We start from the raw sequence: 72,089 nt of genomic DNA on the forward strand, positions 1-72,089 counted from the left end.
ACATACGTACAAATGTTAGTTACTGCAATTTAACTGAAGTGACCCACTGCAGGGCTTGCCATCACTCCTCCTGTGTTTGAATTGCAGATTGTAGGTTCAAATGCAGGCTAGCTTGCCACTGAAAAATTATATGGTGCTTACTGCTTGCTTGCGGCTTGCTGTGGGATTTGAAGTCTTCTTAAGACACTCAGTCTTGCTGGCTGGATTCTGCTAAAATTCAAAGTCTGGTTATATTTGCATTCACAGTCTGTTGCATACAGAAACTTGCAGAATATATACTGATGAGAGAATATACTTTGCAGCATCAACTTTAGAGCAATAACAAATAACTTTTTATAATAAACCAAAGGTACTATCGTTGCATCTTAAAGTACTGTTCCAACGTTACTTCTCATATAGTACAGATGATGTGAAAGATATAACACTTACCTCAGGACAAATGAGTCCCTACCATACCTCTAACATGACTGGATTTATATAGCTCTTTATATACACTTTTAATCATGCATAAACATATACATTTCCTCTTGATATTCTATTTTGGAGAATTGCTCATCCTGAAGAAACAATACTAAGCTTCCTTGTTTAACAATGTCTTGTAAGAGACCAGCTTTTCTGACAGTGTGAACATCCTGTATTCTATTTGGATCTTTGTATAAGAACATCTGTTCTTTTGCCAATGCTGATAACAGTGTCCTGTTGTCCATGCAGAAAAAACATGTTTTTGAGGAAACACATTGTTCTGACAGTGTGAACATCCTGTATTCTATTTGGATCTTTGTATAAGAACATCTGTTCTTGTGCCAATGCTGATAAACATGTCCTGTTTTCCATGCAGAAAACATATTTTTGAGGAAACACATTGCCACAGTGTCATTGTCCATTCTTTAAAAGCAGATTTTGCATTTTTGCTCTTGCATGCATCCTGTTTTTAAGTCTGTAAGGGAAAATGTCCATTCAGCAGGTTCCTTATTTTCCAAGCCATGGTCATTTAGTATGATTGCTGATCACATATTACTAAACTCTGTTTCTGCATTTAAGCAAGCTTTTTCTTTCAGCATATTTACAACAGAATTAATTTCAGCCTTATATTCATAATATCTAACAATTCCCTCTGTTTTTAAACATACTCAAAACATTTTATATAGAAAACACATTAAGAAACAAACATATAGTCTTCTTTTGATACAAGTCAAAATGCAATTTTACATAGTTAATACAATGATATTAAGTATTACTACAAAAACTGAATGTATTTAAAACTTTTTCTTTTGCAGACCATTCTGTGAAAATATTTTATCAATTATGAGCTGTGTCTGCTTTAATGTTATTTTTTTTTCTAACTTGATCAATTTATTCTTTTGCAATCACAGAATTTAATTTATGACTTAGAACTGTTCCATTAACTCTTTGCAACTGTTGAATAACCTATAAGAGACAATAACTATGTGCTACTGCAAGCATTTATACACTGCTGAAAATATACAATTTTAATGTCATTTTAACCATCACATTGCGTTCATGTCTCTGAACTGCTCAATAACATCTTGGTAAAATACTGAACTGGGCTTAGATAATAAATATTTAAAAGCAATTATTTTACTAGGGTAAAACCAGTGATATTACAACTTGACAAATTACTTTTGAACTTATTACGATGTATCCTGTACAGTATGTATTTACACAGACTGTTTGCTGTTCATGCATTTCAATCTAGTAGGTATCCTGGACCCATTTTTTATTTCTTTTTTTTTAAACATGGTTTTTTACACATCATCATTACTAGACATTAATTTAATTTGTACTGAATTCTTCTGCATTTGTACATACAAAGACTATCATTTGTACTGAAAGTTTCTACATTTGTACATACAAAGACTGTAAAGTACATTTAGGCTAATCTTACAGATTTAATGACATTAATATTAAGCAAAATCTTGGAAAATGTTTATGTCTCTTAAGAAATATCTAGTGGAACTGATACTGATATGTCCTGTTATTTTAAACTACATACTCAGCAATTAAAAATATTCATGCTTTTTTATACCAACATTGTTTTGCCAAAAACATATTAAAATAGTAACCAATCTTATTCAGTTTTTTACATGTCTTTACTCTCTTTGTATAGCTGTAATCAATTTTAAGCCTTCTCTTGTTTTTTAAACCATCTCTTGTATAGCTTTACAGTTTAACAGGATGTAAATACAATTTAATACTAAACAATACAATAATAACCATTATGATAGCTATTAACAACTTGTAAAATATCTTATTCTGTCAGGTTTAATCCAGTTTACCAGTATTTTTAATACACTAATACATGCCCCCCCAAAAGAGTATTGTCAAGAAGGAATGAGATATTTCTTCTGCAGCTTTATTTCAGACCCTTGTTGTTTATTTTTTTCTATAGCTTTATTTCAGACCCTTGTTGTTTATTTTTTTCTGTAACTTTATTTCAGGCCCTTGTTGTTTATTTTTTATGTAGCTTTATTTCAGACCCTTGTTGTTTATTTTTTCTGTAGCTTTATTTCAGACCCTTGTTGTTTATTTTTTCTATAGCTTTATTTCAGACCCTTTTGCAGTACTGCTTATACAGTCAGTGTAAAACTGAGAAAGTACCCCTCCCCCAGTAGTACTGCACTATTATCTGCTTTATGCTGTGAGAATAGAATGTATGTCAGCCCAACACTTTGGTTATACATTTATTTTAATAGGTTACCAAACTATAGACCTTTGTCTGATTTGATCATTTTTTATAAAGCTTTTGCTGTTTATTACCACTAGTAGGCATTTACACCCTCCTGCACAATTGATTTGAACTGTATGTATACTATAGCCCATTTGCTGGCTGTACTTGACGCAACTGAGTTTTTTTCTTCTCTTTTAACATTTACTTGCAAACAGATTATCAGTGACATCTATGCACAATTGTGACTTTATTATAATTAGCAAATAGTGTTGCCTGTAAACATTTTAACAATTATGTTTTAATAACAATGATGCTTTAGAAAAACTCAAGCTACTTGTCTGGCAATCAGTCTTGTTTATCTTATCTTTTCAGCATTTCCTGTAACTATTCATTCAGTCTAGGAAGGTCTGAGCTCACATTTTATATTCTATAAACTATAGTTAATTTTTTTGGCATTTTTCCTTTAATGTGATTGTGATTTGCATAACTATGCATTTATACTACATTACAATTAGCTTACATGGATTTCAGTATTTTTTATTATTTATTTATTTAACTATTTAACTGTCCTGCCATTAATTTTACAAAAACTGTTTGACAAATACCAGCTGTGATTTTCTTTTTAAATTTTAGAACTTTAACTGTTTGGTGTTACAATACAATTATAAAAAAATTGTAAAAAAAAAAACAAAATAGATATTAGCTTAATTAACACATGTTTATATTTACATTATTTATATTTGCTGTTGTCTGCCTTTTGCTTTTCTGCATTGTAAACAAATGTACTCTAGATGAAAAGAACATACATGCATGTCTGTCTTGTATCTGTACATCTTTATACAAGCATGTCAGTCTTGTGACTTTAAATTTTTATTCTTATTAACTATTTTTATTTAATTTTATATACTAGAACTGTTTTGTGTAACTATTTTTATTTAATTTTTATACGCTAAAACTGTTGTGTACCTTTTGACTATGCTATGAGAATAACAGTTATATGGTCTATTTTACTGTACTATTGATAAATGTCTTGCTTTAACTGAATGAAAGTAAAACATTTAAACATGATTTGTCTCTACCATGTATATTTAACCATTTTCAAAACATAAACATATTATAAAATATATTTCTTTTGCACAGATTAACTGTGTATGCAGGAAGTTCCCAGTCTCTGTCAGTTCAGCTAATTTGTTTTCTTTATCCTGCAACTGCTGTTGAATTTCCTGTAATGTTGCATGGTCTTTCTGACATTCTTTAGTAAGCTGTTCTGCTGAATTTGAAACTCCTATGCCATTTGAAAAGATGTATGTATAACTTGTCTAAGCTTCCTGAACTCATTGTGTCTGTCTTTTAGAAGTTTACTACATTTCTTTTTTAACAAAATGCACTAGGGGTTCTATCAGTAACTGATTTGACTCACATGTGGTGACAGGACATAACTCTTCAACATCAGAATGTAATGGAAACACTTTACCCTTAGTTAATTCTTTATCATGAACAGATCTGTCTTTACAGTCTATTTTTTTAGCAATATGATGCAATATTATTTTATGGCATAATACACAAAATGCAGTTTTTGTTGAAGCACACAATAAACATCTGTCATATTCCACATGGTTTTCTTTGAGATACCAGTCAAATATTGTAATACATTTGCTTAATGCCTTGCTATCAACCTGCCCTAATAAGGTTTTACATTTACTAATGTGCTGTGTATACCAACATAGCAATTTACTAAAGTTTGGTTTACTCCTGCATGAATTATAAATAATATCCATACTGTCTAATATACAAACTATGTAAGAATATACAAACTGTTTAACATCATCCACTCTAAATATGTGACACAGAAAAAAGTCTTACCAGTTAGCAAGAAAACAGGTGATCAGGCTGTTGTTGCTGATGGCTAGAAATTTTTCAGAGTCACTTGAGAAGCTGGTGAAGCACAACAGGCAGCGGACTACTGTGCTAGTGGACATTCACCTTTTCTTGAAGAATTTATGACACTGCAAATTTCTTGAACTAGTCTCACTCCGGATTGTAGACGTCTAAAAAACTTTACTACTGCAAGCTGCATAAACTGGAATACTTCTGTTTAGGATTTACAGATACGTACAAATGTTAGTTACTGCAATTTAACTGAAGAGACCCTCTGCAGGGCTTACCATCACTCCTCCTGTGTTTGAATTGCAGATTGTAGGTTCAAATGCAGGCTAGCTTGCCATTGAAAAATTATATGGTGCTTACTGCTTGCTTGCTGCTTGCTGTGGGATTTGAAGTCTTCTTAAGACACTCAGTCTTGCTGGCTGGATTCTGCTAAAATTCAAAGTCTGGTTATATTTGCATTCACAGTCTGTTGCATACAGAAACTTGCAGAATATACACTGATGAGAGAATATACTTTGCAGCATCAACTTTAGAGCAATAACAAATAACTTTTTATAATAAACCAAACATACTAACGTTGCAGCTTAAAGTACTGTTCCAACTTTACTTCTCATATAGTACAGATGATGTGAGAGATATAACATTTACCTCAGGACAAATGAGTCCCTACCATACCTCTAACATAACTGGATTTATATAGCTCTTTATATACACTTTTAGTCATGCATAAACATATACATTTCCTCTTGATATTCTATTTTGGAGAATTGCTTATCCTGTAGAAACAATACTAAGCTTCCTTGTTTAACAATGTCTTGTAATAGACCAGCTTTTTTCTGACAGTGTGAACATCCTGTATTCTATTTGGATCTTTGTATAAGAACATCTGTTCTTTTGCCAATGCTGATAACAGTGTCCTGTTGTCCATGCAGAAAAACATGTTTTTGAGGAAACACATTGTTCTGACAGTGTGAACATCCTGTATTCTATTTGGATCTTTGTATAAGAACATATGTTCTTGTGCCAATGCTGATAAACATGTCCTGTTTTCCATGCAGAAAAACATATTTTTGAGGAAACACATTGCCACAGTGTCATTGTCCATTCTTTAAAAGCAGATTTTGCATTTTTGCTCTAGCATACATCCTGTTTTTAAGTCTGCAAGGGAAAAATGTCCATTCAGCAGGTTCCTTATTTTCCAAGCCATGGTCATTTAGTATGATTGCTGATCACATATTACTAAACTGTGTTTCTGCATTTAAGCAAGCTTTTTCTTTCAGCATATTTACAACATTATTAATTTCAGCCTTATATTCATAATATCTAACATTATGGAGGCAAAGAAATTCAAACTGACGGCTCAGTAGTGCTTTCATGTTATGTGGCCAAAAATTGTTATAGCTTATTATTCTATGTAGTCTGAAGACATATGCAGTAATTACTGGGTCTCAAAGACAGTTTGAGAATGAATCTGCTTTCTTTTACCAAAGAAGTTTATCAAAAAAGTGCATGTTCCAGTTCCAGCTTCACTACAACTATTTTTTCAGAGTATGCTGATGTTTTCCATGACAAGTTGGGAATACTTCCAGTTGTGTATTCTATGAAATTGCACCCAGCGATCAGTCCAGTAGTCAGACCAGCAAGGAGAGTTCTGATAGCTATGTAGCATAAGTCAAAGCTCAGTTGGATAAAATGGTGCAGCAAGGTGTAATTTGTCCAGTTACAAAACATACCGAATGGGTGTCGTCCATGGTAGAAGCCCACAAAAAAGGATCAAATGAAATCAGAGTATGCATTGACCCAAGAGACTTGAACAAAGCATTAAAGAGACTGCATCATCCTATGCATGCAGTTGAAGAAGACGCAGCCCTAATACCATACCCCACTGTTTTTTCTGTCTTAGATGCAAAGAGTTAATGTTGGCAAGTGATGCTTAATTGCAAATCTTCAGTACTGACTACATTCAGTACCCCATTTGGAAAATATAGATTCCTGTGGATGCCATTTGGAATAAATTCTGCAAGTAAAGTCTTTCAGCGTGCAATGAAGCAGTTTTTTTTCAGGTTATCCCTGTGCCATAATAGTAGATGATTTATTGATCAGGTGCAACGATGAAGCAGACCATGACAGAAATCTTAAGAAAGTTCTAGACAGAGCTTGTGAAGTAAACTTAAAGCTCAATCCTCTGAAGTGCAAATTCAGACCATCTGAAGTTACATATGTAGGACATTTGTTTACTAGCTCTGGCTTAAGACTAGACCGTCCAAGCAGGCAGCTATTCTTGAGATGCCGGCACAGATAATGTACAAGCTCTACAATGTTTTCTTGGTAGGGTCAACTATTTATGCAAGTTTATACCACATTTCAGTGAGTTGACAGCACATTTGAGAGAGTTCACATGTAAAAATGTCACATGGTCATGGCTAGAACAGTACCAGAAAGCATTTGAAGATCTTAAGCAGAAAATTGCTACCACACCAATGTTAAGATATTATGATGTCAACAAACCACTAACCCTTTCCTGCGATGATTCAAAGTTTGGTTTAGGTGCAGTTATTCTTTAAGAGGGCAGACCAGTAGCCTATGCATCTAGAACACTTTCTCAAACTGAAATGCAATATGTTCAAATTGAGAAAGAACTTTTGACAATAGTGTTTGCATATTATAAGTTCTCTGATTATATCTGTAGTCAAGAAATTCATATTGAAACTGATCATCAACCACTAGACTATATTTTAAAGAAGGGTATGCATTCAGCTCCAGCGAGATTACAAAGAGTGATGTTTAAATTGCAAAAGTACAACTTCAAAATGGTCTATACGAAAGGCAAACTTTTTTACCTAGCTGATACTTTATCCAGATCACCCAGAAATACTATGGAACAGTTTGACACAGAGAATTTTGACTTTGATGTCATGGAAGTATGTAATTTTTCTACCACAAGACTTGATGAGCTAAGAGATCAGTCACTGCATAAATGTTGGCTGGCCGTCAAAGCAAGCTAGTGTACCATTGTACCACTTGAAGTGCAATCTTACTTTCCTTACAGAGATGAGTTGTTAATGGAAGATGGCATTATTTTCAAAAGTCCTAAAATTGTTGTTCCTGCTTCCTTACAACAAAAATATATTCAGATTTTGCATCATGGTCACCCAGGTTCTGAATCTACCAAAAGAAGGGTGAGAGAACTAGTATTTTGGACTTCTCCTGCAAAAGACATTGATAAAGTACTTTCATCTTGTTCAGTATGCAATAGTACTAAACTGCATTTGCAAAAAGAATCACTTTATCTAAGTCCAAGTCCCTGAACTACATAGGTCAAATGTAGCTACTGACATATTTCAGTGGAATGGTCAACAATTACTTATTACTGGTAGACTCTCATTTGAATTGGTTTGAGATTGATCTACTACCTAATCTAACTTCCACTACTGGCATTACTAAGTTAAAATGTTATTTTTCAATCTATGGCAGTCCACAGAAGCTTATATCTGACAATAGTACTCAATTTACCAGTCAACTGTTTCAGAAATTTGCAAGAGAGTAGGACTTACATGTTACTAGTAGTCCAGAATATCTAAAGTCAAATGAACTAGTAGAACGTGCAGTACAGAGTGCAAGGCAATTACTTGAGAAGTCGAACAGTGATAATACTGATGTTTTGTTTGAATTTACTCAATTTCAGAAACAAACCATGTGATGATATAATTGGCTCACCCACTCAGAGACTTCCTCAGGCAAACCAGAACATCATTGCCTATCAGTTCTAGTTGATTGAGGCCTAAAGCTAAAAATAACAGAATAATCAGAGCCCAGTTATTCAGGAAGTGATCTTTCCAGAAGTCCAGTTATGACAAATGGAGCATATTTCTTCTTCCATTTAAAGAAGGAGAGACAGTGAGGATAAAAACTGTGAAAGGTTTTGACCAGCTTGGTCAAGTAACAAGTATATGTGCAGAGCTGAGATCCTGTTTTGTGAAATCCAAGGGTGTGGAGTACAGGAGAACTCACAGACATCTTTCTGTAGCAGAACAGATATTGCAGCATTGTTCCTGTGATACAGGCTTTAAATCGCAGGGCAATCCAGACAATGTTCCTGTTTCAGAAAGTAACTTTACTCCTACCACTGTTCCTGATGATATTCCTGATGCCCCTAAAGTTGAACAGTCGGCAGAGAGAATCCCAGTTGCTAATCCTGATTCCAATTTCTATGTGACATGATTTGGTCATATTTCTAAACTCAGTGTGAAATACTCAGCAACTTGGAAATAGCTGTATATATGTATCTAGTTCTGTATAACTGCATGATGAAAATTATTTCTGTATTAATTGCATATCCGTCAATATCATCATTATTGCATGACTCATTTCTCAATGAGAGAGGATGTAGAATAAGTGTGTTGTACCTTTAAGAAGCATTTCCAAGGGCTGAACATGCATATAAATAGCGAGCATGTGTTAACTTCAGTGTCATTTTGAGAATACAGCCAGAGTGTTAACATTTATGTGTATGATAGCTAGTTAGTTTATAAGTTTAAGTTACTTAGCCTCATTCGTGATGTGTTTGTATATAATAAAGTTGCTTGAAGACAACTCACAACTGTTTGTCTGTTTTATCCTGACTGGATGAGCAACAGTAATGTAACTCAGCTTCTGTAGAGTTTAGCGGAAACTAGCAACACTCTTCTTCTCAAGTAGTGTGTGTGGTTACCTAACATCGCCAAACACCTCAGGCATAGAGATTCAAATTTTAAACAAGCTATCCCTCTAGCCAATCAAATGAAGGTACAGTAAGACTTACACCAGTAATTCCAAGCTCAGAAGAGTGTAGGCTTTCCAATCCTGCCACAAGAGTTTAGACCACAAAACATCATAATGCAAAATAACTGGTTTTGAGCCCAGGTGCTTCAACCAGAACAAAATCACTTCAAGTAACAGGCACAATAAGCTTTCACCAGCAATTCTCAGCTAAAAATGGTGGAGGTTACCCTGTCCTGCCACTAGAGTATAGACCACAAACTTTTCTAATGTAAAATAACTGGTTTTGAGCCTGAGTACTTAAACCAGAGCAAAGACACTTTTAAAATAACGGACACAATAAGCCTTCAACCAGCAATTCCCAACTCAGAAGGGTGTACTCTACCTACCCTGCCACAAGAGTATAGACTGCAAACCTTCCTAATGTAAGATAACTAGTTTAGAGCCCAAGTACTTAAATCAAAACTAAGAGACTTAGAATAATAGTTACAGTGTAAATCAGGCTACTAGCAATCATTTATAAATGCAGCAAATTAAATGCAACTGAAACACTTTAAGAATGTGCAGCAAAGAGCTAAATAAAGCAGGAATAAATACAAATACAGCAAAAACTGAATAAAGTGCAATTATATTTTTTAGTAAGTGGGAAGGTAGGAAACAGAAGATAATTCATGTTTTAGAGACTGGAGGGGGGGCGTTCCTAGTTGATATGTTAGTGCTCAGTAGAATGAGCTGATGGGATGAGCCTGGAAGGAATGTCCAAGGTCAGATTTATAGTAGGAGCACAAGAGGAATAGGATGATTCAGTAGGAAAAATCAAATGCAGACATAGATCATTAATACTTAAGTAAAGAACTGCAATTCACACAGCTCTATGGCTAAAGATGCCACTAAATGCTTGTAGATAACTGAGAAATTCTATTTCTCAGCTTCTCCCACTAATTATCTGTATATTATTCACTGTCTGCAAAATAATTATTTTCTAACTGACCTTAGCCAAGACCTTTTAAAACTCCAAAAAGAACAAAAAACTAATACAAAACAAAAAGCAATATAAGAGTAAAGATACAAAATGGAAGTAACCAAAATTTAAATGAATAACTCCAATCCAACATCAAATGCAGACAGAGAAAAGCAAGTCAGGTGAAGAAAAGCACGTCATAGAGCACTACTGCTAAAGATGCCATTAAATACTTCTAGTTAACTGAGGATTTGCTATTTCTCATCTTCTCTCACTAAATAGCTGGATTTTATTCACTGTTTGCAAAAGAAGTCTTTTCTAATGGACCCAAGCAAAGACCTCTTAAAACTCCAAAAAGACAAAAAAAAACCTAAAACAAAACAAAAAGCAATATAAGAGTAAAGATAACAAATGGAAGCTATCAAACCTTAAATATCAGGCTTCATCATAATCTGATATCCCTTCTGACAAGTGCCAGGTGTTTTAAGTCCCCCCCAAACAAAATCCTCTTATTTGCTGTCATACTGTGCCCTGCCTTCTTTATTCCCTGCTTAATGCACCAACCATCCTACCTCAAGCCTTCTTCACTGTCTTCATTGGTTTCCTTGCTCCTTGTGAAATAAATTATCATTCTCTCATCACTTGTACATTCCTTTGACAAAGCTCCCCTACTTTTCTGTCTCTTTACCATCTTGTCTCTCTCATCTGGGAAACTGATCCTCTTTTCCACTTCCCTCCTACTTTACATGGAGTATTGGCTCTTACATGACCACTTTTGTTTCTGGTTCCCCTTCGTTATTTGGGAGTGCCAGCTGTGCGTTTCCCTCCATCTTGGCTTTTTTCTCGTTGTCATCTTATTAATGGTGTTTGTTTGTGTTTTGCCAGGAAGTCTTGCTCCTTTTGTTTTGTTCTTTTTCCAATATTCATTTCTTACAGGCATCATTTTTTTATTTGTGTGGACATATTTTTTTCAGCACATAAATAGGCCACTCTATATTAAGTGTTCCCTGCGACCTGTATAATTTGGCAAGCTGAGAATACCCAAAAACAGTCTCTTTGGCTTTGGCCTGTAAACACTGCCAAAGACAAGGGAAAAAATCATACAGTTTTGAAATCATAGAATCATAATCTGATGCATATCCTGACTGTCTATGAAAGATATAAGGATGCCCAAATGGTGACACCAAACCCAAGCTAGCAATTCATTAAGAACTATATGTCTGTATGACAACAAGAAAAAAAAATAGTCAATGGACTCTATGGCACAATGGGTTTTCAGACTACAAAAAACATAAAAAATATACTAAGAGCACTGTAGGCTACAGTGATTCATATATACTTCTTGTCATAAATCAGTAACTCAAGGGTAGGGCACCACATAAGCTGATAACAGTAATATCACAATATGTGGTTATTTGAAGGCTTCCTAAAATGTGCCAGGTAAACTTTCAAATACCACACAAGCTAAAGTTTTCATTAAGTTTTTCACAGAAAATAAATGTGACAGCTACATTGCTGTGTGTTTTCACAGTCACAAAATAAAAACTAGAAATACCATGTTGCTTCACTTACTGGACTTTCACAGGCTTTAAAGTACATTTCTGTTAAGTGTTTACAGTTACAAAGCACCATGATGAATTTATCAGAAATGAAGACATAATACTTTATGTAAAATTATGTGCTTTCCAAGATTCACATCTTAAAGATGAGGGAGTTGTATGTTACACAGAAATAGAGAGCTTAAAATGAACATTTGTTGTGAAACTAGCTGAAATATTAGAGGCAAAAGGAATGCTTAGCATTCATTGTTTGATTATGTGGTGGTGAAGAGAATGGAGACTAAATTGAAGTGGCAGTGATTAAAGGCAGAGATCCTCATACATTAGGGTCTATATTATATGAATGAAAGTTCATATAATCGAACGCTGTAAACAGCGAAAATACCGGACTTCGATCCCTTTATTCCCCCCACATCCCCCACTAATTCTATATACCAACTCTGAGACCACACTACAGTGAGGAAATGGCAAATTTCCCAATCTTCACTGCACTGCGATCTCACAAAAACACATCGATGAACGGCATTTTCGCATATACAGCCATTCAATATTTTGGACTTTAGTTCTTCTTATAGGAAGCCTTACATTATGCTCAGGTTGTGCTGTTCAAAGACAACTAGCTAAATTCTGTCAAGTGTTTTGCTGGGGTCTATATCAGTCTGTCAAAATGGCTGAATATCGAATACCAGAAGTTTGAACTGTAAAGTTTGAACACTGGTAATTGTGAAGCCACGGAACACTGAATTCTTTCCCAGGGAAAGAATTTGGTAGGCCGTTTCAGTGGCTTCGCAATTAGCAGGACTGTGGTGGGAAGTTACGGGTTGGGTCAGGTAAGTGTGTGATTGTGTGGACATTAGGGTTAGGGCACGGGTGAGGTGGGTGTGCGATAGTGAAAGACTTTAGGGTTAGGGCGGGATAGGTGAGTTAGCGTTAGGGGATGGGTCAAGTGAGTGTGCGATAGTGATGGACCTTAGGGTTAGGGTTTGGGTTAAGGTAAGTGGATAGGTAGTAGTGGATGTGCAGTTTAGTGTAGGGACAGATGTAGGATTTTGAGTGTATGTGTGTGGATTGATGATTTTTGGTGTGCTTGTGTTGTGTGTGTGTGTTTCTTGGAACAGCGATTTTTTTCCTGGGAAAAAAAATCGCTGTTCTAAGACTTCGATGTTTTTGCAGTTTGTGGTTTGAAGTTCAAACGTATGGTGTTCGAACTTCAGACATTTTGATGAACTGATATAGACTTGTATTGCTGTCACATGTAAAGTAATTTCAAACCAAATACTTAACAGCAAACAGAAAAAAAGCAGAGATAGCAACAGAAAATAAAGAACAGTTCTTAATTTTATTTCTGTACAAAAATGTGTTGAAAATGACATGCCATATAGACATTCAGGCAGATTCAATAAAGCCTACACGGTATGTTTTCACCATGTGAGCATCATACCATGATATGCACATCGCAGGGCAATGTTCTGGATTCAGTAAGTGGCATGCACCACCACACAAACAAGGTAAACACCATGGCATTTTAATTACAGCATAAGTAGCTGAATTGTATGCTATCAATCCAATATGGAGGAGCTATTCAACAAGCTATAAAGCAACTGTGTGGACTCAGTGCTGGTTTTACCTGTGAATTCCTAAACCTATTGGAATACAGCCATGGAAAGGAGTCTACACAGATACAATGTTAAGGGCTACTGTTGCATTAATTCATATGTATGTGCAATAGGCAGAAGTCTATGCTGCAGCTAATAGACCAAGGCCAAGAAGGAGAAGAGTTTTCAGACTCCATTTAACTTACCACAATCTACATGATGTTGAAATTGAAGAGTGCTACAGGGTGGATAGAGACACACTACAGGAACTCTGCAACCTCTGTCAGCCTTAACTTAGAGCCAGGGAAAACTAAGAGAAACCCATCCCAGTGGAAATAAAGGTATGTGTATCACTTAGAATCTTATCTACAGGTATGTTTCACAGACCAACAAGGGGCATGCTGAGGTCTCACAGGCATCAGCATCCAGGATCCTCCATCAGTTCTTGAATGCTATGCTCCAACATCCCAGTCACCACATATATTTTCCCTGTACTCCTGAGGATGGGGCCAGAAATATGCAAGAGTTCTATCCTGTAGCACACTACCCTGAAGTACTAGGTGCTATACATTGCACACATATAGAAATTAAGGCATCACCCAGGAAACAGGGAAGGCTCTACTTAAATAGAAAGGACTTCCACTCTATTAACTACCAAGTCTTGTGTAATGCCAAGGGAATTATCTTGAACGTGTGTGTTGACAACCCTGGCAGTTACCATGACGCACATATCTCACACACCTCCCAACTGTATCAGATGTTCACTAGGGGAGAATATCCCACAGGGTCATTTACTGGGGGATGCAGTTAAACACTGGAACCATGGCTGATGACACCCATCGGAAATGCACGCACAGCCTCTGAAGAATGTCATAATGAGGCACACGCTCAAACCAGAAATATCATAGAGCATGTGTTTGGACTGCTGAAATCATGGTTCTTGTGTCTAGATACATTTGAGGAAGCCCTGCAGTACAATCCACAGAAGTACTGAAATATTCACAGTATGTACTATGCTACACAACATCGTCCTGCAAAAACAGCTTCAGCAGGATCAACAAGGGGAAGGAGCACACATCCCACCACCACTGCCAAGGTCACCACAGCCATATGCAGATGAGGAGTCAGAGGGGGAAACAGCAGCTGTTGTGGGTGTAAGCAGATGTAGGTTTGTTCAATATGCCCTCACATTGGCTAAGGGACAATGCATAGCACACTCACTCTCCACCTAAGGGCTTAAAATCTTCCTCCTATGCACATACATATACTAACATTGATACCAGGCAGCTCTCACAAACTTTACAACCCCATGTATTGCCTGTGTACTGCTTCCATCAGACAGAGTCAGCACGGAACTAAAATGGTTGCACCTGCTGGATTTACAAGATAAGTATTCAACCTGGAGTATATTGTGCAATAAAATGAATGAGTGGCATATACTTGCATTTCATTACTTGGTAGTATAAGCAAGTGAAAGGTGGGGGCTTTGTAAAGAAATGACCTTAACATGTGACAGCAGAGACTTATTTGACTTATATGTGTCCATTATTAAGTAGTAGGCCTCAAGCATCAAAGATTAACATAGTCATACCTCTCAAAAGTAGTAATGGTCACTGCATGCCCTCAGTTTATCCCCACATGTTTGCACTGGAAAATTAAAGAGAAGTTAGAAATTAAAGATATACATTATAGTTTCAGACTTCAAAACCCTCAAAAGATCATTCACAATAAATATGGAAATTTTTGAGCCTATCAGCTATCTAACTTTCTAAGACCAATATAAGTCAAAGGTACACTTATCAATTCAACATTACAAATGCAGATATAATAAGAACTAAATCAGCCATGCACCCTGAGCATCAGACACAAAGGTTATGTATCCCTGAATCCAAAAGATCCAACACAGTGATATGGCAGATTTATCATCACTTGCACAGGGTGCTGTTGGGGGGGGGGGCAGGAAGCCTAGGCTGGCACAAAAGCTCGGTCAGTTTGTGTGAGTGAGAAAGAGAAACAAGCAGACATTTGGATAAACCAACAAATAGCCAGTGAGACAAAATGAGTTCTAAACTACACGGCTGAACCACGTAATGTGTGTATATGTCTGTAGGAGTACTCCAGGTGAAATTGGTGTGTGAGTGTCTTCATCAACACAGCCAAGCTCTGTGCTAGATCTACATCTTGGTATGTCAGACAGGTGTGAGCCATGCATGATAATGGTGGCAGTTCATCATTGTCATCCCTGACCATGAGTACTGCTTCTGTGAGGAATTGTACTGGCATGTCCACATCCACATTGAGATGCATTGCTGCTGCCTGAATGTGATTGATGTCTGCTGGATGAGATCTCCTCGTGAAGACATCCAGGACCATGACTCCATGGCATGACTTGCCATTTTGGGTGTGGACAGCTCACACCCTGATGGAGTAGTGAAAGTACTGTCACTATGGGAGCATGATCAGGCACAGCCACAATGGCTAACAGTAGATGATGTGGTTGACCTACCACCATCAGGATGTCGACCACCTCCCAACAGATGTTCCATCACAAACACCACTTGTTCCATCACAGACACCCCTTGTTCCAACGGGTCATTCATCTGATCCATTGAATTGGCTACACAGTGAGGCAGTCATTCATGTTAGCCTGTGCCGCATCTATAACCCTAAGCATTTCTCTGGACCACCTATGGGAATGTGCCTGTGCCTCCATGACAGCCCTAACCATATATTGAGTGGCATGGGAAGAGACACCTGGATCAGGTGAAGGATGGACAGCAGGCCTCCTCTGAGCACCCCTAACAACCTTCCTGTGTGGCATCTCACCCATACTTTGGCTATGACCATAGCCAACAGACAATGAAGCCACAGTAACCACACTTCCCTGATCAATCGCCTCACATTCTACCTCCAGTATCTGAGGGCTCACTGGAATGGGTAGGCATAGGCCTGCTGGCTGTGTCCGATGGAATTTCAGGGGATGTCAACCTCAGTGTCAGATTCAACCTCTGTACCCAACTCTGCCTTTGTTTGGCCAAAATAATCACCAGAGTCTGCTAATACACTGACATCAGGTGATAGAAGTCCCACATCTCCACTGTCAGGATCACCTGTGATATTAAGCAACAAACACGGGGACAATTAAAACCTAAACTACTATACTCTAATATATGCCAACAAAATAGCAGTGCTGCCACTATTAGACAGTATAGCAGTACATACAACAGTCCTGACATCAACATCACACACTAAAATATTTCTTTGAATTGCTCATCAGTACTGACATAAAAATGTTTGGCTTTCCATCTGCAGATGACGGTATCCTCTGCATGTCAGATGGTCCTGGAAGAAGTTAAGGAAAAGGTAAAGACATCATCACAATCAACATTAACACAGGGGTAATACTTTTCCCCTTTATATGTCCATTAACTATACTTTCAACAAGAACTTGGATGACAACTTCAGCATAAGCTAATCAATCAGCAATCTTTAATCCCCTCAAAAAAATCTTGTGAATGAGAAGTAACATATTGATTTAAATTGTTTTACTATACAACAGTATACAACAACTGAGATACAAAAGCCTACCTGGAAGCTCTTCCCGGGACATGCTTGCTGTCCCTGAAACAGTTGCACATATCTTGAGGACCTGCTGTTCTGCACTTTCCTGGGAGCAATCTGGATCCCTGACAGTGGGCAGGAACTCTTTATTTGGTGTTAGTGGTGGCTCTGTATCAGGTACCCATCTGATCACAGCCCACTGCAGCTGCTCTCCTCCAAATAAATGAGATCATGTCAGTGGCCCTATGGTACACCTGCTCATATGTACTGCTGTGGCCATCCACAGCATTAACATTGACAATCTGCAGCCAAATCTGCATTATGCATGACATATCTCCCCATCCCCGTTCAAGCAGGAAGGCACCATGTTGCTTAAAAGCATCAATGATAACTTGATTTTTAGCATTAGTGAAGGTGTTATTTGAGGATTGAGACTGCTGGGTGGTGTAGCCCTAGGTGTCTTAAAAAAGAACAGAAGGATAATACACATAAGTATCACATAACTGCAAAAAAAACTGTTCCCAGATAAAACAGAAAAGGTAGTATCTCAGTATTACCCACTGTAGAAACATAAAACAGTCTAGAGATTTGAAATATGGACAACAGGTTGGATGCAAAAAGGAGAGTAACAACTGCAACATATCCTTATTTGCACCATAACAGAAATGCAGCTTTGCCCCCCCCCCCCAAAAAAAAAGAACAGGCAAATGACACATTTTGCTAGCATAGCATCTTTGAAATGCTAAATGTGCTATCAAATGAACTGTCCCTGAAACATGTCCACAGATTTATCACAGAACATTCCATTTAAGGTATTGCCAATCACTTATACCTGTGAAATGCCTTAACAATCATGCCCATGGCATCAGTGCATGCCTAACTAAAGTATACAGATAAAAGTGTAAAAGCCTTTGTTTCAAAATTTTCTTAATTACAATCCAGCTTATGCAGTATGCAGCTGACAAAATACAAGCACACCTTCTTAAGTTCAATAATTCTCTGTGCAGATACATGCCAAAGTAATAGACTCTGTTCTTTGTTCTCCACATAACAAGTCTCCTCATCTCCAGTTTTCCTAGCTACATGGTTGCCTTTTGTATATGGTGTAGATTCAGGGCTGTTAGCATGGTTAAGATGCAAATCAGGTGTGAACAGATTAGAATTGCTGAATCCAAAATACTTGGTGTCATGTATCTAATGTAAACATAGTGTAGGCACTCCCTCAGTGCTTGTTTTTAATGGATTGCAACTGTGAATGATTACTGGTTTGGAGAAGGAAAAAAAAAAACAACACTGCCTGCTGCCCTACATCCAGTGGGTGTATCAAGTTGTTAGACTTACAAAGTGTTAGATGTAAGGTTGGAAATGTAAGTAAGCAGCACACAATTCACAGGTTCTGCTCACTAACATGCAGCCTCCCCTTTATTTGTTGGCAACTGCATATGATATTATTCCCATTTAATATCCCCACACATTACATTACAGGGCCAATATACAATAGCTTACAGACTGCATGTCTCAGATTACTGGTCAGATAAGAGAAGACTGACCAACAAACACAAAAAGGTAAGACAGAGCTGTATATTTGTGTCACCTACCAAGGCCACATAAATTAAAATACTGCCATAGCCTATCAAACTTCAGTCCAGACACTCAAATAGCACACTCACTTCTATCAACTGCTTTTTCCTATCATATTTACCATTTAATGATGCAGTGCAAAAATGTAACATTTTCCTAAGCATCCTTAACTCTCTCTCACTCCTGTTAGAAAAAAAGAGAGTGACATCCCAACTCTCGCCCTGGCTATCCCCATCTACTCATGCTCTCATGCAAAAAAAGAGACTCTACCAATCACAATAACCCCAGAAAATTTTGGAACTCTATTAACCAAATAAAAATAAAAAAAAACAGCAAACCAAAGACCAGGAAGGAACCAGACCCCAAAACGTATAAGCTTTCGTTCATTTAAAAAATCATCCAATGACAAAATGCTTCAAATAAATTCCTTAAATAGCCACTGTGATGGACAGGTTGACAGACGAGATCAGACAGGAGTTCCCGTGGACTATGATGTTTGCAGATGACATTGTGATCTGTAGTGAGAGTAGGGAACAGGTGGAGGAGACCCTGGAGAGGTAGAGATATGCTCTAGAGAGAAGAGGAATGAAGGTCAGCAGGACTAAGACAGAATATATCTGTGTGAATGAGAGGGAGGATAGAGGAATGGTGAGGATGCAGGGAGTAGAGGTGGCGAAGGTGAATGAGTTTAAGTACTTGGGATCAACAGTTCAGAGTAATGGTGAGTGTGGAAGAGAGGTGAAAAAGAGAGTACAGGCAGGATGGAGTGGGTGGAGAAGCGTGTCGGAAGTGATTTGTGACAGAAGAGTACCAGTAAGAGTGAAAGGGAAGGTCTACAAGAGGGTAGTGAGACCAGCTATGTTATATGGGTTGGAGACAGTGGCATTGACAAAAAGGCAGGAGTCAGAGCTTGACGTGGCAGAGTTGAAGATGTTAAGATTTGCACTGGGTGTGACGAGGATGGACAGGATTAGGAATAAGTATATTAGAGGGTCAGCCCAGGTTGGAAGGTTTGGAGACAAAGCCAGAGAGGCAAGATTACATTGGTTTGGACATGTGCTGAGGAGGGATGCAGAGTATATTGGGAAAAAGATGCTAAGGATGAAGCTGCCAGGTAACAGGAAAAGAGGAAGGCCTAAGATAAGGTTTATGGATGTGGTGAGAGAGGACATGCATGTGGTTGGTGTGACAGAGCAAGATGCAGAGGACAGGAAGAAATGGAAACAGTTGATCTGCTATGGCGACCCCGAACGGGAGCAGCCGAAAGAAGAAGAAGAAGAAGAAGCCACTGTGATGTCATGAAAATTTTAAAATACACTACAACATTTTTTAACATTGCATATGTATAAAAACATGAAAATGTATATAAATAATAGTCAACAATAACAAACTACTACACAGTGTTTCATCAAATAAAGCCATTTTGTGAATTAACATTGTGTTTTCTTCAGTTACAAAGGCCTTGATGTAGCGAGCCAAGCTGTTCACAAAATGGGCTTTATTTGATGAAACACTGTTTAATAATTTATTTGAAGCATTTTGTCATTGGATGATTTTTTGCACATGAGTATTTAAAGGGTGGTTTCAAGTTTTTGTATTTATTCTTATGAAGTTTGTGGTGTTTTATTAAACAAATGAAAGCTTATAAGTTTTGTGGTCCGGTTCCTTCCTGATCTTTGGTTTGCTGCTTTTTTATTTTTACTTTGTTCTTTGCTGTTGTTTAGCAGTTTCTGGTTCTATTAACCAAATCATTCACCCTGGTAGCCCTTCAGCCCCAAACCCTTGTCCTAATAACACCACCACTGAAACCATAGCCATATTCAACTCTTATTTCATTGACTGTATCCCCAAACTAACACAAACCCTTAGCCGCCCCAAACACCACAGATCCATCCCCTCCATCTAAGCAGATCCCTAACTCTTATATCCACTCAGACCCCTCCTCTCCTGCAAACAACAATAACTCCTTTTTTTGGCAACCAGTTTCTACTAGCAATTCCTTCTCAAGCTCAAGCCTTGCTCTCCTTCTGTGAACAACCTCCTTCCTATCTTCCTCAAACTAGCAGCTAACTCCTTAGCTTATCCTATATTTTTTATTATTCACTAATCTATTAGTGAATCTACCATTCCCTAGATCTGGAAACAATTTTATACCATACCTCTACATAAGGGTGACAACTACACAGAACTATCTAACCCCCAGCCTATAGCAATTCCATCCCCCTTCTCTAAAATACTCAAACAATGTGTACATATGTAACTTATGGGCTACCTACTCAAAGAAAACCTAATTGCAAACACACAACACAGATTATGTCCTTACCATAACACTACTACTGCACTCATGTCCTTCACAAACTCAATCTCTTTTTCCAGAGACAATAACAAACTTACTTAATGTCTCTTTCTTGATCTATCTAAGGCATTTGATACCATCTCTCATCCTATATTATTCTCCAAACTCTTTGACCTCAACCTATCCATTACCACTATTTCCTGGTTCTCAAGCTATCTCACTAATTGACAGCAATCGGTTAAGTGGCTTTCCTGAATGTCTGTCTTTCTCCCCATCAAAATAGGTTTTCCTCAATGGTCAATTTTGGTCCCTTATCATTCAATATCTTCACTAATTAGTTATGTTCTTCCTGTTCTGACTCCTCTCTTGTACAATATGCAGATGACTCCACAGTCATCTCTACCTCAGATTCCCTCTCTGACCTTCATCTCCTTATACAAAACTCCTGTAACAATATTGAACAATGGCTCTCCAATAACCAACGCATCCTAAATCCTAAAAAGACTAAGCTTCATCTTTTCTTACCCAAATTTCAAATCTACCTTCTCCATTTCATCCTTTGACAACACTGTAATTAATGTCGAAACTCACACCAAATTGCTTGGAGTCATCATAGATGACCAATTCAAATTCAACCTCTGTGTCCACCAATGCATCAAAAAACACTTAAAAATGGGGGCTCTATATAGAAATAGCAAATTTCTCACAAAAGACTTTAGATTTATGCAAACCATCCTTCTCCCTAGTCTCCTCTACAATTCATAAATACTAATGAACCAAACTGGAATCCCCCTATAACAAGGATGCTAGATGTGCTGCTAACCATACCTGAAAAACACACCACTGTCAATCCCTCAGTCTCTTACACTGGCTAGAGTTCCCACACAAACTTCTTCACTCCCATCTCCCTATGATTCATTCCATCTTCAACAAACCCTCTGCCTGTCCTTCTATCTCGCCACTTATCTCATGCAATACCCCCTCCAGAACTCTCAAAAGTTCTGCCCAACAACTGCTTGAAATTTACAAACCCTAAAAATCCATAGGCAAAAATCTCTATAGCTACATGCCTGCCCTAGCCTGGAACAAACCTTGCACATCAGAAACATAGCCCATGTACAAAAATTACAAAAAAACATAAAAATAAAATCTCCTTCAAACCTAGACCTGTCACTGTAATAAGTTCAACACAAATCATCCTCCCTAATTCCATTTCTCTCAACCAATCAATCAATCTGGTCTGCAATTACTTTACTAGTGTCTTCCATACCCTCCTTATTACTCAGAATAATACTCTGAATAATACTCTCATTTGTCTCATTACTCACATAGCTGCAAACTCTTACTACAATTCCCCAAACTTCTAAACCTAGATACAGCACTATGCTGTCTCTCATCCTACCATCTTTGTCAAAACATAACTACATCCAACTTCTTCTCATAATTTTTAAACATAATTACTTACTTGACTGTGAGCCATCAAACATTTTTTGATCTCCTATTCCATATGCTTCTGTGCTTCTATGAATTTAATTTCATTGTATATTTTCATTATGCTTGTGAGTGCCTTCTTTTTTCTTATAGTTCAATTTTATGATATGCTACCCTGACACTTTGTATATATATATAATTTTCTTTCTATGAAGTATATAAATCATGATTATGCATTTTTTGTTTCTTTGTGAGCTTATGAATTAATACTATGCAATTGTTTTTACTGGGGAATTTTCTCCCTGGACCTCCATTGAAAAAGGGAACTAGCTCAACCAAACTTCCCTGGTCAACAAATGTCAAATAAATAAAATAAATAAATAAAATAAATAAATAAAAATAATCATAACTGGTTGTGTGTTCACTTAGTGCACTGCATCAAAAAAGAATAAGCGCACAAATAACAGTTGTATGGTTTCATATTACTGTGCATGATATTGCAGTTGGTTGTATGCAGAATGACTTCAGTTCCTTGCTGCAAAGCTGTTTGTGTGGCCAAGAGGAATAGGCACCCTTCCTGTGTTCTGAAGGTTAATTGGAGTGAGAATTCAAATCCAGATCTAGCTAGAAATATCTCATGTGAATTAACATTTTCTAGTGTGAAAGTCATACATCGATTTTCCTCAATTCAACTACTTGTTTGTTAGTTTTCTTTTTTTTTTCCTTTACTTTTTTGTGGGCCAGTGTTTGCTCAATGTGCCATTTAGAGCAATCATGGGAAACAAAGGAAATTAATGTCAGGTTTGGCTGTGCTTATAACAGATGCACAAAGTGCATCATTGCACAAACTAGACAACTGACCCACCCAGGAAGCAGACAAAACACCTGCAGATAGGATGCAGACAGCTAATTGCTGAAACTGGATACATTCAACTAATTCTGTTGGGCATTGCGCAAACCCACTAAGCTGTGCTGTACGGCATTTAACTCAGAGACCTTAAGAATGATTAATAAATTAAGGAATGGCATGTAATTAGTCCTGTGGCAGCAGGTGTAAGTGTAGGGCTAGAGCACAGATAGTCCTGGGTTCTAGTACAGGGTGTGCAACCATTTTTGTTATTGTTATGATAGTGCAGTTTATAGCAATGAACTGAAAAATAGACAATTCTTGTGGCAACAGGTGTAAGTGTAGGACTGCCATACACATGGCCCTGGGTTCTAATACAGGATATTCCATAGAATTTTACTATGATTCCACTTCCCATTATATTCATTCTCACTTATAACACTTTATATAGTGGAGCTGATATGTATGAGGGATGAAACAATATTATTGTGCTTTCAGATGTATGAATGAGGGTATATTGTGTACCATAGTTCTGTAAGCATAATTCTGCTATCTGGATTTGCATGACCTTCACAATTACTAATGACACATACACAACTGGCTCTATATTCGATAACCTTGTCAGGTGACACACATACATGTGTAACAGCTCATACTGTCACCTGTATTTATGCATGATTCCTGACTATGTCTGTGCAGCACATCTTCTATGGCAAAAATGGACTTTTTGTCCCTTATGCATAGGCTTGAATCCCACAGTGTAAAAGTCAATTTTCTCAATGTACAAAGGCAAAAACAAATGTGTCAATTCATTACATGTATGCCCCTAGTACAAATCTGCAAGCATAACTCACCTAACAGTTACCTTCCAAGTTCCATATATATTTCCAGGCTACATCAGTTGACACCTGTCAAACTAAGGCCAAGTGTCAGATTAACTTTCCAATTGCAATTATTTAATTCCTCCCTGCTTGGTACTGCTTCTCTTCCCTTAACATCACTGGTATCCAGAGCACTGGAGAGCAATGTAGGCATTATTTTAATGACCTACACAGGAGAGAAAGGGAGACACTCAACCGCTGGTTGGAGGAGTTTGAGACTGGCAAACATCCCACAGCTATGTTAGTATGAAATTAAGATAGTACTTGTAAGACTTAAAAAGCTAAATATAGGCAACACTGGTATGCATAATGCTCTTCTGTTCTTCCCTCACTTACCAGAGATCATGAGTTCAATCAGCAAGCTCATGTTGCTCAATTGGAGAGACTGAGGGAAGCAAGTGGTATGTACGCACCAGAAGAGAAGTGTTATTTTAGCTTTAAAAGCTAAAGGTAGCTTTTTGGTATTTTATAGAGCTGTATCAAATTATGCATGCATATCCCAAAAGTAAAAGCAAGTATGCATGCATTAGTCTGTAGCACAAACCAATTGTAAGATTCCAATATTAGACTGTAGTCAGAGATTGTCGGTTCATATACCACAATTCACAACTATACTATTATTTCTTTAATAATATTTACATTAAATTAAAAACTCTATACCAGTGGCACAAATGCCCTGGTATAAACTGTAATCTGTATAAATGGAACATGCATATGTGCAATATATGCACATTTCAAGGATTAATTTCAGCAGTCTGTAGTATATTATGGATCGATTAGAAAGTATAATTAAATGTAATATTTCAGATAAAAGAGTTGTGTAATTGTATTAATGCATTGTATGTCACATATGAGGGATTTTATCTCCTTTTTTCTCTAACCCCAACCTTTATCTTTTTTTATTTTCTATTATGAATTGTCAAAATGTCTTCATGTCATCCATGTATACCACATAATTAAATCCTACACTGCACAGTGAGGTAGGCCAGCCCCAGTGGATCAGCCTGCCCCCAACCCACTGGCACCAGCACTGATGCCCAACATGTCTGGGAGCCAACCTGGCAGTGCTGCCTCTGCTGCCCCTGCACTACCTGCACCCTCAGGTAGTACTGCCCCAAAAGCTGGTGCAGGATTGCTCTCCAGGAGCAATGACAGAGGTGGTGATTTCATCACCTGCAGTGAGTTGACAGGGATGTTGCATAGGGTCATGCACTGCATCATTGGTGTATGCCTACACTGGATGGAGAGGCTGCTCTCCCTCATGGTGTGTAGGAGGAGGAGGAGGAGGAGACCTCAAGCACTCCAGCCACCAGTGGAGTAAGGTGACAGTGATGACAGTCCAGTATGTGAGGACTCGATTCTTACTGTCTCCAGTCTTGATTGGCATGAGCCTGCCTTGTCCCATCCCTCACCCTAATCATGGTGTCCCCAAAACTTTTGTGTCCATCACGGTCCCTGTCTCTTGTCTTGTTTGTCTTGTATGTTTGCAATTACTTCCTCACTTACTCAACTTATCTGACCCAGACATGCCTACATGCCTTCCCCAGCATTCTCTCTTTTTGAAATTAAAAAGAAAATGAGCACCTCACCTGTCCAACAAAAAACTATTGTTCCATGCATAGCTCTCCATTTCACACACGTCTTCTTGACACACTTGATTCGGCCCAATTGGCTATATAACATGCTTGCTTTGTTGTCACTCCTCTTTGTGGAAGTGACAGTCCAAATTCAGCAAATATTCTGGACATATATTCAGTTGACTCTGTCAAAGAAAAGAATAGCTATTGTTCTTTCCTACCTCCTCCTGTTCATTTCGATATTGCTTTCCCTTTGTTCTTCCCCTGATTGATCCCCATTTCACCACTTTCCTGTCTACCCCATTTTAATACCTTTAATCTGGTCAAAAACTAGACTCACAAATAACACACATAAGTAGCAGAAAAAGCAATGGATCCCTTCACTTTGTCCTCTATGTTTGTGCTGAGGTGCGCATCATGCAACAATGCACAATGATGGTGACCAACTGCAAAGTTCTGCAGTTACCGCCTCGCAGTTCCACTTAAACCTGCTGCACTATGCCAACAAACACCTACACATGTACTATAAAGAGTTCATATCATTGCATTATCAATGTTTATTTAAAAGTATTTAAAAGTATTAGATACGCCTGGATTTGAACCCAGTATCATCTAGGCTCAAAATTAAATGTGACAATGCATTTACACCTGCTGCCACAGAGTCAGTTAATCAGTAGGTGTGTTTCATAGACTCAATACTAACTCTAGATGTTAGAAATATGGCTCGTGTTTGTGTACTGCTTAACTACAAGCAAACATGGATAGTACTGGAAATGTGTGTCTCTCCCTGCACAGACAGTTTGCCAATAGTGGCACAAACCCACTGGTTGCAGCACTATGGAAAAGAAAATATTATTATGTGTTGTTCACCATCCTTTTCCTATCTAACACATGTAATTACATGTGGAAACATAACAAATTGAAGAACCTATCTAACAATTTTCCACATATTTACAATATAGCCATGTGTTGCCTCCCCTTGTGTCTTAGTACTTTTTCCACACATATATCACCTACACTACAGAAATTAATATCAAATGGTGTGTGATATGCAATATACATCAATCTGGTATCTAGAACTATTGACGTACATGCTTAATATCTGCAAGGATAGGGAAGGAATCAGTATGGACCTTATCCACAGGGACATAGGTGATCTGTAACACACTTGACCCAACCCATTTTGGTTTTTGTCAAGGGTAGACCTTGCTTATTAAACCTAGTGGACTTCTTTGATAATAACCCCAAAGACCTGGATGAGGGATAACAGGACATATCACCTATGATGAGTTATCCAAGGCCTTTGACACTATCCTCCATTCAGGTATCATAGAGAAAATCTCATACCTGGGAATTAACCCATACATAAATAGATGGATAGCCAAGTGGCTCACCGGCAGAGCACACAATGTCAAAGTTGGTGATAACAGCTCCACATCTAGACCATTTACTAGTGGAATACCACAAGGATCTTTGCTGAGCACTCAAATGTTTATAAACTATTTCTATGAAACCCAGGCAAAGGTAGATGGCCTGTGATTTACAAATTTTGCAGATGACTGTCAACTGGATCCAGTCATATAGAGTCCCACAACAATGTTAACATATTACAGAAGGGGCTGACATAGACAAATGATCGGTGTCAAACTCACGGACTAAACTTTAATCCAAAAAATGGCTCATTGTCAAATTTGGCAAATAAGTACGCCTGTTAATTATGATATACATAGCACCGCTCTAAGCTTAAACTCGGTGTTGTGAGACTTGGGAACACTTGTTGATATCAATTTACACTTCAATCACTATGTATCCATAGTGGAGAGACACACAATCTATATTGTGCACCTCATAGCTAAGGCCATCACATCCAAAACCAGGGCGGTCATAGCGCTCCTGTACTCTACCCGTATCAGACCTTTAATTAAGTACAATCTCCTTTCTGTCTGTACCTCACTAGACACCTGCAGCAACCATAGAAATCACAGAGGTTTGTGATTGGGAGAATTCAGGACCTCCAAAGCATGACAAACATGAAAAGACTGAAGGACATATCACTGTACACAGTATCATGCAGGCTGCTGAGACGTGACATAAAGAGAACATACTGGGAAGACAGATGTATCTTACAGTGATTGCCACTCCAGTGTAATAGACTCCCACTGCATGGGAAGCACTGCTCCTCAATGACCCTATTGAATCACAACCTTACAACTGGATGGGTGATTGCAAATTCACCCCTGGCGTGGCACCTATGTCCCTCAAGGACAGGGCCATTTGGTGCTGATCACAAAATTGCTCTGCTAATAATGACCTAACTATGCTCAATAAGTGTACTTGTGTTTTTACATGGCTAGGCTTGTAAAAACCTAGGGCCATTAGGCTAGTAACCTCCTATAAAACGATAAAGCTATGAACCTATGCAGGCCTCCCAACATCTCTCCAATTTGACCTGCTATATCATCCACTGTAAGTTGACCTTGAGTCTTGTAAAAGTCACACTTGTGCAGTGGTACTTGCATAAAGTACTGAGTTCTGTTATCTGTGTACTTAGATAAGAAGGGGTTCTGTTTTCACTGCAGTTATCTGTGTGTGTGTGTGTGTGTGTGTGTGTGTGTGTGTGTGTGTGTGTGTGTGTGTGTGTGTGTGTGTGTTTGTGTGTCTAGACAAAAGAGCAGAAGTTTGTATCCTACAGTTACTACTCCGATGCCATGGATTGAAAGTATTTTGATACTTGCACATGCCTACACATCCATTTCATGCAGGCTTCCCAACATCTTCTCCCCAACATGATCTGATGATGTCATCCACTATAAGTTGACCTGCAGTCTTGTAAAAGTCAGACATGTGCCATGGTGCTTACATAATGTACTGGGTTCTGTAGTGTGTATATTTAAGATAGGTAAGGGTTCTTTTTTCACTGCAGTTATGTGTGTGTGTGTGTGTGTGTGTGTGTGTGTGTGTATGTGTGTGTGTGTGTGTGTGTGTGTGTGTGTGTGTGTGTGTGTGTGTGTGTGTGTGTGTGCTTGTTCTGTTGCTTGACATTACAGAGAACCTTTTACACCAGCATGTGGGACATTGTTATTGACATATTCTCCTCAACAGACACTGCTGATGTCATCAGCTACAGTATATCTAATTTGTGGATATGCACTATTCCCACCAGGCAGGGTCAGAGACTGGTCTGGAGGCCAGGCAGAAATCGCCTCATCCTATACGATACAGATTATAGTGACATGGCTTTCAGTCTGTCCACATACATAATGGGATGGTTTGTAGGCCCTGTGTTTTCTTGATGAGAAACCCCTGTGGTCTCTCAGCTGCTATATTTGTCTGGTGAGGTACATGTGAAAGAGAGCATTATACTCAATTAGTGTTCTGATGAGGTTTGAGCACAGTGCTGTCATACAATCCTAAGATCTGAATATGATGTCATGATTTATGATGTGCACAACATAGGCTTTTAATACCCGTGTGGATACTTTGTGGTCAAAGCTCAGAATGCTATCTACATGTGTTCCCGGTGCTTGCTTCACTGGATTTCGCCATAGCAGGACTATTGTCAATGTTGTAATTAGCATGGAATTCCACTTTTCAGAAGGAAAAAATAAAGACACATTTCTGCATTTATTAGTAGATCATGCGGCTTTGTCACCAATCATTTGTCTGTGTTAGCTCCTCTTGTCATATATCATTGGTGGATTCAATGATTGAACCCAATATACAAGAATCAGCAAACTTGGTAAGCCAAAGGTCATATATTTTAGCTTGAACTGTCAGGAAATAGATTCCAAACAGTAAAGGGCCAAACACAGATCCCTACGGTGTGTCAGTGGTGACAGCTTTACTGGTATAGGTTGATTCACCAACTTTCATGTATGTGTTCTGTTGGTGAGCCAATTGATTACCCATCTTGTGAAGTCTCTCCTAGCTGGCAGAGTTTCTCAATGATACCTGTGTGGGGGATTGTGTCACAACCCTAGGCTAGATCAAGACAAGCAGTATGAACTGTCTTATCTTTATCCAGCCTATCACACGGAATCAGTGGGCTGTGACAACATCACAGATGGCCTATGACTTGACTCAGCACATACACCTTCAAGAAACAGTTGAATACATACTTCACCTCACCCTCCACATGGGCTATGTTCCCATAGAAGGGTATACATCAACATGCTTCCATCTGAGTTGGGGGGACAGCACCTGATTAATGCATGTATAGACACATACAGACACTCCTCAACTGTGAGGTGGACCAGCATGTCTTCATTGACCTTTTCTAAATAGACAGTAATAATATCCCAGCTGTGTGTAACAGACATATGTGAGTTGTTAATGTTACATCATGTCTGTTACATCTGATAGATGTCCACAAAGAAGCCATCGAGGGCATGCATGATTACACTCTCATACTGTGAACTTAACATTGCCAAGCCATTTGACACAAATCTACACTGATGTATTCAATCAAAACTGTCAGATGTAGTGATAAACAGCTATATCACCAACCAGGTAGACCAGCGTATCACATATGTGGCATCTCACTATGTCGAAATGTGTGAAGTGATCTATATCTTAGGTCTAATGATCATGTCTGTACATCAGGATGATCTGCTAGTCCCTTTCCTTTCCCTTATTTAAGTGATGAACATCACAGATGACCTATACATCCTGTGTCCAACAAGCTAACTGAAGGACTACAGACTGTGGGCAATCATTGACTCCAACTGTGATATCAGTATAATACAGACAGTATCAACAAATAACACAGCTGCTGCCACAGCCATGACAACACCTGCAATGACAAGGAAACATGGGAGGATTTGTTATGTTAGGAAGACAAACACACAACCCATGTATAACGTGGACATCACATCCTATAATCAGACCAATAGGTATGTGACCTGTGTCCTGGGGTAGACGGTAAGTGGATCATCTACCAGCATGTGGTCACAGTGCTGACTACCCCTTGTATGTAACACAAGTATTGAGTATGTGAAGGACATCCACATCAGGGGACCTAAAACCTTCATAGTTCCAGTCTTCATCACACCAATAACTGAGTACAATACACTTGCACTCTTCTTCATGTACCTCCTTACACATCTTCCACTGATGTATAACTGAAGTGTACCACCATTGTCACAGTGAACTGCCACTCAGCATATTGGTCATACCTAGGTACTCTTTTTGTGGCATAAGCATGAATGTCTGAGGGTAGGGAACCCCCATCAAATTATTATACCAGATGCAAGTGTGCTACCTGTTCTAGTGATGCACACAGTACATAGGTGTCTGACAACATTAATGGCATGGATAACATTTGTGACAGTGTGGATTGTGCCATATATATATATATATATATATATATATATATATATATATATGTGTGTGTGTGTGTGTGTGTGTGTGTGTGTGTGTCTAGACAAAAGAGCAGAAGTTTGTATCCTACAGTTACTACTCCAATGCCATGGATTGACAGTATTTTGATACTTGCACATGCCTACACATCCATTTCATGCAGGCCTCCCAACATCTTCTCCCCGACATGATCTGGTGATGTCATCCACTATAAGTTGACCTGCAGTCTTGTAAAAGTCAGACATGTGCCATGGTGCTTACATAAAGTACTGGGTTCTGTAGTGTGTATACTTAAGACAGGTAAGGGTTCTGTTTTCACTGCAGTTATCTGTGTGTGTGTGTGTGTGTGTGTGTGTGTGTGTGTGTGTGTGTGTGTGTGTGTGTGTGTGTGTGTGTGTGTGTGTGCTTGTTCTGTTGCTTGACATTACAGAGAACCTTTTACACCAGCGTGTGGGACACTGTTATTGACATAGTCTCCTCAACAGACACTGCTGATGTCATCAGCTACAGTATATCTAATTTGTGGATATGAACTATTCCCACCAGGCAGGGTCAGAGACTGGTCTGCAGGCCAGGCAGAAATCACCTCATCCTATACGATACAGATTATAGTGACATGGCTTTCAGTCTGTCCACATACGTAATGCGATGGTTTGTAGGCCCTGTGTTTTCTTGATGAGAAACCCCTGTGGTCTCTCAGCTGCTGCATTTGTCTGGTGAGGTACATGTGAAAGAGAGCATTATACTCAATTAGTGTTCTAACGAGGTTTGTGTACAGTGCTGTCATACAATCCTAAGATCTGAATATGATGGCATGATTTATGATGTGCACAACATAGGCTTTTAATACCAGTGTGGACACTTGGTGGTCGAAGTTCAGAATGCTATCTACATGTGTTCCCAGTGCTTGATTCACTGGATTTCGCCATAGCAGGATTGTTGTCAATGTTGTAATTAGTATGGAATTCCACTTTTCAGAAGGACAAAATAAAGACACATTTCTGCATTTATTTGTAGATCATGCGGCTTTGTCATCAATCATTTGTCTGTGTTAGCTCCTCTTGTAGTATATCATTGGTGGATTCAATGATCGAACCCAATATGCAAGAATCAGCAAACTTGGTAAGCCAAAGGTTATATATTTTAGCCTGAACTGTCAGGAAATAGATTCCAAACAGTAAAGGGCCAAGCACAGATTCCTATGGTGTGTCAGTGGTGGCAGCTTTACTGGTATAGGTTGATTCACCAACTTTCATGTATGTGTTCTGTTGGTGAACCAATTGATTACTCATCTAGTGAAGTCTCTCCTAGATGCTAGAGTTTCTCAATGATACCTGTGTGGGGGATTGTGTCACAACCCTAGGCAGGATCAAGATAAGCAGTATGCACTGTCTTATCTTTATCCAGGCCTATCACACAGAATCAGTGGGCTGTGACAACATCGCAGATGGCCTATGGCTTGAATCAGCACATACACCTTCAAGAAAGGGTTGAATACATACTTCACCTCACCCTCCACATGGGCTATGTTCCCATAGAAGGGTACACATCAACATGCTTCCATCTGAGTTGGGGGGACAGCACCTAATGCATGAATGTATAGACACATACTGACACTCCTCAACTGTTAGGTGGACCAGCATGTCTTCATTGACCTTTTCTAAATAGACAGTAATAATATCCCAGCTGTGTGCAACAGACCTATGTCAGTTGTTAATGTTACATCATGAATGTTACATCTGATAGATGTCCTCAAAGAAGCCATCAAGGGCATGCATGATTACACTATCATACTGTGGAACTTGTGCCAAGCCATTTGACACAAATCCACACTGATGTATTCAATCAAAACTGTCAGATGTAGTGATAAACAGCTATATCACCAACCAGGTAGACCAGTGTATCACATATGCGGCATCTCACTATGTTGAAATGTGTGAAGTGATCCATATCTTAGGTCTAATGATCATGTCTGTACATCAGGATGATCTGCTAGTCCCTTTCCTGTCCCTTATTTAAGTGATGGACATCACAGATGATCTATACATCCTGTGTCTAACAAGCTAACTGAAGGACTACAGATTGTGGGCAATCATTGACTCCAACTGTGATATCAGTATAATACAGACAGTATCAACACATAACACAGCTGCTGCCACAGCCATGACAACACCTGCAATGACAAGAAAACATGGGAGGATTTGTTATGTCAGGAAGACAAACACACAACCCAAGTATAACGTGGACATCACATCCTATAATCAGACCAATAGGTATGTGACCTGTGTTCTGCGGTAGACGGTAAGTGGATCATCTACCAGCATGTGGTCACAGTGCTGACTAACCCCTTGTATGTAACGCAAGTATTGAGTATGTGAAGGACATCCACATCAGTGGACCTAAAACCTTCATAGTTCCTGTCTTCATCACACCAATAACTGAGTACAATGCACTTGCACTCTTCTTCATGTACCTCCTTACACATCTTCCACTGATGTGTAACTGAAGTGTACCACCATTGTCACAGTGAACTGCCACTTAGCATATTGGTCATACCTAGGTACTCTTTTTGTGGCATAAGCATGAATGTCTGAGGGTAGGAAACCCCCATCAAGTTATTATACCAGATGCAAGTATGCTACCTGTTCTAGTGATGCAAACAGTGTAACATTTGTGACAGTGTGGATTGTGCCATTTATACACACACACATATATATATATATATATATATATATATATATATATATATGTGTGTGTGTGTGTGTGTGTGTGTGTGTGTGTGTGTGTGTGTGCGTGTGTGTGTGTATGTCTATATATATATATATATATATATATATATATATACATATATATATATATATGTATATTATATTATAAATATGTATATATATATATATATATATATATATATATATATATATATATATATATATATATATATATATATATTTTTTTTTTTTTTTTTTTTTAATATATATTTGACAGGCACACTAGTCAACTATCCTGTATTGATCATTGGTCACATACAGGTACATGCAGGTATAGCAGTGTCCCTCCTAACACCTGCAGCAGATGTTACAGTGCCAGGACAGTGTGGTGATTTTCCTCATAGAGTGTGGACATATCATAATAGTTGTACAAGTGTGTTTGTGCAGAATCATCTCTGATCACTCTCAATAACATATGTCATGTCAGAGGCATAGGATTACTGGTGGTATTATTCTGATATTGTCCATCATTGTGGTTGATTCTTTCAGTGTTGTCCATGAGCCTTTACCTGCATCCCACTTGCTGGAAACCTCTGTTGAGACTGCACTCATATTGAGGTAAATCAGTTTGCACATCTTCGAAATACGCACCCTACCCCAGTTGTATGCCAGATCCCTGATGGATGTCTTCTGCATTATTCCTGTAAGGATGCTTATCTCACACAGACATCCTCCCGATTGTTATGTCACCTTGTATGACTGTCACATAATGCACATTTTCACTGTACAGTCCCTACTGTACCATATTGATATGTGATTGTTCTTGCCGGTCAAACCATCTTCCATTGACAAGCCCTCATCTGCTGTGCATTAGGTTGTTTCACCCATCCTGTTTCCCAGTGTTTATTCCTACAATTCATCTGTGTGTTCCGATTCAGTGCACACACTTCCCTTGAGTGTTTATTTTACATAGTACATGTACCATTAGAAATCATTTACACAGCTTCAGCACAGAATGCTAGGAATGGAATATCACAATACTCTGCATTCTAGATACACTGTCCTGTACTGTGTTTGGACCATATACTTAATCATACCTCTCAACTGTCCAGATTTTCACAGAATGTCTAGATGTGTTCCTTATCAAATTTGTGGCTTTCTGACATATTACTGGGATGATCTTAGGACTGATGTCACTGAATATTACATTCATTTGAGTTTCATACTTCATATCCTTCAGAACATGCATCTTAACACAAACTCCTAGTTATTCTAGCACATTTCTATAGGGCAAATATGTCCCTATTTCTGGGTCATTATCCCCCCATTATGCTGGCGTTTGTCCAGATGTGTTGCTCAAAGAGATTGAGAACTATCTATGAAGCCCTGGTGATCATTGTGGCATTCCGTGCAAAACCACGGACCATCAGTGCTCTGATTTAAACAGGAATGCTATCTTTGTTCACTGACAAATCTTGATCTTTGTTTCCTGGTCAGCAACACTGGTGGCAACCATGAGACCTCACTTAAATGCAGTGCGCAACTTGAATATGCAATGCGCGCTGTTAGATATTATGAATATGAGGCTGAAATTAATTATGTTGTAAATATGCTGAAAGAAAAAGCTTGCTTAAATGCAGAAACAGAGTTTAGTAATATGTGATCAGCAGCCATACTAAATGACTGTGGCTTAAAAAAATAAGGAACTTGCTTATGAGTGTATTACACACACATCAAGAAAGCTGAACTTCTTACAGACGTTGGGAGGGTGGCCTAATGGTTAAGGTATTTGCCTTACAAACACAAGGTGCAGAGTTTGAGTCTCACAAGGGATAATTGGCTAGGCTTACAATGGCTCGTAAGAGCAGTTAGCCTAGTACTCGCCTATGAACCAATGAACAAAAATTAATTTATACTGCTGGACAGAGGCACAGCAAATTAATGGGTATAGTATTCTCATCCTAAGGGGTGGTGAAAGCCACACACACTCTGGCTAGGCTTATAAATGCCCTAGGGCAGATAGCCTAGTATGAACCAATGAACCTATGAACCTATGACAAGAATGTAATCTGCTTTCACTGGACAACAGGACATGCTTTTCTAAGAAAGTTTAAAAATGTGCTTTTCTAATCCACAAGGCATTTTCTTGAAGACAGTTTACTTATCAACATTTGAACAAGAACAGATGTGTTAGCATTTGCGTCATCAAGGCAGTATCTTTCCAAAACCAAGAGGGTGTGAGTTTAACTAAAATATGTATAAAAGGTCTGTATTAAATCTAGTTGTTAGGGGTATGGTAGGGACACATTTGGTGTTCTGAGGTAAATGTTATATCTCTCACATCATCTGTACTATATGAGAAGTAAAGTTGGAACAGTACTTTAAACTGCAACATTTGTCCAGTTTGGTTTATTATAAAAGTTATTGGTTACTGCTCTTAAAGACAGGTGCTGCAAAGTATATTCTCTAATCAGTGTATATTCTGCAAGTTTCTGCATGCAACAGACTGTGAATGCAAATATAACTAGACTTTGAATTTTAGCAGAATCCAGCCAGCAAATCCCACAGCAAGAGCAAGCAGTAAGAAGCAGTAAACAGAGATCCATATATTTTTCAATGGCAAGCCAGCTGAGTGACTAGCACCATATAATTTTTCAATGGCAAGCTAGTCTGCATTTGAACCTAAAATCTGCATTTGAACCTAAAATCTGCGTTTGAACCTTATACCTGCATTTGAACCTATAATCTGCATTCAAACACAGGGGGAGTGATAGTAAGCCCTGCAGAGGGTTACTTCAGTTAAATTGCAGTAACTAACATTTTGTACGTATGTGTCAATTCTGAACAGAAGTATTCCAGTTTATGCAGCTTGCAGTAGTAAAATTTTTTAGACGTCTACATCCGGAGTGAGACAGGAGTTCCAGTTGCAGTGCCATAATTTCACTAAAGAAAAGGGGGATATCCACTAGCCCAACAGTCCACTGCCTGTTGTGCTTTCCCAGTTTCTCAAGTGACTTTGAAAAATTTCCAGCCATCTGCAACAACAGCCTGATCACCTGTTTTCTTGCTCACTGGTAAGACTTTTTTCTACATCACATTTTTTAGTATGGTTGCTATTCGATAGTTTGGATGTTTAATTAGACAGTATGGATATTTTCATGCATAATTCAAGCAAATGTAAAAAATTGCAATGTTGGTATACACAGCACATTAGTAAATGTAAAACCTTAGTAGGGCAGGTTGATAGTAAGGCATTATGCAAATGTATTACAATATTTAACTGGTATCTCAAAGAAAACCATGTGAAATATGACAAATGTTTATTGTGTAATTCAACAAAAACTGCATTTTGTGTATTATGCCATAAAAAAGTATTGCATAATATTGCTAAAAAGATAGACTGTAAAGACAGATCTGTTCATGATAAAGAATTAACTAAGGCTAAAGTGTTTCTATTATATTCAGATGTTAAACAGTTATGTCCTGTCACCACATGTGAGTCAAATCAGTTACTGATAGAACCCTTAGTACATTTTGTTACAAAAGATGTAGTAAACTTGTAAAAAAGAGACACAATGAGTTCAGGAAATTTAGACAAGTTATACAAACATTTTTTCAAAAGTGCATAGGAGTTTCAGATTCAGCAGAACAGGTTCCTGAGACATATCAGGCAGACCATGAGGAGACTCTTAAACAACAGTTACAAGATGAAGAAAATAGATTAGCTAAACTGACAGAGACTGACTTCCTTCATACATTGGGAAAGAGTAGGAAACTACAGCTGATCTGTACAAAAGAAATATATTTTATAATATGTTTGTGTTTTGAAAATGGTTAAGCTTACATGGTAGGATGGTAGGATCTGACAAATCATTCTCAAATGTTTAAAACTTCCATTCAATTAAAGCAATGTATTTATCAGTACTACAGTAAAGTAGAGCATATGACTGCCATTCTCATAGCATAGTCAAAAGGTAAACAAAACAGTTCTTGTATATAAAAATTAAATAAAAATAGTTAATGAGTAAAAAGTTAAAGTCACAAAACTGACATGATTGTATAAAGATATACAGATACAAGACAGACATGCATGTATGTTATTTTCTTCTAGAGTACATTTGTTTACAATGCGCAAAAGCAAAAGGCAGACAACAGCAAATATAAATAATGTAAGTATAAACATACGTTAATTAAGCTAATATCTGTTTTGTTTTTTTATAATTATATAGTAACAACAAACAGTTAAAGTTCTGAATTTTAAAAAGAAATAAAATCACGGATGGTATTAGTCAAACAGTCTTTGTAAAATGAATGTCAGAACAGTTAAATAAAAAAAATGCTGAAATCAAAAGTTAAAAAATATATATGATTAAAGGAAAAATGCTAAAAAGGGTTAACTGAAATGTGAGCTCAGACCTTCCTAAACTGGATGAACAGTTACAGGAAATGTTGAAAAGATAAGATAAGAAACAAGACTGCTAGACAAGTGGCTTGAGTTAAACATAATAATAATAATAATAAAAAAAAAACTTAGTTACATCAAGTATAGCCAACAGATGGGTTATAGTATACATACAGTTTAAATAAAGTATACAGGAGGGTACAATAACTACTACTAGTAGAAATAGACAGCAAAGGCAACAGAAAAGATGATCAAATCAGACAAAGGTCTATAGTTTAATAACCTAATAAAGCAAATGCATAACCAAAGTGTTGGGCTGACATACATTATAAAGCAGATAAACAATACTGCAGTACTACAGGGGGAGGGGTACTTTATCAGTTTTACACTGACTGTGTGAGCAGTATGTGTTGCAAAAGGGTCTGAAATAAAGCTACAGAGCAGAAATAATATATCGCTCCTTCTTAACAACACTCTTTCAGGGGGAGGGAAAAACAGGTATTAGTGTATTAAAAACTGGATTAAACCTGACAGGATAAGATATTTAAAAACAGGTATTAGTGTATTAAAAACTGGATTAAACCTGACAGGATAAGATATTTAAAAACAGGTATTAGTGTATTAGAAACTGGATTAAACCTGACAGGATAAGATATTTTACAAATTGCTAATAGCTATCATAATGGTTATTATTGTATTGTTTAGTAATAAATTGCATTTACAACCTGTTAAACTGTAAAGTTATACAAGAGATGGTTTTAAAAAAAAAAACAAGAGATGGCTTAAAATTGATAACAGCTAATATGTAAAAAAAATGAGCAAGAATGGTCACTATTTTTCAATATGTTTTTGGCAAGACAATGTTGGTATAAAAAAATGAATATTTTTAATTGCTGAGTATGTAGTTTAAAATAACAGGACATATGCATTTGGTGCCAATTCCACTAGTTATTTCTAAAGAGACATAAACATTTTCCAAGATTTTGCTTAATATTAATACTATTAAATTTGTAAGATTAGACTAAATTTACTTTATAGTCTTTGTATGTACAAATACAGAAGAATTTAGTACAAATTAAATTAATGCCTAGCAATGAATATGCGTGAAAAACCATGTTTTAAAAAATTGGGTTCAGGATAGCTGCTAAATTGAAATGCATAAATAGCAAACAGTCTGTGTAAATACATACTGAACAGAATACATTGTAATAAGTTTAAAAATAATTTGTCAAGTTGTAATATCACTGGTTTTTACCCCAGTAAAAGAATTGCTTTCAAATATTTATTATCTAAGCCCAGTTCAGTACTTTACCAAGATGTTAATGGGCAGTTCAAAGACATGACCACAATGTTATGGTTAAAATGACATTGAAACTGTATATTTTCAGTAGTGTATAAATGCTTGCAGTAGCACATGGTTCTTGTCTCATAGTTAATTCAACAAGTTGCAAAGAGTTAATGAAACAGTTCTAAGTCATAAATTAAATTCTGTAATTGCAAAAGAATAAATTAATCAAGTTAAACTAAAGCAGACACAGCTCATAACTGATAAAATATTTTCACAGAATGGTCTGCAAAAGAAAAAGTTGTTAAATACATTCAGTTTGTTAGTAATACTTTAATATCACTGTATTAACTATGTAAAATTGCATTTTGATTTGTTGTATCAAAAGACTATATAATGTGATAAAAAAATACATATCAGTATAAAATGTTTTGAGTATGTTTAAAAACAGAGGGAATTGTTAGATATTATGAATATGAGGCTGAAATTAATTATGTTGTAAATATGCTGAAAGAAAAAGCTTGCTTAAATGCAGAAACAGAGTTTAGTAATATGTGATCAGCAACCATACTAAATGACTGTGGCTTAAAAAAATAAGGAACTTGCTTATGAGTGTATTACACACACATCAAGAAAGCTGAACTTCTTACAGACGTGACAAGAATGTAATCTGCTTTCACTGGACAACAGGACATGCTTTTCTAAGAAAGTTTAAAAGTGTGCTTTTCTAATCCACAAGGCGTTTTCTTGAAGACAGTTTACTTATCAGCATTTGAACAAGAACAGATGTTTTAGCATTTGCGTCATCAAGGCAGTATCTTTCCAAAACCAAGAGGGTGTGAGTTTAACTAAAATATGTATAAAAAGTCTGTATTAAATCTAGTTGTTAGGGGTATGGTAGGGACACATTTGGTGTTCTGAGGTAAATGTTATATCTCTCACATCATCTGTACTATATGAGAAGTAAAGTTGGAACAGTACTTTAAACTGCAACATTTGTCCAGTTTGGTTTATTATAAAAGTTATTGGTTACTGCTCTTAAAGACAGGTGCTGCAAAGTACATTCTCTAATCAGTGTATATTCTGCAAGTTTCTGTATGCGACAGACTGTGAATGCAAATATAACTAGACTTTGAATTTTAGCAGAATCCAGCCAGCAAATCCCACAGCAAGAGCAAGCAGTAAGAAGCAGAAAGCAGTAAGCAGAGAGAGAGATCCAAATATTTTTTCACAAGCTGCTGCTCACTACACACTACCTCACACACATGTAAACTCTATGTAGCCTATGCACGAAAGGTACACAGAGCTTATTGAATCCAGGGATTGATTATTTAGGAAATGAAGCAGAAATATTACACTTAAGAAAAACAGTTTTTTTATTCCCTAGGAAAGAAAATCCCCTCTGTATCCATACTTCTGTATTTTTCTGTCACACAAAATGTCAGAGGACAATGTCTGACCACATGTCAGAGTACAATGTCTGACCAAAAAGAAGTCTGACAACAAAGAGTTTTGCCTCAAACTTAATCATTAATGTACTTTTGTGCCTTATTGTGAAAAATGTGATGATGCTGTCTAGTACAGCTCAAAACCTAAAAAATGTACATGGTCTTTGCATTACTGACCTTACCAGATCTACCTGCACACAGCCTCACTGCAGTGGAATCCAAATGGTAGAACCTTGAATCAAACCTTTCATGTGATGTTCATATTGTAGTGCAAGATAACAAAGTACTAACTGAATGAAAACTATTCTGTGAAATATCTTACTGGATCTCTACTGAGAACAGGCAAGCTTTATCTATTAGTGTGCTAATAACAAAATTCTCAGATACATCAATCTAGCCAACAGTGAAGAACACCACTATATTTTACTAAAAGCTAACACCTGGCTACTATTAAGAGCTGAACTAAAGCCATTTTGTTGTTCTTAATGTGTAAATTTTTTTTTACAACTTATATTTAACTCTAATAATGTAACATTGATGTAACCGTCTGTTTTCATTTGTACTGCATCTTATATAATCTCTTCTTTGTTTATAAAGGTCCTTGCTCCAGTGGCCTGGTTCATGGTTGAAAAGGCTATTTAGACCATTTCATTTACCTGGTTAATAAAACATAAATGAATAAATAAATGAAATATTTCCAGACTAATGCTTGCCTCTGTTTAACCTCAAGCATATAATATATCAAAGCATTTCAAATGCCATGACCCACAGCAGTAGTTTTCATCAGAATGCAAACATAATTTTAAAGATGTTGTAGCAAAAGCAGAAACAATAAAAGTAATATAAAAACTAACTAGCTCCTGCAATTGTCTATATTCTTTCCTGGACCCTTTTCAGCCATAACATGGACAGCAAGGGCAAGCCTAAAAAGAAAATGTATGTGTGCAGTTCAGAATAGCCAGTCCAGCAGCATAGGTTCATAGGTTCATAGGTAGGTACTAGGCTATCTACCCAAAGGCATTTATAAGCCTAACTGGAATGTGTTGGCTTTCGCTGCCCCCTTAGATTAGTTCCCTGTGCCTCTGTCCAGCAGAGCCATTGAAGTGATCCCTGGAGTAAACTTTTTGTTTCCCATCCGCTCGTCAAGGTTTCTCTTGAAGAGGGTTAGTGAGGAGCTCTGCCTAATGTAGATTGGAATCTTGTTCCAGAGCATGGGAAGTCTCTGGGACGGGAATCTATCCCTTCAGCACGTCCTATTTATTGTTGTGGTGAGGTTTAGATCCCTGGAGCATGTGGCACGAGGGGATATGGTTTTCTTTAGGTGGAGCATATCCATCAATTCTGGGTTGGACATGGTCTTGTATGTCAGGCAGAGATCACCTTTGAGTACGCGGTATGCAACAGAGTACAGCTAGAGTTTCTTCAGTCGAGCTGCATAGGGCATCTGCTTGAGGCCAGTGATACTCTTGGTGAGGTACTTCTGTGGTCTTTCCAGTTGTTGCAGGTGTCTTGTTAGGTACATCCCAAATGGGGCATTGTACTCTATGATGGGACTGATGAGTGATGCATAGAGGGGCCCAATGACCTCTTTCAATCTGGATGCAAACTCTTTTGTGATTAGGTGGGTCACATAGAAGGATTTTCTAACGACTTTGGCAATGTGATTATCAAAGGAGAGGTTACTATCTACTTGGGTCCCCAGATCCCTTATTACGTCTTCCGTATTTAGGAGGCTTCCACCTATGTGATAGTTTGTGGGTACTTTGTTTTTTTCAAAGGGGGTGACTATGCACTTTTTGGCATTTAGCTTGAGGCCATGGTTTTGACACTAGATATCTGTCTCAGTGAGGATGTCTGTGTCAGCTGGAGAGTCAGTTATAGCCCCTAATTTGCAGTCATCTGTGAACTTGGTCAGCCATAGTCCTTCTGTGCTTGCCTGTACCTCTGAGAAGTATATGCCGAACAGGAGGGGTCCTAGGACTGAGCCCTGGGGAATGCCACTTGCAACTGGTTTAGAGTCAGACCTAGCTCCTGCAACTCTTACCATGTGAGTTCTGTCTGTGAGCCAGTTGGCAACCCATCTCATGACATAGGGGGTTATGTTCAGGTTGGTGAGCTTGTCTATAATACCCGAGTGCGGAATGGTGTTGAAGGCCTTTGCAAGGTCTAGGTAGGCTATCTGGACCACCTTTCCCTCATCTATAGCCTTGGTAACTGTCTCAAAGAAGTCCACCAGGTTTAGGAGGCATGATCTGCCCTTAAAACCAAACTAGGTAGGGTCCAGTGTTTGGAGGTTCCCAGTGTCTCTGTTAATGAGATCCATGATGATGCACTCCATAGCTTTGCAGACCAAGCTAGTCAGGCTTATAGGGTGATAGTTCCTGGGGTCTGTTGTTGCTCCAGCATTGTGGAGTTGAATAACTGTTGCTGTGCACCACTCTGTGGGTACATAGACTGTGGAGACACTGAGTTTAAACAGTGTGTTTAGGTGAGGGGTTAGTTCATCTTTGAGCTCATGTAGGACGCAGCATGGGACACCGTCCGGTCCCATTGATGCTGTGTTTTTGGCTTTGGAGAGGGCTGTTTTAACCTGCGTGTCTGTGATTTCAGGGGCACTACATTCTTCTGGTATAGTTATGGGCCCTTTTGGGGGTGAGAGGGGGGTGAAGTTTGCACTGAACCTGTCTGCCAGGATGTTGGCTATATTGGTCGGTTCAGTGTATTTTGTGCCACTCTGCACTAACTCGGAGAAGATCTGAGAATTGCCACTTAGATTCTTGACATAGCTAAAGAATGTCTTGTGGTTATCTTTGAAGTCCATGGCAATTATTCTTTCGAAGCTAGCCTTGGATGATTTTATGAGGGAACGTAGTTTCTTGCTGATACTGATCAGGGATGTCTTCTCTTCTTGGGATTTTACTCTTTTCTGTACTAGTTTCTTCTTTATATTGTATAGCTTGTTTATGGCAGGGGTACACCAGACTGATTTCCTTTTCTTGGAGGAGTGAGTCTTGGTTTTGTTTGGGATAGCACGATCCATCCATTCTTGTAGGTGCCCATAGAGTGCATTAGTAAAGGATTTTGCTGCTTGGGCAGTGTTATCTTTTAGCATGGAGGCTTTGAAACTTCCCACCTTGGTCTTAAGTAACGTGAAGTTTGCTTTTGAAAAGTTTTTCACAATGGTTTCTTTCACCGGGAGTGGTGGCGGAATGTGGATATCCAGAGTGATTAGTTTATGGTCAGATCTAACCAACGAGGGGTTGACATCCAGTGTGGAACACCAGTCACCCATGTTAGTGATGACCAGGTCCAATATGCTGTCACCTCTGGTGGGGGTGTTCACCAGTTGATCCAGGGCGTTTAAGTTTATAAATTCTAGGAAATGTTGGGCAAGGGAGTTTGTACTTGAGTAGTTCTCCCAGTTAATGTATGGGTAACGGAAATCACCCAATATCAGGGTGTTTGGTAGGACCTTTATGTTTCCCACTGTTTCCAGGAATGCGGAGTGGGGGTCCTGGGACATGGTAGGTGATCTGTAGCAAGCTATAATCCGAATAGCAGTTTTGGCCATTGTTAATTGCACGTGGATGATCTCTGAAGCATCGTGCTGTGCCACTAACCTGGAGGTGTGGGTATCCTTCATCAATATGGATACTCCCCCACCTTTTGTATTTCGGTTCGGGTTTTGTGGCCAAAATGGATGGTATGAGTTGTAGCCTGGTAGTGCTGGGGTGCTCTCTGGAGCCTTAAACCAGGCTTCTGTTACTGCACATATATCGATTTTCTCCATACTGAGGAGTGCCTCGAGTGCGTGCATTTTGAGGTTTAGACTCCTGGCATTGAGTAGCATTACCCTCAGTTTTTTGTTACTTGTGCTATTTCCGGTGGTGGGTTTGCCTTTTGAGCCTTGCCTAAAAAAGGCACTATGGGGTTGGTAAGAGCCTTGGCCAGTATTCGAAAGCCTAAGGGTGAAAGGTGCAAGCCGTCTGTAGCAAAGCAGTGTGGTTTGTCGAGCATGTCATCCCAGGCTGACAGACACTGGATCCCCTATGAATGACACCAGAGGCTTTGCCAATTGTTGAAATTGATAATTATTCTATATACCATGTAATGATTGGTGAAGGCAGGATGCTACTCAGGGTCAGGATCATACCGGCCTGGGCTACGTGATCAGAGAGCTCCTCCACGTCTTTTTTCATGTAGTCCAGGGAGGTACGGCTCAGGTCATTCACACCAACATGAACAATGACAGAGTCATATTTGTAATTGTTCTGGAGTGACCTGAGTGCTTGTGTTATGTGGCAGATCCTGGCACCCGACAGGCAGCTAACAGTAACCTTCTCCTTGTTCAGCCTAGTGAGTGGGATGTCAGTGTGCCTGACTACAGAGTCTATTACTAGTGTGTTGGGTATGTTATTTTGCCTTAAGGGATGTGATTGCATGGTACACTGGTTTTGTGAAGTATGTTTTTCATGGTTTGTGTTGGGGGGGTGGCGGTTGCTTGGATGTCTGCTTTGGAGGTCGCTGTTGCTTTTGCAGATTTTTATTTAAAGCCTCCGAGTGTGTTTTCGTGTATTTGTGTGTGTTTTTTGCCAGTGCTGGTTTCATAGGTCTATGTGAGACTGGTGGTGTGATGCAAGTAATTCCCTTCTTCTCTTGACTGCCTGGTCCAGTCTTGGGTTGAGAGAGCTTAGCCTCCAGTTTGGCTGCATAATTGCATCTCTTGCATGTATTAGTGTTTGGTGGAAGAAGGAGAGGGTTGTCTGTGTACATGAGGCAATTGTAACATTGCCTCAAAATGCCCAGATTCACCAGTTGGACCAGAGTACATCTGAAACTGCCATTTGGACATGCCAGGATAGGTACAGTGAATTGTTTTATTGATTGGCTGGTAAGGTTGAATAGAGAGCCTTGTCCTTCTGTACAGTATGGGGGGGGGGTCTAGTGCTAAGGTTTATTAGTGCTTGCTATGAGATTTGAGCAAGTGCCGGGATGAGAAGTGAATGGTTTGAGTGCTTAAGTTGAAAGTTTGTCTAGTTCCAAGGGAAAAGTTGAACAGTAGACTTTGTGGAGCCGGGAATACTTATACCCTAACTAACCGGCGCTGCCTGGCATGCAAAACCACACAAATGCAGGTTTTATAGCAGGGAAATGAAAGAGATAGATTCATTCATTTACAGGCAGCAACTCTCTGAACGCACACAATGTAGTTTAGAAATTACTTATTCAAACTGACAGATTCAGTGGAGGTGGAATATTTCTTTGTGGAGTGTGATGCTGAATTTCAAGTTAGCCATAAAACATATACATAGTAATGTCCCATTGGCTGAATCCAAAGGTTGCCTGGTCATTAAGGGCATGCTGGTCAGTACAGGCTGGTCAGTACAGGTGCTATACTGTGGACTCTGTCCTATGTATGGAGTGTCACTTTTTTTTTTTTTTTTTTTTGGTCCCCTCAGACCTCATTCAACTGGTCCAGCACCCAATGTCCCATTGTGAACACCAGGTGTCCCAGTTATCCTCCTACACCCTGAACTCTGGTATTGCTTGAAAGGTCATGGACCTTAAGGACATGCTGGGGACTCTGCTGTCTGTGTTTCCATCCTGGGGTGGGTTCTCTTTTATGCCCTGCCCATTTCCCTTTTTGAGGACAACCCCCTCTCTGGACCCCACCTCTTCTTTGGGAGCTTCATCAATTGGCACACCCATCCCTCCCTGCCACACAGGCCAGTGGCCTGAGCTGCTAATTGAACCTGGGTCACCTAGGCCGCACAGCTTTAGCCTCTCTATACCACCAAAGCAGTGCTGGCTATTCAATGTTTGATGAAATGGTTGCTTTTTCACTTCTGAAAGCTGAGGAGGCTGCACTCATACCTAGCTCTGACATCTTTTGATTTGCATTCCACATAGACATATCACATCTGTCAATTTCTACAGAAAAAAATTACAATTTTTGGCCAAAATTCTTTTATTGAACACATCCTTATACAAAATAAAAACTGCACTTATCCAACACGTCAGAAATACAAACAAAACCATAAAACATTCAATACAGATTAGAAAGTGTAAAAAGCAAAATTTTTAAAAAACATTTTTACAGTTAGCAAATATGACTCTAACTCATGATTATAATCAAAGTCAAGCAGTAGATTTTACTTTATATGACAATAAAGGGCTTGAGGTAGGCTTAACACATGAATAAAAGCTTCTAAAATAAAACACTCTAGCAGAACACATGAGAAAGTCAGAATGTGGAACACTGTGAAAAAATACCATGATGCATCAACCAAAATAAGTAAAACAAAATGTCTACACAAGCAGACATTTACATATAGACAGATGCAGTAAAACTAAGACAATGCCTCACAGAGCAACTCAGATCACAACACAAAAAGCAGAAACGTCACTGTGGATATGGATTATTGCAATGATTTATGGGTATTAATTTATGAACAAAAAACAAAGGAGATTTCAATAAAATTACTTGTTACTTTTAATATGGTGCAAGACCTTCCATTATCTTTGAGGACACTTTAGAGCAAAATATTTAGGACTGTGGTCAACTTAAAAGGGAAGGATGCATCCAAGGAAACAAGGGAGAAAACGGGAAATACATTTTAAGCACTGGAAAACTTCAAACTTGGACAACAGAAATTGTTTGTGGCATCCTTCACAACTTAAAGAAGACAAACTTTTCTATATAAAAAATTGGAGAAAACCCATTTGATCATGGCAGAGGTACACTAAACTCCTCACAAACAATGACTGAAAGTTAGAAGTGTTCAGGAACTTTGAAACTGAGAGGCGATCTTTTTTAATTAGTCAGACTTCTGTTCAGTACAACATAGACGAGAATGTTCTTGTTCTGCACAAGAATGAACTTAGCAAAAAGCAACAGTAAGTAATAATGATTCTGAGAGGTATCACATCACTGACTTTCTATAAAAAATGTAAAGAATTACTAAACATCAAAGGAATTTACCTGATAGGTGTCCGCTGTTTATCTTTACTCACCTCCGGCATAGCTGAATTGCAACATTTTCAAAGATGAAATATGATAGTATTGCAACTCTCAGATAACCATAAGGAAGTGGAAGGGATTTCACTGCATAAGAATATAACGGGCTCTAACACTTGTGAGGTTCACATACTTATTTCAAGACATAAGCTAGTGCACTTCAAGAGTTAAAAAAAAGTCATAGAAATTCTCAGATACGTTGAAATGGTTCGATTTTCTAAGACAAAGTGCTTGCAGTGTGTTGGAAAATGTGTTTTACTATTTGGACTACTAACACTGATTGCAGTCTTAATGCTGGTGCATAGAAACCACAAATGCAGTGTGAAACATTTCCAAGAAGAATCTATTTTTCGTTTCAGTACAAAATGCAGGACTGAGTTTTATGAGCATTTCCACCTAACTTCAAGGAATTCAGATAAGTGTTCTAGTATAATACAGGGGGACCCTGAAGCTGTTGAACTGACACGTCTGGAAAGAATTCTCAGAAACAAGCAATCAGCTGTAAATGAATCTGTTTACTTGAATATGACACAAGATTGCTACTATTTTAAAACTTCACAGAAATATATCACTTTTCCACTCAGCAGAGAAGAAGAAGATTTTCCCATTGCATATTCAATGGTTATACATGAAAACATTGAAATGTTTGAACGACTTTTAAGGGCTATTTATGCTCCACAGAATATCTACTGCATCCATGTAGATAAAAAATCTCCAAAACAATTTATGCAAGCTGTTGGTGCAATTGCATCTTGCTTTGATAATGTTTTTCTTGCCACTAAACAGGAAAATGTGGTCTATGCATCTTGGTCTAGAGTACAGGCTGATTTGAACTGCATGGAAGACCTACTTAGAAGTAAAGCACAGTGGCATTATTTAATTAACACATGTGGCAGTGACTTCCCTATAAAAACTAATGCTGAGATTGTTAAGATTCTAAAAATACTAAATGGCAAAAACAGTATGGAGTCGTTAAAAACACCAGAAAATAAAAAGTATCGCTGGATGTTTCACTATGATGTGAATATGTCTGTGATAAGGACTAATACAAAGAAAAGTCAACCACCAATTACAACTCCAATGTTTACTGGAAGTGCTTATTTTATCGTAACAAGAGAATTTGTAAAACATTTGTTTGTGGATTCAGTTATACAGGAACTAATTGAGTGGGAGAAGGACACCTACAGCCCAGATGAACATCTCTGGGCTACACTGCAACGTATGCCTGGAGTTCCAGGTTCATACCAACAAAACAGTCAGTATGATACATCAGATATGATCTCATTCGCTAGACTGGTGAAATGGATGCAGTCTGAAGGTGATATCAACAAGGGGGCACTTTATACTCCATGTACAGGTATGCATCGACATGATGTTTGTATATATGGAGCAGGGGATCTCCAATGGATTCTACAGAATCGCCACCTATTTGCAAACAAGTTTGACCTTACAGTGGACAGAATTACAGTTGAGTGCCTAGAGGAATATCTGAGGCACAAAGCTTTTTATGGAGAAGGTCTCTGAAGCAGTAATTCTAAAGCACAGCTGACTAAACAGCACTCTTTAGTTTCAAAATAATATATAATTTACACAATGCATGCAGGTTCTGGAAAGGTGCAGGCTTGTTTTTTTTATATTTTATGCAGCAATACAGGTGCCACAGAAGTGATATTTTGTGAAAACAAAGACATGAAAGGAATTATCTGCTGGTACGTGAAATTTCTCTGAAACTCACATTAAGCATGCGCGTACATTTCATGTCATAATCTGATATTACTGCAAAAACAGAGGTATTGTAGTGTTTAAGCTTTGAGAAACAGAAGGTATTATGCTTGAAACAGTAAATAAATGTTAGTTTTTTTAAGGATAATGTTTTTTCTTGGTATGATGTTGGGTGTTTCATTGTGGTACAGAGGATAATAGTTCATCCAGCTTTGCTTATGAAGTATATTGGTTAAGTGTCTCCCAAAATATTAGTATTTCGTCTTGAACAGTGCAAAGGACCAGAAGCAGATGCATTTTATTGAATAAAGATACATATTTTTCTATCCCTATCTTATTTTATATTCATTGCTAAAAAGAATGCAAAAACTATAATTAGCATGTAAACATATGTTGCTAAACATCTCCTTTAACCACTGAAGTCATGCAAAGATATAAATGATGAATATCACAATACCAAAAGCAAGTGAAATATTTGAAAAACCTAATACCAGATGAGAAACTTAAATTATACATTATTAGTCCTACTTAATTCTCACATTACCCTAAGCGTGAACATAAAATCACATATATTAGATTGAAAAGCAGGTTGATAGGGAGAATAGAAATATATGAGTACCTTCAATGCCCTTTATTGAGTAATTCTACATTTTCACATAACAGTAGTAGAGGAGTTCTATGATGTACAACTAAACCTAAGAAACATAATAGTTTCCATAGTCTACAGTGTATTTTCAAAAACTACCTGCAGACCTGTAGTTAAAATAATGATTACATTACACATCAGTTTAGCTGAAGGATATGATAAAGAGCTGGAACTGCTAACAAACTTCATCCTATAATTCTAGGTTTGTTTACATCTTTCAGTCTCCTTTGCATACTGTATAAGTCTGAGCAAGCCACATAGACAGATAGTGTTTTCGGGTCATGTATAAAAATAGGCCCTTTGTATCTGGTAGTGACCTTCATCCTGTAGTCCTGGGTTTGATTTTTTCAACACCTGCTTGCAAACTGTGAAACTCTAAGCACATCACTTAACAAGACAGTTTTCCTGGGACACTCCTGAAAGGGGTCTACTGACCCCATAGACTCACCCAGTTAGGACATAAAGAAATTCATTACTTAAGTAACAATAATACATGTATTCATGCATATAATATCTACCTCAACTACAAGTCTAGTTGCATCACCCTTGTAACAGTTAAACCCATTTGGGAGCTGATCTTGGCAACATCCTTTGCCTTTTTTGTCTTCTTGATATAAGATATATTTAATATTTAACCAGTAAAGCATGATGGGATTTACATTATTATTTTAACAGTTACTGATGCATCATTAACTGTTGCTGTGCGATTAGTAAATCACATCAGTTTATATACACAGGCTGTCTTTCTTTGATTATGCAATCAGTTTGTGCAGTATTTATGTCACAATATTTTATTGCTTACTTTATAAATTACATTTTGCAATACTAAGGTTGTTGTAGGATTTACCTCTCTTATAATACTGTAATATGTTTATGTTTTTGCCATTTTTACATATATCTGTCTATCTGTTTTTGTATCTATCTATATACATGAGTGTGTGTGTGTGTGTGTGTGTGTGTGTGTGTGTGTGTGTGTAAGCATATGTTGACCTTGTTGTGCAGGGTGATTGTATTGAATAGTAAAAATGAAACCATGTTATAATAGCAAAAGTAAAAACTTTCCCCACACTGAAAAAGACGGATTACATTTTTTTCACTACCATGATTAAAGGCATTGCTCAGATTATAACAGAATGAGAATGAAACAGTTTTAGATTATTCAAAGTATTAGTTTCAGATAAGCTGTCAAACAGGGAAGTTCACATAGCATTATACAATTCAAAGCCTGAAGCTATTGTCATCACTTGCTGCTTTAGTACAGTAACAACATATCCATAAAGACTGTGACTTTCAACATTCTCTGGTCTTGTTTTTTGGCTTTTCCCGGTTGGGGGTCGCCACAGCGGAACTCCGGTCCGCTAATGATTGGCAGTTGATTTTTACGTACCGATATGCCAGCCCTGACGCACAACCTTCAACGAAGGAACACCCATTCACGCATGTCTCCACGCAGAAGACGCTCTAGCTGAGAGTCGAACCGGACGGTGTCTTACTGTGAGGCGACAATTCCAGATAAAGTTAGCGCATATTTGCTGTTTCTGTTTGCATGTATTAAAGCTTTAGGGCAATGTTCACAAAGCATATCTTAGCATCTATGTCACCTGGGCTAACAGCAAGCTGCTTTATGTGAAATATATTTATAGCAATGATGTCTACAGAGGCACAGGCAAGATGTGAAGTTAGCACAAACAAGACAGTGCTCCAGACTTAAGTATTTTTGTCTTACTTCATGTCATATTTGTTATGTTCTTCATTACTGATGAGGCTTTACCACCTAAAGTGCTCTGCTTTAAAGCATATTTCACTAATGGACAACCTATGTACTTCCTATGGTCATATGTTGTGTCTAATAAGAACAATGACTCCATTGATTTGGTACCTGGTAGTTTGAGCATTTGTATTCTCAATCTTGTTTCTGTTATATTAAAAGTAAAACTGTATCTTAAACAATTTTCTTATGTCCAAAAAATGCAACCTATGTTAAACTGCTGCCAGTCTTTATATTAATAAGCAGAGCAATAAATTAAAACACCCACTGGTTTTAAGTAAAGTTGGTCAGATCTATATTAAATTGTCGAAACAGCGAATGCCGTTTTGATGACACATAAAGAGTGAAATGCTCAAACAGCGAAACCCCAGGTCACTGATTTCAACAAATCGAAACACAAGTTAAAACAATTTAAAATGTGGAGCTTCACTCCCCCACATCCCCCACAACAAAATATACCAACTCCAAGATCGCACTACAGTGGAGTAAAGGGCAATGTCACTGCTCAGGCATAACGATTTTTTCCCTAGGAAAAAAATCGCTCACCTGAGCTTTTGCTGTTTGAGCATTTCGCTCTTTATGTGTCATGTCATCGAAGTGGCATTCGTTGTAATGCCATTTCGACAATCTAATATAGACCCAATTTGGTCATTTGGCTTATTTAATGTGTCATTAAAGTTTATCATTATAGTAAGAGTAATGTTTTATTGTGTGTCTATTTTATTCCTTTTTGAGTTGCAACGTGTTTTTTATCTCAGTTCAATCACTTCAGTCAAGAGCCAGGTTAGATGCCCGAAGCTAAACAATCCAAGTCCTTAAATTAAAAAAAAAATAAGTGTGGTTAAGGGCAAACTATGAGTCATATTGTTACACATTAAGAGTCTTTCTGCTGGGGATAAGCCCCTTAAATTCTTCTGTTGTGAGTGGCTGCACCCTTCCAACCACTTATATATACTAACTGCAAAATCATTGTACTATGGAGAAAGTGGAACTCTGAAATGAATCAGGTTCAGTTTTTATACAGCTCTTTTCTCCTCTTCCTTCTCATCATCATCATCACCTCCCTTTTCCCCATTTTTTTCTACAGGGAGTTGAGGTGTCATGTCAGCTGTTGCCACTTTCTCAGTTCAGTGTCACTCCCCTACCTTTTTGACAGTCATGTCTGACGATTGCAGGTTTTCTCTCATACAAATGATCCACATCTTGGCTGGCCGTCCCTGTTTCCTCTTACCTTCTTCCTGCATCGCCAAATTCTTTTTCCCCAGGTTGCCTTTTTCTTTTCTGCACATTTCCCAAACCAGCATAACCTGTTTTCTTTGATCTTTTCTACAGCTGTGGATATTTTGGCTTCTCCTCTGATATACTAATTTCTTTGTCTATCCCACATTGTGCATCCTACCACCCATTTCAGGCACTTCTTCTCCATCACCTCTGACTTCCGCATTTACTCTACATTCACTGCTCAAGTTTCTGTGCCACACAGAAGTACTGGTTTTATCACTATTTTGTACCTCTGTACCACTCTTCTCCTAATCAGTTTTCAATATTTCAAGGAGTGCATTTATTCTCATTGAACTTTCATTGGGAACCACTCTGGATCCAGCATCAAGCATGTTTTTTTTTCTTTTTTGTCTTTTACATATTCACCACCAGTTAGAATTCCACTGGCAAACATACAAGGGTGACTTAGATAATGGATCTGGTTAGGAGACTTGATCAAAATGTAGTCATTACTTTACTTTTTTTTGTTTTGTTTTATTTTTTTTTTTTGATGAACAGGTTGTCTTAATAGAAGAGATCCAGAGTCAAAACAGGAGTATTATAGAAAGATAATAAGTTTTTGAATATGTATATAGCAATAATAATAATGCAGACTACACATACACAAGATGGAGGATTTGGAAAGTAACTCACATGCCAGATGGAGAAGGCATAAGGTACAGATAAAAATGAAGCAACATAGAAAGAGCACCCATAAATTAGTACTTCTTAAGTACAGTATGTTAGCAAAAGCTTACCGCGAAACAGGACTAAATGCTGCTGGAACTAAATTCTTATTTGCAGGACCCAGTACATTCATGACTTTAATTAGTAGCCATTATGTTATAGAAGAATAAAAAAATGGCACTAACATTTTTATTAGCAAATTACCAGAGTTTTATCCAAGTTTAGATATGTTTGAAAGTGTGAAACCTTTCACACACACACACACACACACACACACACACACACACACACACACACACACACACACACACACACACACACACACACACACACACACACACAAACACACCTAACAAACACAGTGCTGTTCTTACAGGGAATAGTATATTGTATGGAGGAATATGATTCTGGTATAGGTGATTTACTTGAGTGCTTTTTGTTTTACAATATTAAGATTTGCACCTTATATTTCAGATTGTTTACTAAGTGCTTAGTAAAGCTTGATTGGTAAGTGTCTCTATGAAGCAGCTTAAAGTAACTAAGTGTGCCATTTTAAAGATGCCACTTGCGAGTATTTTTAAATAATTTTATTAGCCTTATTATCTCAGCTACTACACCATACAATATAACAACAGTGGTTGGTGTAACTGAGATAAACAGTGTTTGCTCTCAAGACCAGCATAGACTGTAACCCCTTTGTACACAAGTAAAACTTCTAAATCACAGTTGTCAGATTTTCCTTGCATATACAGTGTATGGTAGAAATTGAATCATTCACAGTGGTTACTCTCAGAATTTTCTTGTTCAGTATATTTGCAAGATGTTTATTTCATTTCAAGTTGCTAATTGTTGCTAAAATGTTGGTCACTATGTATGAAACAATCAAAATCTATTTTAAACTCTAGAGGGCAGGCTTTCACCAAGTTTTCAATGCAAACACTGAATGGCATAGCACATCTGTCATGCAAAATGTCAAGACTGAGTGGGTTTTTCTTTCTTGTTGGTTTATAGTAGATTAGCCATATGAGCTCTAAGAAGTAAGACAATTAATCTGCTAAAGATTCTAATTTGCTATCTTTCAGGAAAAGCATCAGAATTTTCTTTAACATTCAGGTACTTTAACCCCTGTAAATGCTCTGAGTCAAGCTGGAACTGGAAGATGAGGTCATGCGTGAGTATGCCTATCAAGCCATGTACAATTACAAAGCAAACAGGGTTAGCACCATGGTAACGAATAAAGATATGGAAATAGGGCTGGATCAGGTTTTATTTATCAAAAGTACAATTTGCTGTCTGTGGATGTTGGGATTTGCATGAGACGACCTTGTCCTGTACATACTACTATACATACTGTACATACAGTACTGTACATGTACAGTACTGTACATACTGTACTGTACATACTGTACATACCACTATATATCCAACTGAACACACCAAATTGCTAGGAGTGGAAATAGACAATAAACTAAAATTTGACATTCACATATGCTTGACCATAAGAAAAGTCCAAAATAAACTAGGAGTGCTATACAGAAATAAGCAACTTTTCACCAAAGCAGCAAAGATTTAATAGCAAATTCCCACCTTATCTCCACCCTACTTTATGCCTGTCCAATATATACCAACCTAAGGCAATGCGATTTAAACAAGCTAGAGACCTGCTACAACAAAATCGCCAAATTCGCCACAGGGGCATCCTACCATAGTCACCACTGTCTCTCACTTGCTGAACTGGGCTGGCTTGAACTCCCTCACTTCCTTCAATGGTATCAACTCTCACTTGCCCACAAACTAGTAAATCATCCACTAAATGTCCCATCCCTCCAGAATCTACTCCAAGCCTATCGCACCACCAGACCACTAAGATCCAGCAACAAAAATCACTTGCAGATCACTAAAGCCAATAACTCTGCTGGTGAAGCACTATTCTCTTGCACCATAGCCAAATTATGGAACTCCCTCCCACCCACAATCACCTCCATACCATCATGCACCCACTTCAAAACTTTACTAAAAGCGCACCTAAAAACATGCTGGCTATGCCCTTGCAACTCCCACTCTAATATCACTCTCCCCATTTCTTTCCACTCCACTCACTACCTTGATTATAGCAAGCTCAGATGCTCATAAGCCAGTACTTATTATACAGCAGGAACTTCTTCTTGTAACATTTGTTAATGTCTGTTATGTACTTCACAGATAAAGATTCTAGTTGTCTACTGATGTACTATGTTCTTCATCTGTAAATATGTTGTAAGTAATTGATATGTAAATTGTTAATCGCTATGTAATCCAATGTAACTACTGTCTGTTTATTTTAACTGTCGATCTTTTCTCCCCGGGCCTCCATAGAAAATGGACCTATGTCCAGTCGGACACTCCCGGTCAATAAATATAAATAAATAAATAAATAATACAGCAAAGAGAAATCCATCCAAGTCCTAAATTCATCTCTGTACAACCCTGGATGTGCCGTACCATTTCAGCTTGCCTTATAATGTTATACTAATTTATTTGCATACTACTGTAATATTACAAGTATGCTGTTTGTATTTAAAATTTCACAAGTTTATGTTGTTCATTTGTAGTAGACTAAAACTACAGGACATTAGCTTATTCTGCCTTAAAGAATAGATCTGAATGAATTAATTTCTTGCTCAGGTAATTTTATGTTAACAAAGCACCAAGGCTGCACCTCAGCTTATCCCTCAGAGGGACTGGGAGGCAAAATGAGAAGAGACTGATTGCCTGGTTTGCACACTAACAGTAAATGCGATAACTGGGATTGATGGGAAAACACCAGTCTCCATTGGTCTAGTTCAGCTGCTAGACATGGCTGGCATTACAGGGGAAGATACCAGGTTTAGGGCACAGAAGTGGGGTGCCCAGGAGTCCAGGATACTTACTGGACTCATGGTAAAGCACCACAGCTAAAGACTTCTGCAGGGAGACTATTCTGGCTCCATTACAAGTCTGACGCATGGAATACTTTGGCAAAGGCTATATCTAGTGCCATTGATACCCTATGCACTGGAGAGCAATGTAGGCATCATTTTAATGACCTACACAGGAGAGAAAGAGATACACTCAACCGCTGGTTCGAGGAATTTGAGACCAAGAGACATCCCACAGCTTTGTTAGTATGAAATTAAAAGAGAGTACTTGTAAGACTTAAAAACTGAATATAGGCAACACTGGTATGCATAAAGCTCTTCTTTTCTCTTCTATTCTTCACCCAGCTGCCAGAGATCATGAGTTCAATCCACAAGCTCATGTTGCTCAATTGGAGGGACTGAGGGAAGCAAGTGGTATGTATGCACCAGAAGAGAAGTGTTATTGCAGCTTTAAAAGCTACAGACAGCTTTTTGGTATTTTATAGAGCTGTATCAAATTATGCATGCATATCCCAAAAGTAAAAGCAAGCATGCATGCATTAGTCTGTAGCACAAACCAGTTGTAAGATTCCAATATTAGACTGTAGTCAGAGGTTTGGGGTTCATATACCACAATTCACAAGTATACTGTTATTTCTTTAATAATATTTACATTAAATTAAAAAAACTCTATACCAGTGGCTAACATGCCCTGGTATAAACTGTAATCTGTAAAATTGGAACATGCATATGTGCCATATATATGCACATTTCAAGGATTAATTTCACCAGTCTGTAGTATATTATGCATCTGTTAGAAAGTATAATTAAATGTAATATTTCAGATAAAAGAGCTGTGTAATTGTATTAATTCATTGTATATCACATACGAGGGATTTTAACTCATTTTTTTCTCTCACCTCAACCATTATCTTTTTTTATTTTCTATTATGAGTTTTCAAAATGTCTCCATGTCATCCATGTATATCACATCACTAAATGCTACACCGCACAGTGAGGTAGGGCAGCCCTAGTGGATCAGCCTGCCCCCAACCCACTGGCTCCAGCACTGATGCCCAGCATGTCTAGGAGCCAACCTGGCAGTGCTGCCTCTGCTGCCCCTGCACTACCTGCACCCTCAGGTAGTACTACCCCAGAAGCTGGTGCAGGGGTACTCTCCAGTGGAGTAAGGTGACAGTGATGACAGTCCAGTGGGTGAGGACTTGATTCTGACTGTCTCCAATATTGATGGGCATGAGCCTGCCTTGTCCCCTCCCATACCCCAATCATGGTGTCCACCCAAACTTTTGTGTCCATCATGGTCCCTGTCTCTTGTCTTGTTTGTCATGTATGTTTGCAATTGCTTCCTTACCGACTCAACTTATCTGACCCAGACATGCCTACATGCCTTCCCCAACATTCCTCTCTTTTTGAAATTAAAAAGAAAATGAGCACCTGACCTATCCAACAAAAAATATTGTTCCATACATAGCTCTCCATTTCACACACATGTCTTCTTGACACACTTGATTCGGCCCAATTGGCTATACAACATACTTATTGTCACTCCTCTTTGTGGAGGTGACAGTCCAAATTCAGCAAATATTCTGTACATATTTTCATTTGACTCTGTTAAAGAAAAGGATAGCTATGGTTCTTTTCTACCTCCCTCCTGTACATTCCTATATTGCTTTCCCTTTGCTCTTCCCCTGCTTGATCCCCATTTCACCACTTTCCTGTCTACCCCATTTTAATACCTTTAATCTGGTCAAAAACAAGAATCACACATAACACACATAAGTAGCAGAAAAAGTAATGGATCCCTTCATTTTGACCTCTATGTTTGTGCCGAGGTACGCATCATGCACCGATGTGCAGTGATGGTGACTGACTGCAAAATTCTGCAGTTACCTCCTCGCAATTCCACTTAAACCTGCTGCACTATGCCAACAAACACCTACACATGTACTATAAAGAGTTTATATCATTGCATTATCAATGTTTTAAATAAGTATTTAAAAGTATTAGATACACCTGGATTTGAACCCAGTATCATCTAGGCTCAAAAAGAAAAGTATCAATGCATTTACACCTGCTGCCACAGAGTCAGTTAATCAGTAGGTGTGTTTCATAGACTCAATTCCAACTCTCAGATGTTAGCAATATGGCTCGTGCTTGTGTACTGCTTAACTACAAGCAAAGATGGATATTACTAGAAATGTGTGTCTCTCTTCCACAGACACTTTGCCAATAGTCGTGCAAACTCGCTGCTTGCAGCACTATGGAAAAGAAAATATTATTATATGTTGTTCACCTTCCTTTTCCTGTCTAACGCATGAAATTACATGTGGAAACATAACAAATTGAAGAACCTATGTAACAATCTGTCACATATTTACAATACAGCCATGTGTTACCTCCCCCCAAGCAATGCAACCCTTGTGTCTTAGCACTTTTTCCACACCTATATCACCTACACTACAGAAAATATAAAATGCTGTGTGATATGCAATATACATCAATCTGGTATCTAGAACTGTTGATCTATTAGCTTAATATCTGCAAGGATAGGGAAGGAATCAGTATGGACCTTATCCACAGGGACATAGGTGACCTTTAACACACTTGACCCAACTCATTTTGTTTTTTTTTGTCAAGGGTAGACCTTGCTTATTAAACCTAGTGGACTTCTTTGATACTAACCACAAAGATCTGGATGAGGGATAACTGGATATATCACCTATGATGAGTTATCCAAGGCCTTTGACACAATTCCCCATTTAGGTATCATAGAGAAATTCTCTTACCTGGGAATGAACCCATACATTAATAGATGGATAGCCAACTGGCTCACCAGCAGAACACACAGTGTCAAAGTTGGTGACAGCAGCTCCACACCTAGACCATTTACTAGTGGAATACAACAAGGATCTTTGCTGGGCACTCAAATGTTTATAAACTATTTCTCTGAAACCCAGGCAAAGGTAGATGACCTGTGGTTTACTAATTTTGCAGATGACTGTCAACTGGACTCAGTCATATAGAGTCCCCCAACAATGTTAACATATTACAGAATGGGCTGACATAGACAATTGATTGGTGTCAAACTGATGGACTGAACTTTAAACCAAAAAATGGCTCATTGTCCAATTTGGCAATGAAGTACCCCTCTTAATTATGATATACATAGCACACCTCTAAGCTTAAACACAGTGCTGTGAGACTTGGGATCACTTGATATCAATTTACACTTCAGTCACTATGCATCCATAGTGGAGAGACACACAAAATACATTGTGTACCTCATAACTAAGGCCATCACATCCAAAACCAGGGAGGTCTTAGCTCTGCTGTACTCTACCCATATCAGACCACTAATTAAGTACAATGCTTCTTTCTGTCTGTACCTCACCAGACACCTGCAGCAACTGTAGAAATCACAGAGTTTGTGATCGGGAGAATTCAGCACCTCCAAAGCATGACAAACATGGAAAGACTGAAGGACCTATCACTGTACGCAGTATCATGCAGGCTGCTGAGAGGTGACATAAACAGAACATGCTGGGAAGATAGATATATCTCACAGTAATTGACACTCCTGTGTAATAGACTCCCACTGCATGTGAAGCACTGCTCCTCAATGACCCTATTCAAGCACAACCTTACAATTGGATGGGTGATTGTAAATTCATGCCTGGGGTGGTACCTATGTCCTTCATGGACAGGGCCAGTTGGTGCTGATCACAAAATTGCTCTGCTAATAACGATCTAACTATGCTCAATAAGTGTACTTCTGTTTTTACATGGCTAGGCTTGTAAACACCCTAGGGCTATTAGGCTAGTAACCGCCTATAAACCTATGAAGCTATGAACCTATGAACCTATGCAGGCCTCCAAACATCTTCTCTCCATTATGGCTTGCAGATGTCATCCACTGTAATTGACATGCAGTCTTGTAAAAGTCAGACTTGTGCTGTGGTACTTGCATAAAGTACCGAGTTCTGTAATCTGTGTACTTACTTAGGGGTTCAGTTCTCACTGCAGTCAAGTGTGTGTGTGTGTGTGTGTGTGTGTGTGTGTGTGTGTGTGTGTGTGTGTGTGTGTGTGTGTGTGTGTGTGTGGGGGGGTCTAGACAGAAGAGCAGAAGTTTGTATCCTATAGTTACTGCTCCAATGCCATGGATTGACAGTATTTTGATACTTGCACATGCCTATACACCCATTTCATGCAGGCCTCCCCACATCTTCTCCCCAACATGGTCTGCTGATGTCATCCACTATAAGTTGACCTGCAGTCTTGTAAAAGTCAGACTTGTGCCATGGCGCTAGTGTATAGTACTGAGTCCTGTAGTCTGTGTACTTAAGATAGGTAAGGGTTCTGTTTTCACTGCAGTTATTTGTGTGTGTGTATATGTGTGTGTGTGTTTGTGCTGTTGATTGACATTACAGAGAGACTTTTACACCAGCATATGAGACAATGTTATTGCCATATTCTCCTCAACAGACACTGCTGATGTCATCAGCTACAGTATATCTGATATGCGGATATGCACTATTCCCACCAGGCAGGGTCAGAGACTGGCCTGGAGGCCAGACAGAAGTCACCTCATCCTATGCAATACAGGTTGCAGTGACATGGCTTTCAGTCTGTCCACATACATCATGGCATGGTTTGTAGGCCCTGCTGTTTCTTAATGAGAAACCTCTGTGGTCTCTCAGCTGCTGCATGTGTCTGGTGAGGTACATGCGAACAACAGCATTATACTCTATTAGTGTTCTGATGAGGTTTGAGTACAGTGCTGTCATACAATCCTAAGATCTGAATATGATGGCATGATTTATGATGTGCACAACATAGGTGTTTAAAACCAGTGTGGACACTTGGTTGTCGAGGTTCAGAATGCTATCTACATGTGTTCCCAGGGCTTTTTTCACTGGATTTCACCATAGCAGAACTGTTGCCAATGCTGTAATTAGCATGGAATTCCACTTTTCAGAAGGACAAGATAAAGACACATTTTTGCATTTATTTGTAGATCATGTGGCTTTGTCACCAATCATTTGTCTGTGTTAGCTCCTCTTGTAGTATGTTATCATTGGTGGATTCAATGATTGCACCCAGTATGCAAGAATCAGCAAACTTGGTAAGCCAAAGGCCATATACTTTAGCCTGAACTGTCAGGAAATAGATTCCAAACAGTAAAGGAGTGACCTCAGCACAATAATCTAGTAGTAATTGGTCATTTTGGACCATTTCTAGCTCTTTGAAGTTCCCTGCATAAAAATCCGGTTTTGTGCAGTTTTGTGCTATTGTGCGCATAGCGCAGCATAGGGCAGCGCCGCCTAATGGGGTTTAAACTTTTTACGGCTCCACTGAGTCTGCTCTTCACTTTTTCCCTTGGAACTGCTCTAATTCTCAAAGTAAGCATCCTATTCTCAATCTAAGACCCTGCACTTGCCCAAATAAGCAATCTTGCATTTTAGCACTAATATACTAAAAGCACTACATCCTCATATACCCTCTAAAACTACCTTGTCCCCTATTGGTCCTTTTCACTGTGTGATTAAAGAGCCCCCTATACTACTATAGCATGTCCAAAGGTCAGTTAATGGTCTCCTCTCCAGTCCAACCGGTGAATCTGGGAATCTTGAGGCAATGTTTCAACTGTCACATGTACACTGACAACCCTCTCCTCCTCCAAACAGGATCAAACATATGTGAGAGATGCAACTATATAGCCAAACTGGAGGCCATACTCTCTCACCTCAAAACTGGTGTAACCAGACCGGAGGAGAAGGTAACATCACACAGGACTAATCCAGTCTCACATAGTCCTACCAAAACAGCAATCCAACCACACAAGCACACTAAAACATATTCGGATGCTCTAATCAAAAATCTACCTAAACAGCAGAGACCTCCAAAGCAAACATCCAAGCAAATGCTACCCCACAACAAAACACGAGCAACACATAGCCCGCAAAGTCAGAGTGCCAAACAGTCACAGCCCTTAAGGCAGAACAACACACCTGACACACTTGTAATAGGTGATTCTATAGTCAGGCACACTGACACTCCGCTCACCAGGCTGAACAAAGAGAAGGTCACAGTGAGCTTCCTGTTGGGTGCTAGGATCCGCCACATTACGCAAGCACTCAGGTCGCTCCAAAGCAAGTACAAGTATGACTCGGTCATAGTACACGCTGGTGTGACTGACCTGAGACGTACCTCCCTCGACTACATGAAAAGAGACATAAAGGAGCTCTCCGATCATGTAGCCCAGGCCGGTATGACTCTAACCTTGAGCAGCATTTTACCCTCACCGAGAATGATGCCACAATACAAAGACAAAATGATCGATTTTAATAATTGGCTAAAATTTTGGTGTCATTCAAGGGGGATCCAGTGTCTGTCAACCTGGGAAGACACGCTTGACAAGCCATGTTGCTTCGCAAGGGATGGCTTGCACCTGTCTCCCCTGGGCTTTCGGATACTGGCAAAGGCTCTTGCCACCCCTGTAGTGCCTTTTTTAGGCAAGGCTCAAAAGTCAAACCCACCTACTTAGAAAACACTAAGAACAAGAAACTAAGGGTAATGCTGCTAAATGCCAGAAGTCTAAACCTCAAAATGCACACACTCGAATCTCTCCTCAGTATGGAGAACATCGATATCTGTGCAGTGACAGAAACCTGGTTCAAGGCTCCAGAGAGCACCCCAGCACTACCAGGTTATACCTCATACCATGCTTTTCGGCCCCAAAACCCGGACCGAATCACAAAAAGAGGGGGAGTATCTATATTTATCAAGGATACCAACACCTCCAGGTTAGTAGCATTGCACGAAGCATCAGAAACCATCCACGTGCAACTAACAGTGGGCAAAACTCCACTTCAGTTTATAGCATGCTACAGACCACCATCTCAAAATCAGGAATCCCACTCAACTTTCCTGAAAACACTGGAGAACATGAAGATCTCTCCAAACACCATTATACTGGGTGACTTCAACTACCCTAACATTGACTGGGAGCATTACTCAAGCCCCAACACCCTTGCCCAAAGGTTCCTGGAATTCATAAACTCAAATGCTATGGAACAACTGGTCAAACTTCCCACAAGAGGGGAAAACATACTGGACCTGATCATCACCAACATGGAGACCCTATGCTCCACACCAGAGGTACTCCCCTTATTGGTAAGATCAGACCATAAATTAATTTCACTGGATATCCAAAACCCGACCCCTCCCCCAGCCCAGAAAACCACAGTGAAGAACTTCTCAAAAGCGAACTTCACACTTCTCAAATCCGAAGTGGAAACCTTCAAGGCCCCAGGATTGGTGGAAATTACGGTCCAAACCACGAAATCCTGTATAAACTCATTCTATGGACACCTCCAGGAGTGCATGGACCATGCTATCCCAAACAAAACCAAGACCCAAGCGTCCAAAGGCAGGCATCCAGTCTGGTGGACCCCAGCCATAAATAAGTTGTACAACAGAAGGAGGAAGCTACTATATGATAGAGCAAAATCCCTAAAAGGGAAGGCATTTCTGATCAGTTCTAGCAAAAAATTACGATCCCTCATAAAATCCTCCAAGGCCAGTTTCGAAATAAAAATTGCACAGGACACAAAAGACAGTCACAAGGCCTTCTTTAGTTATGTTTGGAACCTGCGATGCAACTCCCAGGTATGTTCAGAGTTGATTCTAAATGACAAAAAATACACTAAACCCACGGATATTGCAAACATCCTGGCAGACAGGTTCAGTGCAAACTCCCCCCCCCTTCCCCCCTAAAGAACAAATATCTATCCCAATAGAGTGCAGCCTCCCAAACATCTCAGATGTCCAGGTGAAGGCTGCCCTTTCCAAGGCAAAAAACACTGCCTCAGTGGGACCAGACAGTGTCCCGGGTTGCGTCCTACACGCACTCCAAAAAGAACTAAACCCACACATAAAAATGCTGTACAATCTCAGCCTCACTACGGGATATGTACCCAAAGAATGGCGTACAGCAACAGTGGTACCGCTCCACAAAGGTGGTGCCTCAACAGACCCTGGTAACTATCGCCCCATAAGCCTGACTAGCCTTATTTGCAAAGCCATGGAGAGGATCATCATGGAACTCATAAACAAAGACATTGGGGACCTACAGACATTGGATCCTACACAGTTCAGCCTTATCAAGGGCAGATCCTGCCTCTTGAACCTGGTTGACTTCTTCAAAACAGTCACCAAGGCCATAGATGAAGGGAAGGTAGTCCACACAGCCTATCTGGACCTTGCAAAGGCATTTGACACAATACCCCACTCAGGCATCATAGATAATCTATCCAGCTTAAACATAAACCCCTATGTCACAAGATGGGTGGCTAACTGGCTCAAAGACAGAACCCAAAGAGTCAGAATTGCTGGAGTCATGACTGACTTGAAACCGGTCACAAGTGGTGTCACACAGGGCTCGGTCCTGGGACCTCTCTTGTTCGGCATTTACTTTTCCGAGGTACAGGCCAGCACGGGAGGACAATGGTTGACTAAGTTCGTGGATGACTGCAAGCTGGGAGCCATTATTGACTCTCCAGCTGACACGAACATCCTTCAAAAAGGTCTCACAGAGACAGATAACTGGTGCCAGAGCCATGGCCTAAAGCTGAATGCCAAGAAGTGTATAGTCATACACTTTGGCTAAAATAAAGTGCCCACAAACTACCATATAGGTGGAAACCCATTAAATACAGAAGATGTAATTAGGGATCTGGGGATCCAAGTTGATAGCAATCTCTCCTTTGACAACCACGTTGCCAAAGTGGTTAGAAAGACCTTCTACATAGTCCACCTTATCACTAAAGGATTCACATCCAGATCAGGGGAGGTAATAGTGCCCCTCTATTCATCCCTCATCAGACCCATCAAAGAATACAATGCCCCTTTTGGGATGTACCTAAACCACCACCTGCAGCAGCTGGAAAGACCCCAAAAGTACCTCACAAAGAGGATCAAGGGACTCAAGCAGATGCCATATGCTGCCAGGTTAAAGAAACTCCAACTTTACTCAGTCGCATACTGCCTACTTCGAGGCAACCTATGCCTGACATACAAAGCTATGTCTAACCCAGAATTAAGGGACATGCTCCACCTCAGAAAATCCAAATCCCTTAGAACCACATGCTCGAGGGATTTGAACCTCAGCACAGAGCTAAATAGAATGTGCTGGAGGGACAGATTCATAACACAGAGGCTCCCTTCACTTTGGAATAGAATACCGATCCATGTTAGGCAGAGCACCTCGCTGACTCTCTTCAAGAGGAATCTTGATGAGTGGATGGGAGATCATAGGTTCACCGCGGGAATTAATTCTGTGTCTCTGCTAGACAGAGGCTCAGTAAACTAACCTTAAATAGGGCATAGCAAACTCAATTCTAAGTAAGGGTGGTGAAAGCCAAACACACTCGGGCTAGGCTTGTAAATGCCCCAGGGCAGATAGACTAGTATAAACCTATGAACCTATGAACCTAAAGGGCCAAGCACAGATCCCTGGGGTGTGTCAATGGTGACAGATTTACTGGTATAGGTGGATTCACCAACTTTCATGTATGTGTTCTGTTGGTGAGCCAATGGATTATCCATCTAGTAAAGTCTCTCCCAGCTGGCAGAGTTTCTCAATGATACCTGTGTGGGGGATAGTGTCACAACCCTAGCCTAGATCAAGACAAGCAGTATGCACTGTCTTATCTTTATCCAGGCCTATCACAGGGAATCAAATTGCCTATGGCTTGACTCAACACACTTCACTTCACCCTCCACATGGGCTATGTTCCCGTAGAAGGGTATACATCAACATGTTTCCTTTTGAGTTGGGGGGACAGCACCTGATGCACGCATGTACAGACATATACTGACACTCCTCAACATTGAGGTAGTCCAGCATGTCATCATTGACCTTTTCTAAATGGAAAAAAAAAGTAATATCCCAGCTGTGTGCAACAGACCTATGTGAGTTGTTAATGTTACATCATGTCTGTTACATCCTATAGATGCCCTCAAAGAAGTAATCAAGGGCATGCATGATGATAACACTATCATCCTGTGGAACTTGACCTGGCCAAGGCATTTGACACAAATCCACACTGATGTATTCAATTAAAACTGTCAGATGTAGTCATAGTCATAAACAGATATATTACCAACCAGGTAGACAAGTCTATCACATACATAGCATCTCACTAAGTTAAAATCTGTGAAGTGACCTATATCTCAGGTCCAGTGATCAGGTCTGTACATCAGGATGGTCTGCTAGTCCCTTTCCTGTCCCTTATTTAAGTGATGGACATCACAGATGACATACACATCCTGTGTCCAACAAGCTACCTGAAGGACTACAGATTGTGGGCAATCATTGACTCCAACTGTGATATCAGTATAATACAGACAGTATTAACACATAACAAAGATTGCTGCCACAGCCATGACAACACCTGCAATGACAAGAAAATATGGGAGGATTTGTTATGTCAGGAAAACAAACACACAACCTAAGTATAACGTGGACATCACACCCTATAATCAGACCGATAGGTATGTGACCTGTGTCCTGGGTAGATGGTAAGTGGAACATCCACCATCATGTGGTCACAGTGCTGACTACCCCCTTGTATGTAACACAAGTATTGAGTATGTGACATCCACATCAGAAGACATAATACCTTCTTAGTCCCAGTCTTCATCACACCAATAACTGAATACAATGCACTTGCACTCTACTTCATGTACCTCCCTACACATCTTCCACTGATGTGTAACTGAAGTGTACCACCTTTGTCGTAGTGAACTGCCACACAGCATATTGGCCATACCTAGGTACTCTTTTTGTGGCGTAAGCATGACTGTCTAAGGTTGGGGATCCCCCATAAAGTTATTATACCAGATGCAAGTGTGCTACCAGTTCTGGTGATGCACACAGTACATAGGTGTCTGACAACATTAATGGCATAGATAACATTTGTGACAGTGTGGATTGTGCTACAAATATATATATATATATATATATATATATATATATATATATATATATATATATATATACGTGTGTGTCTGTGTATAAGTATATATATATATATATATATATATATATATATATATATATATATATATATATTTATTTTTTTTTTTTTAATATATATTTGCCATGCACACTAGTCAACTATCCTGTATGGATCATAATGTCACATACTGGCGCATACAGGTAAGCAGTGTCCCTCCTAACACCTCCACCAGATGTAACAGTGCCAGGACAGTGTGTGTGACTACCCTCATAGAGTGTGGACATATCATAATAGTTGTACAAGTGTGTTTGTGCAGAATCATCTCTGATCACTCTAAATAACATATGTCATATCAGAGGCATAGGATTACTTGTGGTATTATTCTGATATTGTCCATGATTGTGGTTGATTCTTTCAATGTTGTCCATGAGCCTTTACCTACATCCCACTTACTGGAAACCTCAGCTGAGATTGCACTCATATTGAGGTAAATCAGTTTGCACATCTTCTCAATACGCACCCTACCCCAGTTGTATGTCTGATCCCTGATGGATGTCTTCTGCATTATTCTTGTAAGGATGCTTATCTCACACAGACATCCTCCCGATTGTTATGTCACCTTGTGTGACAGTCACATAATGCACATTTTCACTGTGCAGTCCTTACTGTACCATATTGATATGTGGTTGTTCTTGCTGCTCAAACCATCTTCCATTGAGAAGTCCTCATCTGCTGTGCATTAAGTTGATGTTCTTCGTCTTCCCTTGCTGCAGTCCTGACAATTGGGTATAGTCCGGGCCCCCAGTGGGGAATACCAGTCTTAGAAGGCCCAGGGAGCAGGAGGTTTTGCCAGGAGTCAGCAGTGGAGTCTCCTTACAGGATGCCCTCCTCAGGATATGTGCCCTCTCAGGAGGTAGGGTAGGGGTTCTTCCCTTCCTAAGTGTTCTTCCCCCTCTTCCCTCTGGCTGTAGTTAGGCCTCCTCTGCCAAGTTCAGCTTCTTTAGGAGGGAAGGCTGTGGGCTCTGTGCCTAAGAAACATATGCTTTCCCTGGCTGGCAAGAGATTTGATTACCTGATTAGAGGTGCTATGCCCCCACCTGATAATGATTACTCTGAGCAGGAGTTTGATAGTTTTGAACTCAGGGTACAGCAGGAGTTTGATAGTGTGAAGACTTGCCAGAACAGTGTAATTTACCTTGATTCTGATGTGGGATGACCCCACTCATTTTTGCAGGCAGTTTAGTAGAAATTGGCCTGCTAAGGGGGACATATCCTCCTGCTGGTTATTCCCAGTCTAGTAGGTCTGTGGGACGGGGGGGGCAGGGCCCGGTCGCTTCGGCCTAGATCAGACAGTTCTACCTGCTCAGACTTCTGGTGAGGCAGGGTCAGTCCAGAGTGAAGCAGAACCAATGGATCTGCCTTTTCTAGCTGCCAGTGGACTCTCGTTGGGCAGCTCTCGGGCCCTTTTGAGATTCTTTCAAAGGAAATTGGGATTTTTAATGGGTGGGGGTGCTGACATCATCTCATCATTGCAATGATCATTTTATTTCCACACAATGCCCTTTCAAAGGCACAATAGATGTTCCTCCTCCACAAAGCAAGAAAAAAGAGAACAAAGTTTCAAGTTAGCCCAGATAGCCATTCACAGTCCAGCTAAGTCAGAAAGGGCTGATGTTTTGGCCTCGCTTCGTTCCTAGTACCAAAGAAGGGGCAGGAGAGAGACCAACATTATCTTATCTATCCTCAACACTTATCTGGACATTCCAAGTCTAAGATACGCTACAACAACAGCAGCTGTTGCCTCTGCTGGGCAACTGATGGTAACTGTTATTATTTGAGCAGGACTAAAGATTTTAGACAGTCTCAACAGTTACTTGTTTCTTTTGTTTTTAAGTTCCTGCGTCAAGCTGTCCTAAAAACAAACTATTTCTAGGTGGATTGGCTTTTGCATTTTTTATTATGTTAGTCCCATCAAAAGAGGTTCCAGCTGGGATTGATTCCTATTCCACTAGGCTACTGCAGCTACTTGGAGTTCAGTGCGCTTTTTCTCTAGGCATTATCACCTGCCTATACTCTAAGGCTAGAGAGTGGTTTTGCCACAGCTGTTTTTTACAAAGGCAGTTTGTCTCTACTTTATAATTTCACCCATCCTGTTTACCTGTGTTCATTCCTACAGTTCATCTGTATGTTCCTATTCAATGCACACACTTCCCTTGATTGTTTATTTTACATACCAGTACATGTACCATTACAAATCATTTACACAGCTTCAGCACAGAATGCCAGGAATGGAATATCACAATACTCTGCACTGTATACACTGTCCTGTATTGTGTTTGGACCATGTACTTAGCATTCATACCTCTCAACTGTCCAGATATTCCCAGGATGTCCGGATGTGTTCTTTATCAAATTTGAGGCTTTCTGACATATTACTGGGATGATCTTAGGACTGATGGCACTGAATATTACATTCATTTGAGTTTCATACTTCATATCCTTCAGAACATGCATCTTAACACAAACCCCAAATTATTCTAGCACATTTCTATATTGCAAATATGTCCCTATTTCTGGGTCATTATCCCCCCATTATGTTGGCTTTTATCCAGATGTCTTTCTCTGAGAGCTTGAGAACTATCTGTGAAGCCCTGGTGATCATTGTGGCACTCCGTGACAACCGCGGACCATCGGTGCTCTGATTTAAACAGGAATGCTATCTTTGTTCACTGACAAATCTTGATCTTTGTTTCCTGGTCAGCAACACTGTTGCCAGCCACAAGACCTCACTTAAATGCAGTGCGCAACTTGAATATGCAATGCGCGCTGCTGCTCACTGCACACTACCTCACACACATGTAAACTCTATGTAGCCTATGCATGAAAGCTACACAGAGTTTATTGAATCCAGGGATTAGTTATTTAGGAAATGAAACAGAAATATGACACTTAAGAAAAGCAGTTTTTTTATTCCTTAGGAAAGAAAATCCCCACTGCAGCCATACTTCTGTATTTTTCTGTCACACAAAATGTCAGAGGACAATGTCTGACCACATGTCAGAGTACAATGTCTGACCAGAAATAAGTCTGACAACAAAGCGTTTTGCCTCAAACTTATTCATTAATGTACTTTTGTGCCTTACAGGTGCAAGCCATTGTGAAAAAATTGATGATGCTGTCTAGTACAGCTCAAAACCTAAACAATGTTCATGGTCTCTGCATTACTGTCCTTACCAGATGCTCCTTCATACAGCCTCACTGCAGTGGAATCCAAGTGGTACTACCTTGAATCAAACCTCTCATTCAATGCTCATAGTGTAGTGCAAGATAACAAAGTACTAACACAATGAAAACTATTCTGTGAAATATCTTACTGGATCTCTACTGAGAACAGGCAAGCTTTATCTCTTAGTGTGCGTCTCCACAGACTGGATTATTGATTCCCTATAACAGCCCTCTTCTCATCCTAAAATACCACTCTCATACAAACTGCTGATAACAAAATTCTCAGATACATCAATCTAGCCACTATATTTTACAAAAAGTGAACACCTGGCTACTATTAAGAGCTGAACTAAAGTCATTTTGTTGTTCTTAATGTTGTGTACACTTTCATTTTCTTTTACAACTTATATTTAACTCTAATAATGTAACACTGATGTAACTGTCTGTTTTCATTTGTACTGCACCTTATATAATCTTTTCTTTGTATGTAAAGGTCCTTGCTCCAGTGGCCTGGTTCATGGTTGAAAAGGCTATGTAGACCATTTCATTTACCTGGTTAATAAAACATAAATGAATAAATAAATGAAATATTTCCAGATTAATGCTTGCCTCTGTTTAACCTCAAGCATATAATCTGTCAAAGCATTTCAAATGCCATGACCCACTGCAGTAGTTTTCATCAGAATGCAAAGATAATTTTAAAGATGTTGTAGCAAAAGCAGAAACAGTAAAAGTAATATAAAAACTAGCTTCTGCAATTGTCTGTATTCTTTCCTGGACCCTTTTCAGCCATAACATGGACAGCAAGGGCAAGCCTAAAAGAAAAGCCAGCAGCATGCTTTTGGAAAAGAATTGGAGAAAAAACATTTAATCTCGGCAGAGGTGCATTAACCTCCTCCAAACAGTGACTGAGAGTTAGAAGTGTTCAGGAACTTTGAAGCTGTGGGGCAATCTTTTTTTAATTTCTAAGTCAGACTTCTGTTCAGTACAACATAGGTGAGAAACTGCAGTGAGAAAATAA

General features: G+C 38.9%; 1 protein-coding gene across 1 annotated transcript; it reads left to right on the forward strand.

The window, feature by feature from the left end:
• Positions 1–48,001: 48,001 nt before the first annotated feature.
• On the forward strand, positions 48,002–51,018 carry LOC122807535 (beta-1,3-galactosyl-O-glycosyl-glycoprotein beta-1,6-N-acetylglucosaminyltransferase 3-like). Its single transcript, XM_044078456.1, has one exon. It carries the CDS (start codon positions 48,047–48,049, stop codon positions 49,364–49,366), a length of 1,320 nt encoding a protein of 439 aa, XP_043934391.1. The 5' UTR covers positions 48,002–48,046; the 3' UTR covers positions 49,367–51,018.
• Positions 51,019–72,089: the final 21,071 nt, after the last annotated feature.

Source organism: Protopterus annectens, chromosome 7.part1, assembly GCF_019279795.1.
Source record: "Protopterus annectens isolate FY-2018-M chromosome 7.part1, PAN1.0, whole genome shotgun sequence".
Classification (NCBI taxonomy): domain Eukaryota; kingdom Metazoa; phylum Chordata; order Ceratodontiformes; family Protopteridae; genus Protopterus; species Protopterus annectens.

Bases quoted from the DNA above. Each gene is read 5' to 3' on its own strand.
- LOC122807535 (XM_044078456.1), top strand. From the start codon at position 48,047: ATGGTTCGATTTTCTAAGACAAAGTGCTTGCAGTGTGTTGGAAAATGT.